This window comes from Papaver somniferum, chromosome 9, assembly GCF_003573695.1.
Source record: "Papaver somniferum cultivar HN1 chromosome 9, ASM357369v1, whole genome shotgun sequence".
Classification (NCBI taxonomy): domain Eukaryota; kingdom Viridiplantae; phylum Streptophyta; class Magnoliopsida; order Ranunculales; family Papaveraceae; genus Papaver; species Papaver somniferum.
This window is the reverse complement of record NC_039366.1, coordinates 180,283,152-180,355,240: the sequence shown is the minus strand read 5'-3', so window position 1 is coordinate 180,355,240 and position 72,089 is coordinate 180,283,152. Positions and strand designations below refer to the sequence as shown.

General features: G+C 38.0%; 2 protein-coding genes and 1 long non-coding RNA gene across 3 annotated transcripts; 1 reads left to right on the top strand and 2 right to left on the bottom strand.

Annotated features, from left to right (window-relative positions):
• Positions 1-37,318: 37,318 nt before the first annotated feature.
• LOC113312934 lies at positions 37,319-38,076 on the top strand. Its single transcript, XM_026561666.1, has 2 exons — positions 37,319-37,503; positions 37,614-38,076. The coding sequence occupies exons 1-2, from the start codon at positions 37,319-37,321 to the stop codon at positions 38,074-38,076; spliced, it is 648 nt and encodes a 215-aa protein (XP_026417451.1).
• A 969-nt stretch (positions 38,077-39,045) lies between these two features.
• Positions 39,046-42,059, bottom strand: LOC113314131. The gene is made up of 3 exons (XR_003342285.1): positions 41,673-42,059; positions 39,200-39,321; positions 39,046-39,076 (listed from the first exon to the last, which is right to left on the bottom strand). It is a non-coding gene; the product is annotated as an uncharacterized LOC113314131 (long non-coding RNA).
• A 366-nt stretch (positions 42,060-42,425) lies between these two features.
• On the bottom strand, positions 42,426-50,694 carry LOC113313164 (uncharacterized membrane protein YjcL-like). The gene is made up of 6 exons (XM_026561899.1): positions 49,158-50,694; positions 48,642-48,868; positions 45,624-45,734; positions 44,509-44,664; positions 43,679-43,920; positions 42,426-42,905 (listed from the first exon to the last, which is right to left on the bottom strand). Exons 1-6 carry the CDS (start codon positions 49,664-49,666, stop codon positions 42,582-42,584), a joined length of 1,569 nt encoding a protein of 522 aa, XP_026417684.1. The 5' UTR covers positions 49,667-50,694; the 3' UTR covers positions 42,426-42,581.
• Between the last annotated feature and the right edge of the window lie 21,395 nt (positions 50,695-72,089).

The following is a 72,089-nucleotide window of genomic DNA, read 5'->3' as shown; positions in this document are numbered from 1 at the left end:
ATCCATTTTGAGTTTAGTGGTTAATTAGTATTTGCTTTAATTATTGTTAATATTACTTTGGAAATGTAATATGGCCAAAATTTTCCTTTTTTGGACACGCTATTATATGAAGGACTGTTCTAGCAGGAAGAGCATTTTTAGCAGGTTGCAATGAAGCTTCCCAACTGGTGCTGCCATCTCCTAGTATGCATAAAACATAAAGAGTTAATTAGACCCCAAAGATAAACATCAAAGTTTGGTGACCCACCAGATACTCCCTTAATGATAGTTCCAAAGAGGGTAAAGGTCTTCATGGGAATTAGGTGTTGAAAATAGGTCTTGATAGGGTAATGATGGTTATTAGAGTGAAGGGGACACAGATGGCTTTGAATGGGCGTAGTTAACAAAGTGACATGACGGATAACTAAGCGCCATAAATGGAATTGAATTGGCACAGTGGGGTATTTGAGGGGTTAATTAGCAGAGAGATTACCATTTTCAGAGAGATCTTTAACAGAAGAGGAAAGGTTTAGGTTTAGCAAACTAAATTGAGAGTATGGCTGATCCTGCCCAGAATTCAACCAGTTCCATCGGAAATCTTCCAAATGCACCACCAGTAACACCTGAATTTGCACAAGCCAAGTCAATTCTCCCTTCTTTGAGCATAGAGGAATTGCAGCAGTTAAGAGAAGATGCACAGTCTGAAATTGATCATCGGATTCAAGAGCAAACTCGTCAGAGAGAGGCAGAAGAGGCTGTTCAGGAATGGAAGAAAAGGAGATTTGAGGATCTCTACAATGCATGGCTACCCAAGTTCTTAGAATGGAAAGAACGGAAGGATGATGAAAAGGCTGAGAAGCAGGCCAAGACCCCAAAGTTTGGCAGTTCAAGAGAAAGTGATTCCGAGGCCTCGGAAGGGTATGAGTATGAAGTGGAGGAAGTGGATGCCAGTGACCTAGATTCGGATGCTGCGGAGGACAAGCAAAGGATGAATTCTTATCATGATGAGAAGGCGAGAAGGCGATTTGAATATGAACTTGCCAATCCCAAGATTTTTGCTCGCACCATAAGTGAGGGTGAACCTGTTGCAGTGAAGGTGAGCCGTCGAATTGCTTATCTCGATAATGAGTCAAGTGAGGAAGAAAGGGAAGAAGGGGATGAGGATAGTGATGATGAATCATCATCCAGTGGGATTTCTCCTGCACCATCTGATAGCGAGGACTATGGTGAAGAGGGTCTGGATACTGATGAGGATGAACGGTGGTAAGCTCATCAGAGTTGCCAGGAAAGGCTATATTTTCAGGCATTACATAAATCCTGAAAACGATCAACAAGTTTTTTGCAAAACAGCTTTTCTGGTAATTTTCCTTCCTTCTACTTTTCCTGATGTTGGTGCGAAAGATGGTAAGTTTCTTTGTATTTTGAAAGTTGACGCGGACGGTTTTGGATTTCCTTTTATTTTGATTTTGTGGGCAAGTAGTAAGATACAGGAAATTTTCTTGTGTTTGGATTGTAAAGTTGAAAGGGGTAGTCGTTGTTTCAAGTTTGTAGTAATGGTTTGTAATGAAAGGGGTTTGGGTTGTGGCCTTTTGGTGAAGGTATTTTGAGAATATGTAATGGTAGTTTAAAGCTTTGATCTTTTGAGGGTTTGATAGTTGTGTGAACTTGTGGTGCTGATGCGGAAATTGAAAAAACTTGATATAATGCTCAATAAGCTGATAAATGTTAAAGGAATGTTTGTAGTATTGGACTTGTTTTTGTTATTGTCTTCTTGTTTTTGTAAATGTACAAACAAGCAATGTTCTTGGTGAATGATTCTAAAATTCCAATGATTGTTAAGTAGAGATGGGTAGGAATGACTGAATTAATGAATCAATAGGGTATATAAAATGTTGTTTAAGATGGTGGGTATTACTCCAGTTTATAAAATGATGTTGGAGTAAGATTAATTCAAAGACTATTTTAGGCCCAATTCCAAAAAAAAATCTATGTGCAAGCCTAGTACTATTACTACTAATCCTAGCATGACATAATATTAATTCAATAATCAGTATAGCCAAATCCAAACTCATCCAACATTGCTAACACCCATCTGCATACAAAACCCCACCATGATTTAAGAATCAATTTTTTTTCAACAATCCATACATTCATTCTCTAGTTAACAGAAAAATCCAAACAACTACATTCTATCACCTGGCTTGTCGCTTAGTCCTTGGAAATGGTTGCTCAGATGCAGTCGTTTGAGAAGCAGGGACTGCTGTTGGTGCTGGTGCTGGTGGTTTCCTTGCAGTTCTACCCTTAATGTCGTCCCGATAGTAATCATCCCTGGATGTCCTTTGCAGGTCAAGTTTATCTACCTTTGGCAATTTATACTCATTCCGACAAATAACTGCCGTACTGAATTCCTCGTCGACTTCATCACCAGCATATTTCCAGTTTGGGTAGGTGCACCTAACACAATATACTTTCTTTTATTTTCGTGGTCTGGCACATAAAATACCTACTTAGCTTGGGAGGCTACAATGAAAGGATCATCCTGGAGTCCCAACTTATCAAGCTCAACCAAAATGTAGCCAAGTTTGTCTTTTGAGACCCCTGCTTTGGTAACCCATTTACACCTGAAAAGTGGCACTTTCAGCGAATGATATGTCAGCACCCATATCTCTTGTAAAACACCATAATAATCCGCCAAATTAAGGGTAATCCCCGCTTGTCTAATGTGCGTGTCAGTTGCCTCTACGTAAACCCCACTATTCTGGTTAACGGAACCATCATGAGATTTTGTGCGAAGCAGGTATCCATTGATGTGATATGCTTCGTATGTCTCTACTTGGGCATTCGGTGGGATTGATAGCCACCTTAAGTCCTGATTGAAGTTTTCCCTAGATTCTGCCCACTCACTGTTAACCTGAAATACATTATAAGGATTAGCCTCCGTCTCAACGCAAAAGTTACATAGCAAGAGTGATATTTTCTGCAAACTCTAACCACTTTTTGTAACCATTTGGCGAACTCTTCACAATGTTTTTGATCTAGCTGTCTATCACTCATACCAAGATATTTATCCTTCAAAAAATTCTGGTGTCGGCTGGACAGTGCAATGATTAATGTTATTATCTTTGCAGAAATTCGGACACAGAATCAAAAACTAAATAAAAAATGAGGTTATCTGGTTAGATCTAGTTATACTTACTCAACGTAAGGAGCAACTTCAGGCGAATTCCGCAATGAATAGAAATGCGCTTTATCAAATAGATCCTTATCAACACGAGGAAACTTAGGATTTGACATTGGTTTTCCCCTAAAAGAATAAGAATCTTCGCCAGTGTCAGATGTGTTGAGTTTGTCTGGTGGAATTCCGACTGTATCTTTCATGCTTTGTTGGTGCTCACTGATAACCTCAATTGTCTCTTCCGCAAGGTTCCCTTAAACAATGCTTCCTCTAGGTATGTTTCTGTTTCGCACATGCCCTTTTATGACCTTCATGCACCTTTCAAACGGATACATCCATCGAAAGAATACAGGACCACAAATTTGCACTTCCCTGGTAAGATGCACAGTTAAATGAACCATGATGTCGAAAAAGGATGGAGGAAAGTATTTCTCGAGCAAGCACAACGTCACAACGAGACCCGACTGCAATTTTTCTAGCTCTGCCACCTTGATTTCTTTGCTAAATATTGCCCTGAAAAAGAAACAAAACCTGATAATAGCATATCTTGTTGGCTGCGGCATAATTGATTTAATCGCAATGGTCAAAAAATGTTGCATTAGTATGTGATAATCATGCGATTTTAGTCCGATAAGCTTTCGATCTTTTCGATTCACCAGTGTTGAAAAGTTTGAACAATACCCTTGTAGAACCTTTATCTCGGATAATGTTGCACAGAACTTATCCTTTTCCTCCGGGCTTAATGAGTGACATGCTGCCTTTAGTATATATCCCCCTTTGCCATTTTCTCGAGGTTGAAACTCTTCTCTAAAACCCATCTCCTTCAGGTCCATTCGAGCAGCAAGGTGGTCTTTCGACTTAAATTCATTGTTCAACAATGTTCCAACGATACTCTCGCATACATTCTTTTCGACGTGCATGAAATCTATGCAATGGTGGACAACATGATACTGCCAGTAGGGGAGGAGCCGGAACCATATATTGAACTTTTTCCAGTAGCGCCTTTCGGTCTCCTTCCCCTTCCCCCTTTTTTGGTTCGATGGTCTTTTCGATTCTCTTCATCTTTCCACCTCTTCCAGGGTTATCCTGCACGAATTCCACCACAATGTTCTTCCGTCCCTTTCCCCATTTATTCTTTATAATCTTTACCTCGTTGTATATTTGTGACAGGGTCATAAGTTCCGGAGCCTTTTCAGTTTCTTCTTTTCCGTTGAACCCCTTCTGACGTCTGAATGGATGATCGTATGGTAGGTATCTTCTATGCCCGGTATAAACCTCTTTTTTACAATGTTTTAGCCTGCCATAGTAAGTATTTCTCCCACACACCTTACAGGCGTCTCGTCCCTGGTAGGGGAAACCACACAGTGTACCGAGAGCAGGGTAATCATTTATTGTCCATAAAACAACCGCACGTAGAGTAAACATCTCCTGTTTCAGCGCATCAAAACATTGGACTCCCTCAAACAATTCCTTGAGATCCTCGACAAACGGTTGTAACATAACATCAATGTCCTTACAAGGCCCCCCATAGATAATTAATGACAGCATGGTGAACTTTCTCTTCATACACAACTCTGGCGGAAGGTTGTAAATCACTGTCAGAATTGGCCACACTATGCTGTTTTTGCATGCCTTTGTTTTCGTCAACCCCGTCAGCCGAAATGCCTAGCCGCATATTTCGAGGATCATCACGAATTATGGGATATCTTTCATCTATATTTTTCCATGCTGGTGAGTCCGCCGGATGCCGTAAAACACCCTCTTCTTTCTTTCTGGTATCGTGCCGCAATAAATATTCGACAATTCTCTTTGATTGAAACAACCGTTTCAGTCTTGGGATAATTGGGGAATACCACAAGACTTTTGCCGGAATTTTTTCATGCACCTCTTTGGTGGTGTCGTCAACTTTCCATCTTGATTCCCCACAGGTGGGACGCTTGATGTCATCCTTGTATTTCTTCCTATAGAGAATGCAGTCATTGATGCATGCATGTATCTTTTCGTAACCTAAACCCAAATCTCTCATCACCTTCTTAGCTTCATATGTACTTTTCATCATCTCATTTCCTGGAGGGAGCATGGACTGTAACAGTGGTAGAAGTTCATTAAAGAACTTGTCGAAAGCTTCGTGCTTTCTCTTCAAGTTAAACAGTTCACACATTACATATATCTTTGTAAAATCCTTACATCCTACGTATAGGGGTTTCCCAGCATCATTGAGTATCCGTTGCATCTTCTCAGATTCCTTTGAAAATTTTTCTCCTAATAAAGTATTAACCATTTGTATAGTCTCTGCAGCATGTGCTGGTTCATCAGAGTGCGGACCGTCTCTGCCATTACCATCCAGAAGTGTCCACCATGATGACTCATCTCCTTCTCCGTGCTTAGTCCATACGACATAATTTTGAATGAACCCAGAAGTATGTAAGTGATACTTAACTTCACTTTCCTTGTGCACGTAGTCGTTGAGACATTTCACACATAGACATAGAAACTTAACTTTGCCCTTGTTGTATGGTTTCCGTTTCCCAGTCGCAATATCCTGTTGGTATGTATGCGTAGCAAACTTTATAAATGCATCGACTCCGTCTTGATAATGCGGTTTGGTTCTATCGGTATACATCCAAGATTTATCCATTACTATAGGATCCACTCTAGGATCCATTATGAATTCTCAGATACCTGGACGGAGAAAAAACTTGTCAACATCTTGTGAAAATGTTATTGTGGTCCGAATAAAACTACGAAATAATAAAACTTGTCACAAAGAGTAATCACAAATCACAATGTGAGTTCAGTTATCATATATGAATCATACAAATAATCAGAGGTTATCTACCTACATACAGTTGCATGTGAAGATGATATTTACCCTACTATGACCATTAGAGTTATAATCTCAGTTAACAAAGCAGTACTGAAAAGAATTACTTACACGGTCGATCCAATTAATCCGCAAAGCAAAACTGACAGGGGAATATATGGTTTATCCAGGAGATGAATCAGACGATCAAAGTAAACAACTTGTTTTGTTTTCTAGGGGAGGTTAGAAGATTTAAGAGCAGAAACATGAAATGATTTAAGACGAGAGAGATGAACACGTAGGGTAAATGGAGATTTGGCAATATCTTTACTAATAAATAATTTGGCAAAATATTTAAGTGTATATCGTAAATAATTTGGTAAAATAGGTAGGTAAAAATCCTTCAATTTGCATGCTGCACGTTCTATGTTTAGAATTTTCTCAGTCAAATCTTGTTATCCTGCTGCATAATTTTCTGCTTTGACGGCTCTAAATGACCGGAGTTAGATGCGATGCAATTAATATTCATTCCATACTGAAGATTTTTTTGTTCGTACCCGAATTCAGAAAATAAATCAAAATGAATCAAAAATAAAAAAATAAATCAAAATGATAGGTAAAAAGCGGAGTACGTGTTGCTGCAGTTGTTATAACGGTACTAAAGTAAAACTATCTTTGTATAAAGTGGAGTACGTGTTGGTGCAGTTGAAAATAAAAATCGTAAGAACTGCTATGGCCCCAATTAGAATTAAGTGAACTAAAACACACTACTATATTTGTGTGTTCTGTCCAATTAGAATTAATATCTAAAACCAAAGCTTGATTCATCCAATTAACATAATAGGTTTGATCATTGATGGATTTTATTAAAGTTTGTCAATCTGATTCAAAGATAACATGATTAAAGTCTGTGCCAGAGTAACAGCTTCCAGCATAGCCTTACATTCCAGCTCCTCAGCTACAACTCCTATCTTCATTCCTCCATTGAAGCATTGTCCTTGCACCAGAATGCAGATACCTGCACATCCACTAGTAACAAAAATTATATCAACCTAAACCAAATTCCATAATTTCCGTCACAAGAATCACACAAAACATCAATTGTTTCAACCAATTAATACTAAGATATGAAAGACCTAAATTGGTTTATGATCATAAAAACATGAAAGACCTGAACAAAACAAAAGAAACCCTGACAATAAAAAACTCTTAAAATTCTTACTAAGATATAGAATCACAGCCAAGATCATAAAAAACTCTTAAAATTGACAGAACCCTAGGTTTACATAATACAGTAGAAAACGATTTTAGATTTGGGAAAGGTATATACCTGAAACCCTAGCAATAGTAATTTCAAATTAATAAAATAAAAACATCCCCCATTCATGAAATTAAACAAGTAAGTTTGAATTTAATCTGATAAGAGAAGGAAAGAATCCCTTAACTAGGGTTTCTCTATTTCGCCTCTTCCAGTCTTTCTCCCGCGCAAGTAAGAGAAGGAAATAAAAAAAAAAAATCTACTTTGATTAACCAAAATGCCATTTTACCTAGGTTTATCACGTCATTATGACATTGTGGGTTAGAATAGGTGCCAATTAGACTAGGGTACGTGTTCGATTAAAGCTTTCTCTTGGGAATAGCCGTGACCTTACAAGAATATAGTTTATTCCAGAGAGAGAATAAACAGGGAAACCAAAGGGATTAACAAGGAAACCAAAGGGTCAGAGAGCAAAAAAATTCAGAGAGAGAATTTGTAGAGGGAGATTACTGTTTTCTGAATTTTTCTCAATCAAATCAAATCAATCAAAATGGCTGGTGATGATGATCAACACGGAGCAAAGGGTAAAGCCCCCATGACTGAAGAGCAACTATTGAAAGAGTTAGAAGAGAAAGAAAGATGTGAAAGGCTATCAGCCACTAAGCAGATGATTGAGCAGATGAACAAGGATGATCTGGAGAAGGTAAACAAGAGAGTAAATGACTTTTTATATGATATTGAAGTCCCTACACTCTGGGAAGAGATGCATGCTGCAGTGGATGTAATCAAAGCAGAAGAGAAACCAGTTGAAAAAGAGAAACCAGTTGAAAAACCGGTACAAATTTTGCAAAACAAGCGTCGTTTTGATCTTTTCAAAGATGAAGAAGAGGAGGAGAAGTTCCGGGAAGTGCATGATAAAAAGATGAGGTTGTCCGAAAGGGAAGTAATGAAGAAAGAAAATGACAGTGATGCTTCCGAAGATGAAGAGCCTGCTACTTTTTTTGGGTATCGAAGTGATACAGAATCTGCTCTAAGAGTGATGATTGAGGATTTTCGCCAAGATGAGAGATTTGGGATTAATGATGTAGTGTTGGCCCAACAGACCGATTCCGAAGCGGACGATGCAGATGAAGACGAGGAGGAAGAGTGGTTTGATGAGGAGCAAGAGGGGCCTGGCGAGGAAGAAGAGGGGTCTGATGATGAGGAAGAGGCGTATGATGAGGATAAAGATGAATCTGATGATTCTGATTCCGAGTGATGGGTATGACAATGAGTAAGCCTTATCGACATTTGAATTCTTCTGTAGAGAGATGGTGGATTTTTGGGTAAGTGCTCAAATGGAAATGATGACATAATGTTAAAAAATAGCTATTATCAAAGTACAGAGAAGAATTCGAATGGAGAGGGGTCTAATGCAAATGGTAAGTCACTGAATCATGTTTTCTTTTTTGGTTCTGGCAATGGAGACTGAAAATGCAGGGGAATGTTATGTTTATTTTGCTTTTTTCTTTTTCTTTTTTGATATTTAGATTTTTTGTGGGTAAGATGGTGAAATACTTGTAAATGGATATGTTTAAGTTTATGAACATGTAAATGTTGCTCAACACTGAATGAACAGAACGTTTGTAACTTTTTTAAATGCAATATGATGAAGTCGGCTTATTTATATTGTCCAATGATTGTGCGTCGATAATGTTGGAGATGCAGGGTGTATTCTAGAAACTAAAACTACAATCAAAGAACTGGATCATGTACAAGACTAAGATAGTAAGATGTACCGTAAACAAATGCATATTGACAACAAGTCACTCTAGTGTTTTTCTATCCAGTCTAATTCACTTGATAGAGAGGCATATACACACCTAGTCTTAATCTACAATCTGGCAAAGGGACAAATTACGAACATCCATATATGTTTGATCTTTAGATATAAAGATCAAATCACAGTGACTAACAATAATTGGCTTGCGTTGGTTGCGTCGTATTCAACTTGCACATAATTGACATGAGCACTACTTGGTGGAGCCTTATGCATACCTAATTTAATTCTACAATCTGACAGTGAAAAAAAATCACAGTGACTCCTAAGATGCTGCTTCTCAAAACAGAATAGAAGCTTTATTCACCAATGATGGCATCATACAACCAAATACTATCTCTTAATTTAAGATCATCTGTCAACTGACATATAAAACTACTTGGTGGAGGCATAAATCATGCAATTGAGATGTTCATAATCACAATACATTCTCAAACAAGATACAATTCACAGCAACATAATAAACATAAAATCTGAAAGATAGAGATGTTCATAATCACCAAAACATTCTCAAAACAGGATACAATTCACAGCAAACATAATACGCCTAAAATCTGAAAGATAGAGATGTTCATAATCACCATCAGAAATTGTACTATTCAAAATCAGTAGTGTGTAACCTCCAATTTGAAAAATCATTAAACCCCCAAATGAATGAATGAGAAATACCTTAGATGAAGATGACCAAGATTTGCATTTCCAAAATTATGAATCACTAGCAATACTTCTATTAGAGATCGATTAAACTTAAATCTAGGCCTGAATCGATCTTTCACAGAAGAATCAATTGATTCTTTGTTATTGATGAAGTTTTCTACAGATGAATCTCCAAGAAACCCCAAATGAATATTACATGAAGATAATCATCGTGGAATTAATTCAATGAATTCACCTAGTCTTCGATTAGAAATCAGAGGACGAACTTGGTGATGGTGGTGGTGGTCCGTTCAATTCACCCAACTTTGAATTTAGGGTTACAGGTTAGAGAAGATTGAATATTCAATCAACCAAATCCAAACTCTGTAATCTAAGTCGAAATTGAGTAAAGATTGATGGAGATTTTAGGGTTTGAAATTGATGAAGATGAAACTGGATTTCGATTTCGACGAAAAAGAAAGGATTCGAGAGAGATTTATGTTGCTGATCGTTTGGGAGAAAGAATAGACTATGTCTCAGGCGCTGTTGACATAGTGTTGGTAGTTGCCCATGCTAGCTATAGTTCAAGATATGGCCACTGTTAACTAATTAAAATTAAATAAATAAATATACACAATTTGTGCAGGGACCTTATGTTTGACCATTTTTTGATTTTAATTGTTGGTAAAGCAGTTAAAGACATGGATAGGGTTTACGGGTTGTCTGCAAGCCGGGCATGTTCAGGATTTCTTACTTGCTATTCCAATTATGGGGAACATGCAGTTCATTGTAAGGTAGACCCTGGTTTAAACATAGACATGATCATGTGAGGGACATTTTATATGATATACTATGGAGAGCCGGTATTTCTGCAAAGAAAGAAGCGGGCTGTCAATTTTTTGACTGATCCACTCGAAGGGAAATCGACGCTCAGACAAGTTAGATGTTTTAATTTTTGGGTGGTCTAACGGAAAACATGCATGTGTTAATCTTACTTGGGTTTCTCCATTAGTAGGAATTGGACATGGTACGTTTATAGTCGGGCAAGCGGCGTTGAGGGCTGCCTCAGGTAAGATAGCGAAACATGAGAAAGCGTGTCTTGATAATGGGCATACCTTTATTCCTTTTGCTTTTGATACTTTTGATTTTTTAGCTCCGGAGGCGGTTGGACTCCTCAGAAGAGTCCAGAAAGTCATGCACGGTAATGTCATGACTCCTGGTTCGAGGGAGTTTGTTTTCCATAGGTTAGGTTGCAATTCAAAAAGGGCTCGCGGCGCAGCTTGTTGCGCGTTTGCCTATTTCGTCTAGGGATGGCCATTTGCCCCACCCAAACCCATCCCCGTGGGTACCCGCCCCGTTCGGGTAGGGTTTTACCCGCACAAATGGAGATGGGATCGGTTATGGGTAATACCCGAAAACTAAGCTACGGGGATGGGGTGGGGATGGGATTCAAGGTCCCCGCCCCATACCCTCCATGTATCTTTCACAAGTTAGGGGTTTAGACTTTTATGCAACAATGTGTATAATTTTTATACTTCCACCACTTAGTCGAGCTTTCTTTCATTTATCATATTCTCGATCGTTCTTGTACATTCATCACCTTTTTTTTTTTGTGATCAAACACATTCTCTAAAAGTTAAATTAGAGAAAATGAAGCAGATAATGAAATGGTTAACGTGGACGAAGATAGAACGGGACAGGAAAAAACAGAAAAACTAATAAGTCATTAACAAATTCTTTTGTTCACTTTAAGATAAATTACTGAATTTAAGATTCCAGAATGCGTCGTTCTTACGTTATTATTTTTGTTTGAATCATATTTAAGTTTTGATTATAATCAAATTTATGTATTAACTCAGTGTTACGGGTAACCCATGGGAAACCCGCCCCATATGGGTATTCCTCATACCTGCCCCGCCCCAATTCATATGGGTAACGGGGCGGGGATGGGTATTTTTTTACGAACGGGGCAGTGACTGGGATTGAAAATACCCGCCCCATGACCATCTCTAATTTCGTCGATGTAAAATATTATTATTTTATTTTATTATTAATTAGATCTTATTGTTGGTCACTTGGTCAGGTACTTATATGGCTTGATGCATGAGCCAAACATGCGAATCCTGGTGAACCATAATGCTCCAGTTATGGCCTTCAAATTAGGCTACCGCCTCGTTTTACTCTTAAAGATAACGATGTTTGCAATTAAGAGATGGGACGGGTCAGGAGAGGATAATAATGATGTATTTTGACAAATCAAGATATGGCAATACACCAGCGTCACATAATACATGTAAACCCTGGTAAACCGTGCATGATCAATAAGTGCTGGTCTATGAATTTTACAAAAAATCAATTATGATAGTAGTAATAATGTAGTAGGAAAAATTGCGTCTGAAATTCAATAAGGAAGGGCTATTTTGTTAAATAAGGAAGGTAAACTTTTAGTTTTAACAAGTGTACTATCTCATTGACATGAATGCTCAACGTGTCAGGATATTTAGAGATTTCTGTAGGGTTTCAACAAGAATATATGAGTCTAATTAGAACTGACGATCAGTAGTCTAATCCTAGAATCCTAATGCAATATTTTTCTGTTGGGTCTCGCAAAATCCGCAAAATCGCACTTTCCATATATCACCTTGATTTTCGTTTGTTATATTCATGGTAAACATAACCCACCCACTATATTTAGATTTGCATACTAGATATTTATAGGAAAAAATAATATATTTAGCTAGATTTGGATCCTAGATACCTCGTTCATAAGTAAAAGAACGAAGGAATTGAGAGGATGAGTTCTAATGAGAAATGTGTTGTTCCTGCCAATGGTATTGTTAATAATGATCCTCCTCCTCCGAAGGGATTTTCTTCATGGGATGACTTTGTGGAAAGCATTGGTGATATACTAGAAGAGTATGTCGATGAAGAATGGGAATTAGTTCATATTAAGAAAATGATCCATGTTGAAGATGATCCTCCTCCTAAGGGTTTTGCTTCTTGGGATGCATTTGAGAAAAGCTATGGTGAACATTTGGATAATGATTATAATGAATAAGAACATGGGAAGCCACCAAGACCAGCAAATTTATGGCTGAGCACTCGGCATAGGCTAAATTCAAATTTTTTACATTATTTTTAGTATGCTAATTTTGTTAATTGTGTAAGCAAAATTATGTAACAGTCAAAGGCCTACTGTTCAATTGTCTCAATTCTGTTTTTTTTTTTTGGTTAAGTTTGTCAAATTTGGCATTGCAATTTATGAAAAATTTGGTTATGTTTTTCAACTCTAATACAAGACTCAGTATATAGTCCCTATCATATTCATGATCCTATCACTTTAACAGCAAAGCCACAACAAAATCATGGTTAACCCTAACTCTTCAGACCCAAATCTCTAAGCCAAGCCCCCTTAAACACATTACTAGTTCATTCTGTTTCATCAAGAGATTGATACTCCAATAGATGAACAATGGAAAGAAATTAAACAACATATGCACTTGGAATCTAAACAAAATATTGCATCCTTAAATATTAAACATTCACAAAAGGTAAACTTACAAGCAGCTTTACAAACAGACTAATTAAACATCTAAAAAAAACATAAGATACACTAATAACACACACACACAAAAAAAAAGACATAACTAAACAAAAGATGATGGATCGAGATATGATTCAATACCATTCTTGCATAGCAGAACCATGAAAACAGAGGACTAGATCATTTAGAATCCCCTTCTTCTTCACTGCTGCTGTCGACAATCGTAACCACATCTTTGTATGGCCAATCATCATCAACATCATCGTCTTCATCTTCATCCTCAATCGCTGGCCCAAACCAAAAGAAGTGTTCCGGATCATCTAAATCATCATCATCATCATCCTCAGAATCATACTCATCATCATCATCATCCTCAGAATCATACTCATCATCCTCTTCATCGTCCTCCTCTTCTTCATCGTCAAAAACATCATAATCATCATCCTCTTCATTTCCAAAACAAGGAACAACCTTGCAACCACAATAACCAACAATCTCGTTGTCTTCATCATCAAGAAGAAGAAATCGGAAGGAATTTACTACTATAGAAGTCATTTTCTCTGGTTTGATACTAATACTTTCAGTTTTTTATACTGAAACCCTAGGTTCAGTTTAGAGAGAGACTTGGAAAAGAAAAATCCGAGTAGTAGTACTCTCCTAGTCTCCCTTGCTCGTGTTTTATACCGTGACACACGTTTTCACTTTACGATTCAACCTCTAGCTTAGCCACGTACAAGCATGATAACTTGGATAGTGAACAAGTATAGCTTTGGAAAATAAATAAATACAGTATAATATAAAATAAAAAAATTGGGTGGAAAATTAACATCAAGTAATTTAACTTGGAAGAAATATAAATTGGTTTACAAGCTCGTCCAAGAGTGACATCGGTAAAAATGGAAAATTAACATTAAGCAATTTGTCTCGGTGGAAATACTCCCCGGAAACTTAGATTTGGACGAAAAATTCTTGCTAAGGTCGTGACAAATAAATAAAAATTGGTTTAGAAGCTCGTCCAAGAGTGACATCGGTAAAAATTGAAAATTACCATAGATCGTGACATCGAAATATAAATTGGTTTACAAGCTCGTCCATGAGTGAAATCGGTAAAAATAGAAAATTAAATCAATTTATCTCGGCGATCTCCGGAAACTTAGATTTGGATGAAATATAATTGCTAAGATATCTTGACATCGAAATAAAAATCCGGGATTTAGAAGCTTGTCCAAGAGTAACATCGGTAAAAATTGAAAATTACCATCAATCAATTTATCTTGGTGGAGATATTCCCCGGTAAACTTAGATTTGGGCGATAAATTGTACTTGCTAAGATTTTGACATAGAAATATAAATTGGTTTATAAGCTCGTCCATGACATCAGTAAAAATAAAAAATTAATTCAATTTATCTCGGTGATCTCCGGAAACTTAGATTTTGGATGAAACTTAGATTTTACAAGCTCGTTCAAGAGTGACATCGGAAAAAATGGAAAATTACCATCAATCAATTTATCTTGGTGGAAATACTCTCGGAAACTTAATTTTGGATGAACTATACTCTTTATGATCTTGACATCGAAATAAAAAATGGTTTAGCTGAATAAGCCATGTCCAAGAGTGACATTGGTAAAAAAAACTTGGATATCGAGTCTTGTCGACGAAGCCAATCATAGTCGTTCGTGAATTCATAATGCCGACCAATCAAATAAACTAGTTACACCTGACAACCTAAGATCCCCAAACATCCTTGCCAATATTATCGGCTGATCGGTCCGATATGATCAATAATGCGATATTATCGGATATTCATATTTATGTATCACTGATATTTCATGTTTCGTCCAGAATAAAGGCATAAACATGATAAAATCCTATATTATCGGCCAGTATTTTAAAAAATAAATACCGATCGATTCTTTTAATACAAATTTAATTGTAAGAGCTATCTAGAATTGCTTCTAAGAATATGAATTGGGATTTTAATCAAAAAAAATTGCACAAAAAAGTATTTATGATCTTCCAAGGCACTATCTAGTACTATATTACTCCGTAATAATTTATTAGTTTGCTTTTAAGAATATGTGAATTGGGAGTAAAATAGTGCAATGTAGTTGACTAAAGTAGTAAAGAAAAGATACTACTATATATCCAAGGCACTAGTAACAAAGGAATTAGCTAGTACAATAATAAGTACTCCAGTTTAGATGTTAAGCGGTAACAACAACAACAACAACAAAAATAGAAAATATCTTGAAGGGAAATAAAATTTCAAAAACGTTAGTGAGGCACAGTGGTTCACTTTAGTTATTTTAAGTTTGAGGTTGGAGGTTCGAAACTCTTTAGACCTTTTTTATTTTTCTTTAAAATTTAGGCATTATGTGGCACAGTGTTGATTTGATTTTGCTTGACCTATTTTGTTTTTGGTCAGGACTCAGGGACCAGGGTATTGAGATATGGCATGATGCCTGAACCAAACCATGGTGCAGTTCAAGATATGGCCCATCTGTTAACTAATTATCAAATCAAATAATTATGCCAAATATACACAAGTGTGCTGATTTTATTTGGTATTTGACCTTATGTTTGAACATTGTGCTGATTTTATTTGGTATTTGACCTTATGTTTGACCATTTTTTGTACACCTAACTATGTTTGACCATTTTTTGTACACCTAACAAATCTCATCAATGTTAAGCCATTTCAGGTGTGAACATTGCCATTATAGATGCAGTACACCAGCGACACATCATGTCTCTCAACAGGTGCTGGCGCTGCAGTATCTACCAAAAAAATCAAATATGATAATTAGTGCTTGGTTGAACTGTCTATCAACCCCTTAATGGCAGATTTATTAAATATTGACCATCGGAAGAGTCTGCAATTAGGCTAATGGGGGTGTACCAAATTAGTGGGTGGCGTACCAGCCCCAAAGCAAAACCAGTTTTCTCTTATGATTTTTGAACCCACCACCCGCTAATTTGGTACACTCCCATTAGCAATGTTGGTGTGCTGGAGTTATTATGATGGGTTTAAGACTTGTTGCGCATGCCTTTGAATAGGCGTGAATTGCTAAGGGACTAGACGTTCCACCGAATGCCTTAAATGACTATCAATGTCATCTTCTCTACAAAAGGAAATTAAACAGAGAATTTCCAAAACACACAAAATCATCCTAAATTAGGCAAGGAAATTAAGAAAAGAAAACATACATTAGAGATAATGGGTGATCTAGTAGAAAACAATTCTAAAGGAGATAATAAGCCTTCTGCACCTTTTAAGTTCGCCAAGAAAGTTTCCAAGACTCTCTCTACTAGAGAGTTGGAGAATTTGATGGATTTTGTGCAGCAAGAGATTGACGAGAGAAATCGTCTGATTGAGTTCGAAAGAGTTCGTCAGGAAAATGCTCCACTGTATGAACAATGGAAGAGGAAGAGAATTGCAAGAGATGTGAGGAAAGCCAGAGAAAGAGATGAGAGAGATGAGGGGAGAAGGAGCAGATTTGTTTGGAGAAAGACCCACAGTGCAACCTCAAGTGATTCTGAAGAGAAAGATAATGAATTTGAGAGAAATGATGATCATGAGAGAAATAATGAGACAGAGAAACAAAGGAGGAAGAGAGAAAAGAAGATTGAGGATGCATGGTATGAAAAGTTCTTAGCAGAAAAAGCAATCCCTAGGCTTTTTGCAAGAACCATGAATGAGAGATTGAATGTTGATTCTGATGGAGAAACAATTTATGGTGTTGATGAGAACGGTGAACCAGTTGAGGTTGGAGATTTGGAGGAAGAGAATGAAAATGATGAAGGAAGTGAAGATGCAGGTGATGAAGGTTATGGAAGTGCAACTGAATAGGCAGTCAGTATAGCAATGATTACAGCGATCATGAGATGGGCATCGACAACGACGACGATAGCAGTCAGCAGAGCAATGAGAACAACGATGATGATTCTGAATAATCATCCCTGGAACATCAACAAGATTTCGATGGGAAAGCTTCGATTTTGTGAAATCGGACTAAGAGCTTCTTCGTGAAAATTCAAAGAAATCTTGTAGGTGTTTGCTGATCATTTTGCTCATTGCTGATTTTCCTCATATTGTTGAATCTGCTGACAGATGTTTTCTTGTGGTTATGTTGCTATTCGGATATTTTTCTTTTTTTGGAACATGTGGGCTTTTTTTGATACTGTTATGCAGATGGTAACTGCTAACGGTTTTAAGGTGTTAAGGTGTTAAAATTTTTAAGGTTTAATGGTTTTAAGGTATTTTGCAGGGGGTAACAGTTTTAGTTTGTTTGTAATTAAGGTGTGTGTTTGCAGGGGGGGGGGGTAACAGTCTAGTTTTTCCTGGTATGAATAGTTAATCCATCAGAAGTTTGAGGGAATTACAGACTAGGTTTTTGGGTCATGTTTTGATGTAAGATTGTCAACGTGAGCTTGAACTTCAGCTAACAGGGGCATGCCAGGAACCTTACACACGCCATCAATAGTTATGGTGATCCTTAGCTTTCTAGGTACAACCATTACTACCCTTGGAGTTGTTTTAATGCTCTCGGTATTGTTCTTATTGGAACTCATTTTCTTCGTCTAATATATCAATCTATCTTTTATGCTAGTGTGGTTTGTACGACCTCTTTAATTAATAGAATATATATATATATATATATATATGTATTAGAAAAACCCTAATATTTTTAGGTTAGGAGCATTATCTCCAATTACCTAATTTAGTTGTATTCCGCATATCACTCTCAAATAAACAAAATATAACAGTTTCCATATTGATAAATATATTCTCATATATGCGTACAACACCACATTGAATTTAGTATATAGTATGATTTATCTAAATACGGAAAAATAGCACGAAAAAATTGCGTAAACACAACCATGTTGATTGAGTACATATATGCTTTATCTTACAGTAGATCATAATCATGTACTCTTCGCTAATGTGCATGCCTTGGCTAAACTCTTGCCAAATCTGTAGGTATCTGAAGTATCTCTCTCCATGATTCGCCATGCCTAATCTTCTCTGAACAAATTTCTATTTTTGGTGTAATTCCCTCGGTAATTCAAACCTACTCAAAGCCATGCGCAACAATTCCGTCCAGCCAAGCGCTATAACCATGCCCAAATTCTCTTTTGGCTTTCGTATATTGGTCAACACCATAAATTACAGCTATATATGATTGGCAATAGCAATATATATTGGGATCATTTTTTTTCTTCAAAAGATTAATATACTATGATCATAACCCTAATTTTTAAATTTGCAATGGATACATAAATAGAATGTTGATAAACTGGAATAAATCTCACACAAACACGTGAAAATATTCGTTTCTTGTTTGGATCATGGATTTTTAAATAAGGCATGCTGATTAAGGATGCGACCATTGGCCAAACGGTGTAACGGTTCGCACCCCTTCGTATTACGCTTCACATTAACTGAATAGATTTTGAAACACCAAAAGACGTGAAAATTCCAACAGGTGTGTTGTGTGGGGACACATATTGCATCCATTGGATGTCTATATAAGCATTCAACAAAAACGAAATCCTAAATACTTCTACATGAATCCAACAACGGGTGAGCACCTCCATCTGCCACAAATATGTGATCCAACACCAACGCCACAAATTAGTTGGGATCCACGATTCGTCGTAGGGGGGTTCGGCTATTGTCAACATACCGGTGAATACAAAGTAGTTCGAATTCAAGTGGACGGTAAAGTGGACGTACACACTCTAGGCGACAACAGGGGATGGAGGAACATCGGATATTTTCCTTTTACTTTTTGGGATTCATGTGTGTACGCACATGGTTGTATTTTTTGGATAAATCATTATTTTTATGACAATATTCAGATAGTATCTTTCAATTTGGACAATGAGACATTCCAGTCACATTCGCCACCCCCGCATCATATTTATGAGAATGGTGGTTTCAGTACTCCAAAACTTGGAATGGTCTTGTTTGGAGTTCGCCTTTTATTTTACAACATTCACGATATTTATGATCTCCGGATTGATTTTTGGGCACCCATTTCGGATAATGATATTCATGCACGGGCACCCGGTGTAGAATGGAATTGGGAAATTAAGAGGAGCATTGTCTTGGAAGAGCCTTCGAATCTATGGTGGCCGCCTTATAAGCTTATAGCCTTGGGAAAGAACAACGACGTCCTATTGCAAAACAACCGCTGTTTAGCAAGTTATAATGAACTCACCAGAACTTTGATAGAAATTGCGGAGATAAGGTGGGCAAAGGTTAGAGTTATTCCTCACATGAGGAGCGCCGTCTCGTTGAGGAATTTTGGAGGACAATCGGAAACATGTACTGACGATGACCATGCCACAAACATATTCCGAGTGTAGTGTTTTTGTTTTTGTTTTGATTAGAGTAATGTAGTTTGGTGTTCAATATATATATACTATATATTTTTAAAAGTACTATTTCTCATCTTTGATTTTTTTTTTTCGTATCTTGTTTGACTAAAAGTTATTTTTCAAATCTGAAGAATCAGAGTTGGTCTTATTTTGGGTAATAATGGTTGGTATTTTATTTAATGGAGTTAATGCTTTTAAACATATTCTCGACTAATTTAGAGGGGGATTTTCTTTTATGGTGGTCAATTTGGTATATAGGGAGGCATTTCTGTATTCCAGTTGTATTTATGGTTATAAATTTTGCGAATCTATAGGGAGACTTTTATGTGTTCATTATTGTAGAAAATCTGATATCAAAGACTTGATGAAAGGAACATAGAACTAAAACTCAAACAAACTTCTCTTGATTGATGTATTTCGACTCATGGATTGATGTATTTCGACTCATGGCTCAACATCCTATTTATATGAGTAACAAACTTGACTCTCAAGAAAAATAACTTTCCAAACATAATCAAACTCTAACAAAGAAACTTCTAGACAATTCTCACGTAAATAAACTCTTAAAACCAGTAATACTTGCAACCCAAATAAACTTCTATAAACCGTACCATGTCAACAAGAGTTGTTGATCCATTCACTTCATGTCAACTGTACCAGTTGACTCAACCATATTGGTTTATTCTTCATGTCAACTTTATCAGTTGACTCAACCATATTGGTTTATTCTTCATAGTATCTTGGTTTATTCTTCAACAATTATAATAAAATCCGAGAGGGGAAAAGAAAAATGTAAAAAGAAGTGAGAATTTGAGATGCAAATGGTATAAGTGATTGATATACAAATCAATGATGATATTCTTGAAAATGCACACGAACGAAAAAGATTTTGTGACTAATCGGGATTCTTTTTGTAGACGAATTATTGATTTGAAACTGGTGTTTGACACCAAAACACAAAACCAAAACATAAATGGGCAAAAAGAGAGATACATAAATTATGGTACCATTAGCCCATATTTGTAGTGATAAATTCACGTTTTGTATTTTATGGATAGTTCTTGTTTTATATTATCAACCAATGTCGTTGTAAATATTAAGATGTTGTCGTGACGAGTATTCTAATTCCAGGAGGTCAGCATTAGTGAATTGGTGTCTTTTCATACCTACTTCATGACGTAATGGTTATCCTTTAGATTTTGTTTCCTTTTAAACAAAAATTCAGTTATAGGTTTAAGCTATAACCGCTTATAAGATAAAACGGGCAAATATGCTTTACTTGCCTGCTCATTAAGGACGCGACCTTTCAAAGATAAAACATGAAAATATGCGTTACTTGTCTGCTCATTAAAGACGCGACCTTTCAAATAATGCCTGCTCATCAAGGACGCAACCATTCGCCAACAGGTGTATTGGATGTCTATATAAGCATTACTCGTATCTGCTTGTAGCATTCTACAATATTAAGAAAATCTTAAATGCTTTAATTTTTTTTTTTGATAATCTTTCATCAGTATAATAGTGATGGATATGTTGCCGGAATTAACTATCGAGATACTACAACACCTCCAAACTGCAGAAAGCATTTTAGCAAGCAAATGTGTTTCCAGAGAGTGGAATACTATCCTCGGGGACAAAAGAATTGGACTCCTTTTTGGTGTCACACCAAGAATAGGGAAAGAAGTTACTCAACTCTTTTATAGAGAGGAAAATTTCAGCCCGATCGTAACATCCAACAATCACGACTCCCCGAATGATGGAACCCATGAATCTTTGACTAAGTTGCACCCAATAGTTGGATCTTGCAATGGCCTGGTCTGTTTTTATGTTTCACACCACGGCATACAAGATCCTGTATATGTTATGAATCCAGAAACTGGTGAGCACCTACATCTGCCACAACTATGCATCCCAATTATTGCACGAGATCAAGTACTTTCTTGGTATCCTGTAATTGGAGGTTTCAGATACTGTCAACGTACCGATGAGTACAAGGTAGTTCGAATTCACATGGATGGTAAAGTTCAAATACACACTCTAGGAGACAAGAAAGGATGGAGGAACATAGCATGGGAGATTCCTTATATTTTTCGGAGTTCAGGTGTGTACGCACATGGTTGTATTTTTTGGAAGGATTGTTGTCAGTGGGATAGTGGCATAGTTTCTTTCAATTTGGACACTGATACATTTCATCAACATTCGCGACCCCCGCATCATATTCCTATGAGTGAATTCCCATCAGTTGGGATGGTTATGTTCGGAGTTCGCCTTTTATTTTACTACATCCATGAGGCCTGCTGTGATGACGGGATTAATCATCCCCGGATAGATTTCTGGGCACCCATTTCCAAAAAAAATATTCATACATGGGCACCTGGCGGGGAATGGAATTGGAATCATAAGATAAGCATTTTCTTGGAAAAGGATGAGGATAAAGGGTGGTCGGCCTATTAACCGATAGCTTTTGGAAAAAACAAGGACCTCCTAGTGTGGCAGAATGGGCGTTTATTGCATTACAATGTACTCACCAGAACTTGGACGGAAATTTGGGGGACACAACTGTGGGAAACAAGCAAGGTTGCAATTATTCCTCATATGAAGAGCGCTGTCTCGTTGAAGAATTTTGGTGGACAATCGGAAACATGTACTCATGATGTCCATGCCACTGACACATTCCTTGGGTTATCTATGTAGCTTTTTTTTCTCTTGTAGTTGTGTTGTTTTTTGTTTTTTTTTTGTATTTGTATTTGGATTTTTTTCCTATGTACAATTTATTCCTTGGGTATGTAGTTTTTTTCTCTTGTTTGTGTTTTTTTTTTTTTTTTTTTTGGTGTTTGGATTATTTTCTATGTTGAAATGTACAATTTAGTTTGGGTCATTGTTTAACTAGACAACCTTTGTTTTTTTTTTCCTTTTTTTGCATTACACCCATGGTCCAGCCGTCCGGGCCACCCCAACCCACCTAGGTAATTAGTCGAAAAGAACAAAAGTTATTTGGGTATTTCCTAAGAGATCATGATTTATTTTAGTTTGTTATGTTCGGAATGTATATATTAGATTAAAAAGGAAATTAGATAAACATGCAAATATTCATTCCATATCTCATTATACTGCTACAATGTCTCATTTTTTTTAGTAATATGGAAATTGAAATATTTGGTGTAAATACCAAAGAATCGTGATTTAAGATAATGATGGAAAACCTAAAAAACTAAGAGGGATTGTTGATATGAAATTGACGAGAGGATCCAAAAACGTCCTAGACTGACGCGACCATTCGCCAACAGGTATATTGGATGTCTATATATATATAAGCTTTATACTCGTATTTGCTTGTAGCATTCACAATAAGAAAATCCTAAAAGCTTGTATTTTTTGTTTTTTTGATAATATTTCATCAGTATAATAGTGATGGATATGTTGCCGGAATTAACTACCGAGATACTTCATCGCCTCCAAACTACATAAATCGTTTTAGCAAGCAAATGTGTATGCAAATAATGGAATACTATCCTTGGGGACAAAAGAATTGGATTCCTTTTTGGTGTCACACCAAGAATGGGGAAACATAAAGTTATCCAACTCTTTTATAGAGAGGAAGATTTCAACCCGATCGTAACAACCAACAATCATGATGCCCCGAATGATGGAACCCATGATGATTGGACTATGTTGCACCCAATAGTTGGATCTTGTAATGGTCTGGTTTGTTTTTATGTTTCACACCACGGCATACAAGATCCTATATATTATGAATCCAGAAACTGGTGACCACCTCCATCTGCCACAACTATGCATCCCAATTGCAACGGATCAAGTACTTTCGTGGTATCCACGATACAACGTAATTGGGGGTTTCGGATACTGTCAACGTACCAATGAGTACAAGGTAGTTCGAATTCACATGGATGGTAAAGTCCAAATACACACTTTAGGAGACAAGAGGGGATGGAGGAACATAGCATGGGAGATTCCTTATACTTTTCGGAGTTCAGGTGTGTACGCACACGGTTGTATTTTTTGGATAGATTGTTGTCAGCAAGATATTGGCATAATATCTTTCAATTTGGACACCGAGACGTTCCATCAACATTTTCCACCCCCGCATCATATTCCTGGGAGTGAATTTTGGATAAATACTTACCCATCACTTGGGATGGTCATGTTCGGAGTTCGCATTTTATTTTACTACATCCATGAGGGAATTGATCGGCCCCGGATAGATTTTTGGGCTCCCATTTCCAAAGAAAATATTCATACATGGGCACCTGGCGGGGAATGGAATTGGAATTATGAGATAAGCATTTTCTTTAAAGAGGATGAATGGCCGACTCATAACCCGATAGCCTTTATAAATAACAAGGAACTCTTATTTTGGCAGAATAGGTGTTATTTTGCGTTACAATACACTCACCAGAACTTGGACGGAAATTTGGGGGGCACTACCGTGGGAAACAAGGGTTGCAATTATTCCTCACATGAGGAGCGCTGTCTCGTTGAAGAATTTTGGTGGACAATCGGAAACGTGTACTCATGATGTCCATGCCACTAACACATTCCTAGGCTTATCTATGTAGCTTTTTTTCTTGCAGTTGTGTTTTTTTTTTTGGTATTTGGATTTTTTCTATGCTGAAATGTACAATTTATTCCTTGGGTTATTTATGTTGTTTTTTTTTCCTTGTATTTTTTGTTTTTGTTTTGGTGTTTGGATTTTTTTCTATGTTGAAATGTTCAATTTCGTGCATCAACATGAAAGTGTTGCCGCTAAATGTTGGGTCATTGTTTAACTAGCCAACATTTGGTTTTTTCCTTTTTTTGCGTTACACCTATGGTCCAGCCGGCCGGGCCACCCCAACCGACCTAGGTAATTAAAAAAAAGGAAATTAGATAAATATGAAAATATTCATTCCATATATCTCATGAGATCATAATTTATTTTAGTTTGTTATGTTCGTTATGTATTAGATTAAAAAGGAAATTAGATAAACATGAAAATATTCATTCCATATCTCCTTATATTGATAGAATATTCGATGTAAATACCAAAGAATAGGTGATTTAAGATAATGATGGAAAACCTAAGAAATTAGGGTTTTCCTTAGAAATATATATAAATTACACCAAGCATAGAAAAAATTAACATAGAGTATTAAGAGGAAAAAATGAGTTCTGCTAAGAGGGACTGTAGAGATGAAACTGAAGAGAGGATCCAAAAATGTCCTCGACTGATGGCTGGTCCTCGTAAATTGAGGATTATCATTACTGTGGACGGAATAACTACTGTTCCTGGTGTTCCTCTCGACTGTTGTATGTTTGTTTGTTCAGTAGTGTTGACAATGATGATGTTCCTATTTATGCTGATGTTATTCCTGGTGTTCCTCTGGACGTTGTAATCAGTAGCGTTGAGGATGCTGATGTTCCTACTGTAAATGATGATGCTCCTGCTTCTATTATTGAAATTATTGATGAAGATCGTCCCGATGTTCCGGATATGGCAGATAATCCAAAAGTTAACAAGCATGATCTTAACAAGCATGTGGAGCCTGATGAAGCAGAAAATGACAAATCTGAGGATGACAAGGCGCCCAAGCCTGCTGGTTGGAGCGATCAGGTTCACCTCAGCATTGCAAGAAGAATTGTTTGAAGATGGGGGATGGTTCATTTGATATGTTTTTTTTTTGATGATATGGTTTGATTTATCGATTTCATTTTGTGGACGCTTTGAAAGTTGTTTTCGTTTCTTGTTTCATTTGCTAATTTTGTCATTTAGAAGAAGGTGATGTTTATGAATTCTTTTATTATTTAGGTATTGGAATCATGAAATAAATCAGATAATTATTTACAAGTTCATAGAGTTTACAGAATGAAATATACTCTTGCAAATTTATTTATTTATGAGGTGTGCATTCTTTTGGAAAAATAAATATAATTAGCTGAAAGAACGGAGGAAATGTAGAAAAATACAGTCCCCCCCCCCCTGTAAACAATAAGAATTAATTTATCACTTTAGGGCTGATTTTATTATCTCCTTGCCAATACTTTTAACAAAAATACGAGTTTGAACAAGTAAAGTGCTATTGAAAGTAAAGTACTGCTATACGACGATGTTAATGATAATGATCTTTGCGTGGAATTGGATGAGAATGAGAAACCAGACTAATCTGACAAAGAACCATACTCATCTAACAAGTTCTTTGCTTTTTAAACAAGGTTTTTGATGACCATTTTTTTTCCAGTGGTGGTTTTATTTATTTTTTAAGTACTGCACTAGGTGGAGGCTTTTTACGCTGATAGATAGGTTGACATTTATGTGATGAATGATTCACATTGAACTTTATGTTTTCTGGAAATGATGAACATGCAAATGGATGGGTTTAGTTTATTTATCTTTATTAGCTTACTGTATGATTAGAATAATACGTTTCCTACATAGGTGCCACTAATAATTCATACGTTTCCTCCCTAAACCAAGAATAATACAGGAGACAACCCAACTTAAAATTAAAGGTAAATATTATTCGAAATAGGAAAGTATTTTTTTTCTATAGCCTCTTCTCGAGTTGGTTGGAGATAGGAAATAAAATTTCGAAAATTTTGGGAAACAATTTTATCATAACTGTCTACGATATATTTTCTCATAAAATAAGGAAACTAACCATATTGGTTACACATCAAAATTTGGAAATAAAAAAAGAAAAACACCAAAAATCTTTTGTTTGGCGGGTGATGAAAATGGATTTTACTGGGCGGGATGATTTCAAAAGGAAAATCAATTCCCGCCTGATGGTTTGGTTAAATTCCAAAAAGAAAAAGAAAGATGAGTTCGATCTACTTTTTCAGTTTTTATTACTCGATTCATTATCTCTATGAAATCATAATTCTACTACTATCGTCTCTAATCTTTACAAGAAACCTACCTCTTCAGACTCGATCTTTGTTGTTGGTATTATTTCTACAACCCATTATCGAATGAATATTAAATTGATGTTAGATTTTTTGTTCGATCTCATGGAATCAGATGTTAGATCTTATAGGTTTACTAGTTAAAGCATAATTAGGGTTTTTATTTTATCACTTCTTATAGGTTTACTAGTTAAAGCATGAGTAGGGTTTTTATTCTATTACTATCTCTAATCTTTACAAGGAATCTACCTCTTTAAACTCGATCTTTGTTGCTGGTAATATTTCTACAACCCATTATCGAATGAATATTAAATTTATGTTAGATTTTTTGTTTGATCTCATGGAATCAGATGTTAGATCTTATAGGTTTACTTGTTAAATCATGATTAGGGTTTTCATTCGGCTGTATCAAAGAACAAGTTAATGACAATCACGGGTTGTACGATGAGATGTGATTTCATTTTGTTACAACAATAATATTTTAGGCTTAAGTTACATGCATGAACTATTATAAAATTTAGGTAAGGATCTTTCTTTCATGTTACTTAGTTAGGCTTTACTAGTTAGTTAGGTTTTACAAAAAAAAAAAAAAACTTAACGATGTTAATTTTTTTCTAGGGTTTTTGTTATTGTTTGGGTTGGATTTTGATTGAGAGTTAATAACTCTACTTTGATCGACGATGTTGTGTCAATCATATTTATATACAAGGCGTCTCAAGATTTAATCATTTGAGTCTCTGTTACTTGGCGAGCCTGTAACGTCTGTGTTTTAAGTTGCCACTTTTAATAATACCATGTTGCTGGTTGGCCAATTTGACTATATCTCCAAGCTAAAAATGGATAATCATTATCTGGTGCTTTAGTGCTCTTGGATTTTGTAACAAAAAGTTATATAAGACCGTTTAACCGGTACCTTTCGCTTTGTGGATAACACAATAATCATGAGGAGATTTTGTGTGTTGCAGTGATGTTTTAGCCTCAAGTTACATGCATCACTGAGTTCATGTTGTTTTCTTTTCATATAATAGAAAATAGGTGTAACACATGTTGCCTATCCTGTTAGGTTTTAGCTAATACTTTCCAAAATAAGCTCAAATTCCTAACTGAGATGCACGTACCTACACAACTTTTGTCATGGCAGAAGATGATGATTACGACCAATGGAGGGAATCAGATGTTGAGGGGGATTCTGATGAAGAAACGGTGGATTTAGGTGAGAGTCATGATGACATTGTACAATCAGATGACGATGATGGTGGAGATATGCTCCACACTGCTAGATTTGAAGACTTAACAGGTAATGTGTGAAACCTTGTACTTACTTGTTTCTACTTAAACATCACATGGTTTCATATGTTGCCTCGGTTATTTCCAGAGTCAGAAGATTCTGAAAATGATGATTTGGAGGTGTTAGAAGAAAAAGAATTGGAAAATGCTCCAGAAGCAGAAAAGCAACCACAACAAGAAGACTCTACAGAAGTGATCATAAAAGAGAGGGGAATGACAAGAATGCTGAAGCTGCATAGAGACTTCTCGATAAAAGATGCCAAAAGAAGGGATATTGAATTTGACAAAATGTTACGGCCTATTGGTAACCATAAAATTGAATTCAGTAGTTACCTAGGCTATTTGGTCAAAGATATGGTTGGCATAAAACATTTATGTTGGAAGGATGTCCCTTCAACAACAAAAGAAAATATGTGGGAGAAAATTCTGGTATGCATATGTGGTTACCAATTCGTCGTTTTTGTTGTCTAACTGTGAGTCTGTGATTAACATACATTAGATGTTATTGCAGCTTCATTATGAGGTGCCCCATGAGCTGAAGCGAGTGGTCATGAAGCGTCTACCTGTTCAGCTGCGGGACTTCAGAAGGAAATTGTACAACAATCATGTAAAACCCTTCCTGAAAATGCCGCACAAACTAAGAACTTTCCCCAAAAAGTACGAAACAGTAATGGACCAAGAGAACTGTGACAATTACCTTAATCATGTACTAAAATCGTTTATATTTAAGGTATGGAATACACATTGCTTTTTCTGATTTTGTGTTTCGTTCTTATTGTCTATCCCAGCATACTAATGAAATTATTTTTATTTCCTCTGCAAGAAAAATTCAGAGAGAAGAAAAAAGGAAATATCGCAATCCAAGTTCCCACATCGGACGGGACGAGGAGGATACTCGGGATTAAAACTAAAATTAGCAAGTCTGTTGCCTTATTTATTATACATTGCACAGTGAAACCGTCCATATCAGATACTTCTGTTTTGTATGTCGTGTTGCGTGTCTCATATATGCAGAAACTTAAAACGGTATAGGGATGTGTCCTCTTACACCAATCTGTAATTTTGTCACATTAGACGCTTTGGAATAGGTTTTCTGTTTTACACGGTTAATATCTGTGCGGATGTAAATCCTTATTTGTTTCTGGTAACTATTAGGTCCAAAGCGGAAATTTTGCCGAAGAAGATCTTGAAGACCGGTGCTTCATGTGGGCAAGAGCACGCGAAAACAAAGACGGAATTGTTCCAGACGAGTTTGTCAGGAAGAAGACATCTGAAGTTGTGAGAAAACAGAAACTTTACAGTCTTCATGTTTTTAACCAAAGTAAGTGCACAGTAAGTGAACAGGAAGAGAAGCGGAAGATGATTCGAGAGGGAACTCTAACGGTTGGTCATAACGAGGATGCCCTAACAGTTGCGATCGGCCCGGATAAGGGTGGACGTGTCAAGGGGGTTGGCTTTGGAGTGACGGCAACCCTTTACTTTCCAAATGGAAGAAAACCAAGACACTCGAAAGAGAACGATGAACTGCGTGAAAATTTGAAAGTTAAGGAGAAAGAATTAGAGTCTACTAAAAATGCGTATCAGAGATTGACAGATAACTTGTTATCTCAAGGAGTCGACATTGCGAAAATTGTGGGCAACAGTATCAGCAAGTCTGGAGGAGAGGTAAGTCAACCGAGTTTTGATTAGATTGTGTAATTTTTTGAAAAAATTGGCAGACAGTATCTGATTTTTCAAAAAATGTGTTCAACTATAGTCACAGGATGCAGGACCTATCAACGCCTCCAATCGATCTAAGAATAACATAGGTCCAGAATCAGTTAAGCAACTTCAAAAAAAACATGGGAAATCCGGTCCGCAGAAGTCATCTGAAAGCACCAAAGGGTCCGCGAAGCGGGTCTCTCCTTGTACTAAAACGCCGACCGTTTCTACTGAATCCCAGCCGTCTTTAGTATCAAAAAAGAAGTCTTCGTCTCCTTCATCCACTGGGGAATCTCAGAATGTGCCATCTGAAAAAGTTACTATTGATGTATGGTTTTCCAACGCGTTTAAATTTTGAATCTTCCATTTACTATCTCGCATGCGCCTTGTGTTTCTGCAGGGCACAGGATGCAAACTTTGGTTTGGAGAAAAGGACAACATTGTTGCCATTGGTAGAGCTTACTCTTCAAAGAAGGTATCTTATAAAATGAAGTCAGGAATGACGGGTGAGGTTACATGCTATAGCGTCATGGTTAGTGCAGTACTAAATGAAACCATCAAATTACCCTTTGGCACATCTTCTGGGATAAAAACTTTAAAAGATGTTGGTGATGCTGAAATTTGTTGGCCATCAAATCAAACCATCTTGGATCAAAAGGTTGGTTGCTATGCTTGTTTGCTTTATTAACTCATTAGATATGTTTTTACACAAACCAGTTTTATATATATATCTTGTTTGATATAAGAGACGAATATGTTATTAGATATATGAATCACGGACGTTAGTGTACATTTTGGAGAACCTTATAGAATGAGATATGTGGTTAGCTATTTGATTGTGAGTCAGTTGTGCATTTTTCTTAAATGGTTTCACTGCAAAAACAAGGTACAATTTTCATTTCAATTTTCTGATGCAGGTAAGTCAACCAAAACATTCTGAGGTTGTGAAATCACCGGATCTACTCAACAGAATCCAATCTCGTATCGCAATATCTGAAAAAGTTCCGAAGGTATGTGTTTTAAACCAGTTACATGATCTTAAGACCATATGAGTCTGAAATATGCTATCAACTACTATATGAATCACGGATGCTAGGGTGTATTTTGGAGAACCTTGTATATTTGTTACCTATTCATCCGTGTCTTCGCATTCACGGTGGAATTTGGCATATTTGTCACCCGAATATGGAATATTACTCTACTGCTGCAGGTAAGTCAACAAAATTCGGGGAAACATACTCTGGATGTGACATCAAAAGATCCACCTAGTCGGAGCCAATATGAGATCACGACAACTAAAGCAGTTTCTCGGGTATCTGTTTTATTTTTACATGCATTTTAAATCTCAATTTGTTTTGAAGTTTTCGCTTGAAGATGTTCATATGCCATATATTTCCGCAGGGTAGAAGGTGCAACCTTTTTGACAAGTTGTCTAAGGCAAACGTCCTTTCTAGAGGTAGATCTTTTCTGTTAACAGGAAAACAAAAAATACATGGAAAAGATGGGTTGGAGGCTGATTGCTAAAAAATCCTGATTGATGAAATAATAAAACCAAATTTCTGTTTACTCGTACGATTTGCTGGTATGGAAACATTAGGGCAAACTTTTGGAAAAGCGATTCCTTGGTCAAAGTATGGTATTCAGTTCACCGAGCCTGCTAAGAAGGTTAGTTGCTTGGCTTGTTTGATTTGTAATTCGAATATACATAAACTAGTCTATCAATTATATGAATCACCGATCCAAGTGTAAATTAGAGAACCCAGAAAAATAGAAACATGTGTAACTTTCAAAAGTAACTAATAACTCTTTTAATCTTATGCAGAACCCTACCAGTAATTCACAACCAACTACTTCTCTGCGGAAGTCTCCTTCACGTAGAAACCCTTCTGATGGATCTAAGAAGCAGTTTCCTAATCTTATGCAGAACTCTACCAGTAATTCCCAACCAAATCCTTCAATATCTCTAGAGAAGTCGTGCACATCTACGGCAGAACATCTGGATAAGACATCTAATGGAGTATGTTTTTTTTGATTTTTTTTTCTTCGTAAATCTATATTGCTAATTCTAGCATCTTCTTTTTATATGATGTTCATATGCCGTATCTCCGCAGAAAGCAAAATATGACTTTTGGAATGGATCTAGGGGAAACGTCGTTGCTAGAGGCAGTATTTTACCTATGGTGCCTAACCAGAAAATACATGGACAAGATCTTCCTAGTAACTGTTATGCTGTCAATATTCAGGAGGTTATAGTTCCATCGTTCGTGTTAACCGAACCAAGTGGTGAGTTTAAGTTATTAGGGGAAGCTAAAGATGGTTTTGTGGCATGGCCTAAAGATAAATGTTCCATCTCTGATGACAAGGTTAGTTTCTTAGCTCTTTTGCTTTGTTAATCAAGTATATAAATAGTTTTCTATGGCCTTTTCTCAAGTTGGTTAGAGATAGGAAACTAAATTTCGAAAATTTTGGGAAACAATTTTATCATAACTGTCTACGATATATTCTCTCATAAAATAAAGGAAACTAACCATATTGGTCACACATCAAAAATTTGGAAATAAAAAAAGAAAAACACCAAAAATCTTTTGTTTGGCGTGCGATGAAAATGAATTTTACTGGGCGGGATGATTTCAAAAGGAAAATCAATTCCCGCCTGATGGTTTTGTTAAACTCCAAAAAGAAAAAGAAAGATGAGTTCGATCTACTTTTTCAGTTTTTGTTACTCGATTCATTCTCTCTTTGAAATCATAATTCTGCTACTATCTCTAATCTTTACAAGGAACCTACCTATTCAGACTCGATCTTTGTTGTTGGTATCATTTCTACAACCGAATATTAAATTGATGTTAGATTTTTTATTCGATCTCATGGAATCAGATGTTAGATCTTATAGGTTTACTAGTTAAAGCATGATTAGGGTTTTTATTCTATTACTTCTTATATGTTTACTAGTTAAAGCATGATTAGGTTTTTTATTCTATTTTTATGATCTTTAATCTTTACAAGGAACCTACCTTTTCAGACTCGATCTTTGTTGTTGGTATTATTTGTACAACCCATTATCGAATGAATATTAAACTGATGTTAGATTTTTTGTTCGATCTCATGGAATCAGATGTTAGATCTTATAGGTTTACTAGTTAAAGCATGACTAGGGTTTTTATTTGGCTGTATCAAAGAACAAGTTAATGACAATGAGAGGTGATTTTATTTTGTTACAACAATACTGTTTTAGGCTTAAGTTACATGCATGAACTATTATAAGATTTAGGTAAGGATATTTCTTTCATGTTACTTAGTTAGGCTTTACTAGTTAGTTAGGTTTTACAAAACTTAACGATGCTAATTGTTTTCTCGGGTTTTTGTTATTGTTTGGGTTTGATTTAGATATAACTCTACTTTGATGGACGATGTTGTGTCAATCATATATATATATAAGGCTTCTCAAGATTTAATCATTTGAGTCTCTGTTACTTGGCGAGCCTGTAACATTTGTATTTTAAGTTTCCACTTTTAATGATACCATGTTGCTAGTTGGCCAATTTGACTATCATTTTCAAGCTAAAAATGGATAATCATTATTTGGTTCTTTAGTACTCTTGGCTTTTGTAACAAAAAGTTATATAAGACCGTTTAACCGGTACCTTTCGCTTTGTGGATAACACAATATTCATGAGGATATTTTGTGTGTTGCAGTGATGTTTTAGCCTCAAGTTACATGCATCAATGAGTTCATGTTTGTTTTCTTTTCATATAATAGAAAAGAGGTGTAACACATGTAGCCTATCCTGTTAGGTTTAGCTAATATTTTCCAAAATAAGCTCAAATTCCTAACTGAGATGCACGTACCTACACAGCTTTTGTCATGGCAGAAGATGATTACAACGTGCCCCCAGAGGAGGACCAATGGGATGATGAGGTGGATTCTCATGGTGGACATAAAATTGAATTCAGTAGTTACCTAGGCTATTTGTCCCGTGATATGGTTGGCATAAAACATTTATGTTGGAAGGAAGTCCCTGCAACAACAAAACAAAATATGTGGGAGGAAATTCTGGTATGCATATGCGGTTATCAATTCGTCGTTTTTGTTGTCGAACTGTGAGTCTGTGATGTACATAAATTAGTTGTTATTGCAGTTTCATTATGAGGTTCCCCATGAATATAAGCAAGCGGTCATGAAGCGTCTAGTTGTTCAGCTGCGGGACTTCAGAAGGAAATTATACAATAATCATGTAAAACCCTTCCTGGAAAGACCGGACAAACTAAAAACTTTCCCCATAAAGTACGAAACGGTAATGGACCAAGAAGACTGGGACAAATACCTTAAGTATGTACTAGAATCGCCTATATTTAAGGTATGGAACACACATTGCTTTTTCTAATTTGTGTTTCGTTCTTATTGTCTATCCCAGCATACTAATGAAATTATTTTTATTTCCTCTACAAGAAAACTTCGGAGAAGGGAACAGAGGCAATATCACAATCCAAGTTCCCACATCGGACAGGACGAGGAGGATACTCGGGATTAAAACTAAAATTAGTAAGTATGTTGTCTTAAACCAGTTACATGATCTTAAACCATATGTCTGAAATATGATATCAACTATATGAATCACGGATGCTAGGGTATATTTTGGAGAACCTTGTATATTTGTTACCTATTCAATTCATCAGTGTCTTCGCATTCATGGTCTAAGAAGCAGTCTCCTAATCTTATGCAGAACTCTACCAGTAATTCCCAACCAAATCCTTCAATATCTCTAGAGAAGTCGTGCACATCTATGGAAGAACCTATGGCTAAGACATCTAATGGAGTATTTTTTTTTATTATTATTTTTCTTCGTAAATCTATATTGCTAATCCTAGCATCTTCTTTTCATATGATGTTCATATGTCGTATCTCCGCAGAAAGAAAAATACGACTTTTGGAATAGATCTAGGGGAAACGTCGTTGCTAGAGGCAGTATTTTTCCTAAGGTGCCTAACCAGAAAATACATCGACAAGAGCTTCCTGAACACTGTTATGATGCCAATATTCTGGAGGTCATAGATCCATCATTCGTGTTAACGGAACCAAGTTGTGAGTTTAAGTTATTAGGGGAAGCTAAAGATGGTTTTTTGGCATGGCCGAAAGATAATTGTTCCATCTCTGATGACAAGGGTAATTTCTTAGCTCTTTTGCTTTGTTAATCAAGTATATAAATTGTTTTACGTAAATCAATCGTGTATTCAGTTTAATTAAAGAATAAGTACGAGATAGAAATATATTAACACCTAATGGAACATGAATGCCAGTGTAAATTAGAAAATTGATATTTGGTTACGGATTTTATTATGGGCGTCAGCTGTGAAAAATGGCGCGGCCTTCAGTGAAGTTGGCTTTATCACATTGTTGGAAAAATGACTTTTGTCTGTCTCTTGTTGAGAATTCATATGACAGACGAATAATTCATATGACAGACGAATTCGCCTTGGATTTAGAATATATATATAATACATTTAATCTCTTGCTGCAGGAAACTCCACAACATGGAAAACCTCATAAGCAACCAGAACCAGTTTTAGATTTTGAGAAGAAATTGGACAGTGATAAACTGAATGAGGAGCACCTAGCAGTCAATCCACATTCGGGGAGTCATGCATGCAGCCTCTGAAAAGCTTTCTCAGAAGACTAAAAAGGCGCAAAGAAGGTTATATGCACCAACTGTGCAGAAGGCATACCAACTTTCAGATGGGCAACAGAGGAAGACAAGGTTTGGCGCGTCGAGAATGTCACAACCTGATCCATTGCATGCAGAGACACCACCATCAAAAAAGTTGAAGAAAAACTGATGATTTTTGGATAAATGCTCTTTAATATTTATTTTTTTGCAAACTGTTAGACCAAAGCTCAACATCTTTTACTGTGTCATTAATAATAATATGAATTTTTGGCATATATGAATTTCAGATTTAACCACAATTTATAAAGTATATAAGAGAATTTGGATAGTGCCAGGTGGATAGTTTAGATGCGCCATATCTGAACGGCTTAGAGGCGTCACACGCGTAATATACACGCTTCGAGATTAATTGGCGTGGCTAAACATAACATAAAGACACATTAAGCAGATATAAATTGGCGTGGATAAATATCATATAAAGCCACGCTATATGGCGTGTCTATAGGTTCTCCGATGAACGACTCCCAACGTTACATGTGGACGGTCAACGTTACATCTGAACGGTCAATATTGCATCATCTTAAACGAGATCCAATAGTACCTAATACAACCACGTGGATGAAGGTAATTGTAAATTGGCGTGGCAAAATATCACATATAACCACGCTATATGGCGTGTCTATAGGTTCTTCAATGAACGGCTCACAACGTTACATGTGGACGACATATGATGCATATAATTTAACGGTCAATATTGCATCATCTAAAATGAGATCCAACGATTCATAATACGTCCACTTGGATCAAGGTAATTGTAAATTGGCGTGGCTAAATATCACATATAGCCACGCTCTTTGGTGCGTGTCTATAGGAAATCGGTGAACGGCTCACAACATTACATGTGGACGGTGAAGGATGCATATAATTGAACGCTCAATATTGCATCATCTTAAATGAGATCCAACGATTCCTAATACGACCACGTGGATCAAGGTAATTGTGAATTGGCGTGGCTAAATAGCATATATAGCCACGCTATATGAGGCGTGTCTATAGGATATCCAATCAACGGCTCACAACATTACATGTGGACGGTGAAGGATGCATATAATTTAACCGGTCAATATTGCATCATCTTAAATGAGATCCAACGATTCGTAATACGGCTACGTTGACCAAGGTAATTGGAAATGGCGTGGCTAAATATCACATATAGCCACGTTCTATGGGGCGTGTCTATAGGATATCCAATGAACGGTTCACAACGTTACATGTGGATGGTATTCAACGGTTCCTAATGCAGCCACGTGAATGAAAGTAAGTGAAATTGGCGTGGATAAAACATAACATATAACCACGTTAAACCTATATGGCATGTCTATCGGATAACCAATGGCTACGCCAGAAAGCAATTTGTGTGTCTAAAGTGAACCAAATAGGCACGCCAAAACGCAATTTGCGTGTCTATAGTGAATCAAATAGCCATGCTACAAGCAATTTGCGTGTCTAAAGTGAACCAAATAGCCACGCCAACAAGCAATTTGTGTGTCTAAAGTGAACCAAATAGCCACGCCAAAAAGCAATTTGCGTGTCTATAGTGAATCAAATAGCCACGCCAAAAGAAATTTGTGTGTCTATAGTAAACCAAATAGCCACGCCAAAACAATAAATCGTGTGTCTATAGAGTACCAGTACTTAAGTTTTTGGGACCCTATATAGCAACGCCTATATGGCTCTGGCGTGTCTATTTCATGCAAAAATAGACACGCATGGCAGGCGTGGCTATAAGCTACCTAAAAACACGCCATGTTACCTAAAACCACGCAAGCAGAAGTCACGCCTAGTCCAAACCGAAGTGGCATGACAAAACCCCTATAGACACGCCAATTTGGCGTGGCAAAAGGGTCTTTGTATACTAGTGCAAGAGATGTCAGCTGAAGAAGCAAGCCACAAGGTCTATTCATCTGGTTAACACTTAGGTGATAAAATATCCTACGCCCCGAAATATCTGGACTAATCCTCCAATAAGAGGAATTACATAGCCGAGTCAACAACAAAATGGAAATAGGAAAGCAAAAACTTTACAAAGTTGAATGCAACTCCTGAGGTCATACTAAAGTACATGAAAAACAAACTATATTTCTCAGCTCCAAGAAAAATGAGGAATGAAGGCACGAGTAAATCGTTCTGTACCTACCATGAAACAACTGGTTACCACACAAATAATTGTAGAAATTTGATGAGATTCATTGATGATATGGTAAAGAAAAGGAACCTGAATGAGTTTATCATGCAAGAACCAGTAGCTCAGAACAGCAGATCTCCACCGAAACAGGTCAAAGGGTTAGTAAACATGATCCACTCTGCACCACGAGATGAAATGATGGTAACATCGATCTGACTGACAAGAAGAGAAAATTATGTGAAGTAAATGCCACCTGCTTACACTCCAGCTTCGAAGGACTATTGCTACCACATGGTGACATAAGATTTACTGTTAAGGATCTGACCAGTGTAACTATCCACACTCAGATGCCTTGGTACGTAGTTGAACTAGTCATTGACGGATGGGATTGCAGAAAGATCCTCATAGATCAAGGGTCGACTTATGACACTATATACCTTCAGGCAGCCGAAAAGATGCAGCTCACTAAAGAAGGAACACTAAGAGCCAACAACTCAGCTATTATGGGTTTCAATGGTTCAAGGACTTACCCAATGGGTGAGAGCACCATGATAGTGGAAGACGACCCTATCAAGACAAATGTCGCCTTTCTGATATTGAACACCAAGTCACCCTACGATGTAATCTTTGGGAGGGACTGGATCCACGCAATGCAAGCCATACCATTAAAAATTGAAGTTCGTGACCAGTTCAGGGGAATACGTAATCAAGGGCAATCAAGTTGTTTCTAAAGAACTAGTTCTTCTTTCTCTAGCTCAACAAGAGGACCCGAATGAAGGTTGAACGAGATAACAATTAAAGCGGATAGAAAATAGAGAGAAATTAGAAAGAAAACTTGCTGAACTACACTCCTTAACATCCAACTCAGAAAGGCTCCTGACAACAGAACCTGTAGAGAAAGTACGTAATACCTGAAAATCCAGGTCAAGAGTTCAAAGAAGAGGTAGTAGAACTCCTAGAAGAAGTCCACGTGGGTACAGATGATGAACCTGTTGGAGAAAATGAGTTTTTAAATATGTTATAGTTTTTGGTCTTGGTTAGAATTGATCTAATGACCTAAAGGTCTAAGGATGCTTACTCATTTTCTATAAGTGAATGAAATGCAATTGATCTAACGACCTAAAGTTGTGAGGATGCTTACTCATTTTCTATGAGTGAACGAAATGCAAATATAGGTGGGCACGAAACACTTGCCATGCATAAGTTAACCAAGATTAAAATTAAAACAAGTATTAATTCCTAAACGGATAAAACAAGTTTTTAATTTCTTAAGGGATTATTTAAAGAAGTTTTAAATTCCTTAACGGAATAACTAAAACAAGATTTTAATTCCTATTATTCTTATCTTATTAAAATTAAATGTTTTAATTCCTTAAATGCTTTTATGTTTACGAAGGAAGTTACCAAAAGTAATTTATGTCAAATTCTTTTTCACTTCCTATAAAAGAAAGGGATTTCTTCATTTGAAGATGTACCAGAGTAGGATAATATCCCTAGCTATTTTCACCTCTTGTCGGTTTGTTGTGCGCGTCGGTGTTTATTTCTCCTCCTAATCCTTGCTGTTGAGTTCGTAAGTGAGCAAGTGTTGTAGTGCTTATAGTACTTGCAACAGGCAGTTTTATCCTGAATACGACTTCACCACCGGGTATAAGCATCACTCATTTTGAGACGTACCGGTGAACTATCGTGTTAAGGACAGTTTGATGATCAAGTGACTCTGTCCTCAGTGTGCTGTTAAATATTTGAGTGATTTATTTCATTTTCAGAAACTTAATTTTAACATCAATTTTCAGTATTTAATTGTTGCAGTTCCAACAGAACCAAAGATAACCTTTCTAGGGATGGATCTCCCACCTGCAGAAAAGCTGAGCATGATCGAGCTACTAAAGCAGAACATCGACATCTTTGCATGGAAATGCCGGGTATCCATCTATCCATTGCTTGTTATTCATTGTGTATTGATCCGGCTGTTAGACCTGTGAAGCAGACAAAACGAAAGATTGCAGACAAGTTGTATAATGCTGTCAACGCAGACGTCGAAAAAATGCTACAGGTCAACATAATCAAAGAGTGTCAATATCCTACCTGGATATCAAATATAGTCGTTGTCATGAAAAGTAATGGAAAAGTCAGAGTATGAATTGACTTTACCAATCTTAACAAGGCGTACCTTAAGGACAACTATTCTCTCTCGAACATGGATATGATGGTAGAAGTTATGACGGGCTATAAGCTATGATAGTACTTATCAAAAAATGGTAAACAAGATGTTCAAATACCTGATTGGAGACATAATGGAATGCTACATAGACGATATGGTCGTGAAAAGTAAGAAAGAAACAGATCATCACCCCGACCAGTTGAATACGTTATCTATCCTGAGGCATTACAGAATAAAGGTAAATCCGTCCACATGTACTTTTGGTATCCATAGTGGAAAGTTTCTCGGCTACATGGTCACCATAAACGGAATTGATATCGATCCTACAAAAATCCGAGCCATACTTGATATGCCACCTCCGACATGTAAGAAAGATATTCAAATGCTAACTGAAAAGCTAGCCGCATTAAACAGGTTCATCTCAAGACTGTCTAACAGGTGCAAACATTTCTTTAACCTGCTACGGAAAAAGCAAGGATTCGAATGGGATGCCGAGTATCAGGCAATCTTTGAGCATATTGAAACCTACCTATCATCTGTATCTATTCTTTCTTCCCCGGTGCCAGGTGAAGAGTTATACCTCTACATAGCTAACACTCCAACTGTTATAAGTGCAGTGCTGGTCAGAGTCGAAGAGAACAAAGAAAGACCAATTTACTCATCAGCGAAACTCGCACGGGCCCAAAACCAGGTACATACAGCTCGAGAAAGTGATATTCTCTATTTACTATGTGTCTATCAAGTTAAATCAATACTTCTGGAGTTGAAGATAAACGTTGTCATGGAGTACCCAGTCGAGAATGTGGTGACTAAAGAGAAAAAAACATGAAGATTCCCCAAATGGAGAATTCACCTGAATCAATTCGGGTTGACCTACATGTCCATGAAGGCAATAAAGGGGAAAGTAGTAGCAGATTTTCTGGCGGACTTCCCAGTTGAAGATCCTAACTCCGACCTCAGATTGTGTGAGGAACATCTAGAAACTCCACCTACACCTGAACCAGAAGTGTTACCTGTGAATGGCGAATCATCGCCTAAAACACTCGGGGTTTGGAAAATCTACGTGGACGGAGCTTCAAATGAAAGAGGTGGAGAAGATGGAGCGGTCATCATCACCTCAGAAACCATCTTCATTGAATTCTCCTACATATTAGCCTTTAACACAACTAACAATGAAGCTGAATATGAAACACTAATACATGGGCTTTTAGATGCTAAAAGCCTTCAGCTCATAGAGTTCATTCTGTATACTGACTCTCAGCTGACAGCAAAGAAAGTAGGAGGATAGTTCAGAGCAAAGAACACCAAGATAGTCCAGTACAGAGACTTAGTGAGCAAGCTCCTCTCAAGCTTCGAGAAAGTAATCATAAGGCTTGTAAAAAGGAACAAGGTCGCACATGTAGACGCACCGTCTCTCCTAGGAACTCCATAAATGTGGGAGTGCTAGAAGTTCCTTCCATCGACCTTGCCGAAACTGAGCTAGTTGAACTGCAAATCCAGGCTTCAAATTTTAACACAAGAAGAAGCAGATGAGTCCTGGATGAAAGACATTTACAACTAGCTGAAGACTAGTAAACTTCCTGCTGACTCACAAGAGGCAACGAAAGTTGTGGTCAGAGCTGCAAGGTATCAACTGATAGGCAACGATCTATACATAAGAACATACATGGGCTCACTCCTGAGATGCGTAACTGTAAAACAGAGAAGCTCATAATGGAGGACATACACTTAGGCGATTGTGGAAATCACGCAGGGATAGTATCCCTAGCAGATAAAACCCGATCTCAAGGATATTTCTGACTAAGCATGGGGATACAACCGATCTGATAAAAAGAACATGTGACAAATGGCAAAGGTAAGCCTACACTCTAAACTATTATGCAAAGCATACATCTCGTGCTCCCAACTCGTTTATAAGATTAAAATCAGAGCATTTATCTCTAGCTTTTAACCGGAATAAAAGCATACATCTAAGCTCTTCATTTTCTTTAAACTCAAGAAAATGCGTATTCCTAGTTCTTTTTTTCAATATCCATATCCTACAACTGATGCATAAAATAGACATGCTTAAAAGCTTATCCCGAGTATATGAGAAATTCTTAAGCTTATGACTCGATCTCAAGATCAAATCTAGATCCATATTTTAGATATGATAATTTATATCACCTGAATTGGGATTTCAATTAGAGTTCACAACGGATCCCTGCTCAGCATATGCATTGGTCCCCTCCTGTTGGTTGGATTTTCATCAATGTTGATGCATCTATGTGTTTTAATAATAATTCTGCTTCTGGGTGTTGTGATTCGTAATGATGCAGGAGAGTTCTTAACTGCCGAAGCTATCTCTACTACATTGACCAAGCTAAGGCTTTAGCAGTATCGGAGAGTTTGCAATGGGTGCAACAACTGCAGTTTAATAAAATCCTTGTACAAGCTGATAATAAAGGTGTGGTTGAACCTATTTCCCACTTCTTTTCCAGTTTCCAGTTATAAGAGAGAGGATCTCAATCTCATTTCCCGTACTAGAGATTTTTCCTTTACATCTTGTGTAAGGTTCCTATATAAATAGAGTGTCCCACTTCTTTTCCAGATTCCAGTTATAAGAGAGAAGATCTCAATCTCATTTCCCATACTAGAGATTTTTCTTTTACATCTTGTGTAGGTTCCTATACAAATAGATTGTAATAAACCAGCCGACAAGTTGGCTAAGTTCGCTAGAACTAACATGTATACTAGAGTGTGGTGTGTAACACCTCCTAATATGATTAGGAGGCAGCTTCTGCTAGACAGAAGCTAGCTTTGTAGCCGTTATCTTATATATAAAAGTTGAGTTTTCTGTAGGAAAAGTAAAAAAAAAAAAAAAAAGCATAATCTTCACGTAACTATCCACTTAAAATTTTCTAAGGATTTAGATGTGGATGGGGGGCTTGATGAATCTTTCTTTTTCAAGTTAATAACAAATATCCCGCTGCTGATTGATCAAAAGAATAATTATAAAAAAAAATATCAAACAAAGATGATAACAAACACACACACACTCCTGGCGTAACCCCAGAACTAAATTTTGAAAAAGGACTACAAGTGTTTGAGAACCATCAAGCCAAACCCAATGCCAAGAAAAGTTGCAATAGCTACCCCAAATATGCCTACAAGTATACTGGGAACAATCAAAGAACCCCATCCTTTGGCCGTGGCCATCGCACAAGCTGTCGTCGGGCCTCCAACATTGGCATTTGATGCCAGCAATAACAACTTCCGATCAAGATGCAACAACTTTCCTAGTCCAATGATCAACCCCAGATGAACTCCTACCTGGATTAAAGCAAATGCGCATACACTGGGGGCCGTCTTTATGACATTCCATAAGCTTCCATTTGCACCAACCACAGCGAAAAATACCTTCATGCAAAGATCAATATTACATTAGACTCTATAGATCATATACCAGAATTTTACTTTATCCTACTGAATTAAATGTAACATGGGAGTTATATAGTACCAGCATACAACCTTCAATTTTTGTGCAAAATGCCGTTTGCAAGGCTCATGTGGAGAAATATACTGTACGAGGTCAGTGATGAACTATGCACCACGTAGAACACCCATGGTAACATCCACATTTGGTAACTGTGGGTAATCCTTAAATTCATGATGATAAGGTGATTTTACATAAGGTAATCCTTAACTGTACGAGGTCACTAAATAAGGTGATTTTACATGATGATATAATCTCTATGGTCATTGGTCAAGAAATGTCTTAGACTATAGGAGTCCGATTTATGGAGTGCTGGACATTGAGCATTCTAAAATTTTACTTTCATTGGGCCATTGGAATCTTGTGGCGAAACTCACAATAAGTAATAACAAAAACATCTGTATTTGCATAACTATAGTGAATTGTTGAAAGAAATTAGAAAATGCACCTAAAATTACCTATAACTGGTGTTTAAACTGCTATTAATCGGGAAGGAAAAGTGAAACAGCACCAGTTAAGGAATCTGATGTGTGCTGAAGATGTTAGATACCGGTAAATGGAAAAGGCACATCTACATAGAAGTGAAAGGCAAAGTTGTCTCTTTTTGCAAATTGACATAGAAAAATGCAAAAAGCAAAGAGAGAAGTTTGATAGCAACATATGTTGAGTAGTCAGTCCTACTATAAATTTGACCTACCTGTATCAGAATGAGAGCCATAACCTCACCACAAGGTGCAAGATAACCAAGCTGCATCGGAAATAGAGTCGCAAGAGCAACTGTGATTGCTGTAATAACTGGAAGACTACCTCCTTGTATACCGAGAACTTTCGTCAGACAGGAGGCAACTTTGCAAATACCAAAGGATATTGCAAGAGAAGTAGCAAAGTGTAGAACTGTTGGCTTGCTTTCCAGTCTAGAGTCTGTATCTACCAGATCACCTGCAAACATTCTCATTTAATCAGAAGATGGCCTTATTTTAATAATACCGTACATGATATGTCTGCTTTCATCAAGTTAATTGGCTGGAATCACCCTCATACTTTTCTAGTCTAGTGCACCGAGGTAATTTAGCCGAATGTATCTCGAATGGGCTTGTGAGTATATCAAGTTCTACTTTTAAATGGCAATATTTAAAGAAACAGAAAGATCAAAATGAGAGTTAAACCCCATAGAAAGTATATATATTGAAACATCTGAACCCTCATTTTGCTGATTAAACATAAAACATAAAAGTTATACACTTTACCACACAGCAAGCAATGCGGCAGATTGTGGGGAATTATGTGTTAAAAATAATGTTAACCAAGGTAACACAAACTAAGAAACAGGTTCTCTGGTCCAGACATAATAAGTTCTAGAAATAAAGTTAATATATATATATATATATATATATATATATATATATATATATATTGCCAAAGCTAATGGCACAAAATTGACTGTTTAAGACGTTCTAAAACTTATAAAAAAGATTTCAGAACACGGTTCTTGTATTTGATCAAGATTCAAAGGTAGGACACACCCACCATTGGATGATGTAGAAGCCTCGGGAGGAATTTTGGATGCTAATGCAAAAAGAATTGCGAAATATATCGCACAAATAACATTGTCCACAGCTATTCCAGCAGCAAATACTGATGAAGACAGACCAAGAGCCTCTGAAACAGCAACAAAATTGACCGCTGGAACAGATCACAGACAACCTTCATCAGTAATACATATAAAGAGAGAAGAGAAATGCAGCTCACGCCGATTGGAGGCATCACATAAAACAGGAGTACAAGAATAAGAGAATGGGAGCACGGAAGAAGTGTCAATTTGTTTCAGATAAATAACATTATGAGGTTCTCCAATTTGCCTGGTAACAGGCAGCATAGTACGAAGTACAAACCACAATATATAGATAAAGCTTTATTTGTCTGTAACTACAAGCAATTGTAGGCATGTGTAAGTTTACTATGGCACTCAAACCCAGGTAATAAATTCCATAAAGGACAATGATTGACCATAAGATAGAGATATGAAGGCTAATGATTTGATTTCCTAGAGGCTAGGATGGACTTAGGATAGTGCAGAAAGATACATAATAATCTATGAAAGAAAAATTTCCCTACATCAAGGATAAAGCAAGTTAAGCTCTATATAGATCACACAATTAGGAATTACAGGTAAAAGATGTTCAGTTGATGATGGTGAATAGTATATAATTAATTGGTTCGTCCAGAAATTAGAAAAGCTTTAAGGACATCCTGCAGAATATAAACAACACAAAAGTGGTTTTTAAATCCAGGTATCATGTTTATTGAAAACTTATGATGACAGAACTATGAAAAATATGCTTCTGTGTGCAATTGAACAATCTAAGATTGCTAAAAGACTTGGGATAAGTGGATTAATGTGATAAGAGAAAATTGGTCACTTGTATATCAATAAGGAATTGCAACAGATCACGTATCAGGATTAGTACACCCAGCGCCAGTCACATCATGTTACCTGTTCGGTTGTGTAGGCTCGAAAATAGAAACTACACTATCATGCATTAGCAGCATTCAATGTGAATGAATGGCATCTTCATTTAATTATGCTTATCAAAAGAGAACACGAACAGATGCGAGATGTAACAGTGTGTTTTTGGAATTACTTCCGCCAATATAACTACTCATGAGAGCAGCTGCTATCTTCCAACTATCTTGACCAAGTGATCGCATAGGCACCATCACATAAGCCACAATTGTTCCAACCATAGTCGCAACTGCAAATACAGCATAACCTTTTAAAATATATGAAGTCTAAACAGTAAGCTCTAATTATAAATAAGAAAGAATAAAAAATTAACTGAAATCACGCCTAAAGCACAAGTTTTTCAAAATCTTGAAGATTTCTACTGAAACCAACAGCTTTATTTACACATGCATAATCCTATCTATCATGCCAAGTAACAATTTACGTTTTGAAAATCATATCCTAGCATAAGTATAACAGATAAAATCATATCACCAAAAAGGTTGCGGTTTCAACAAGTACTCGGTCGCAAAATCCGGTAAGTCTATAACAGATCTTTGTACAAGTGCGCTTGACAGAGCGGGACTGGAGGGTAGGATTAGATTGAGGGGGAAAAAGTGTATGTGGAACTCCAATTCTTTATATTTCCACTCATTTTACCTTTATTTGCTTCAAATAACAAACCCTATTAGGATGTCATTTTCTTCTCTTCTCTCTTATTAAGGTTCGTGTTTTAGGTCTACTATATCTCATAAAACCAATACAGTTTTTTCTTCCTCTCACTTTGCCTACAAAATTGAACTTGTTGTTGACTAGGGTTCTAGGCATTTAACTCTAAACCTATATGTAATGGGTAGAGTAGCCTTTAATCATTATAATTTGTACGCTTATACTCCCTCCGTCTCTGGAGAAGAGTTATAGTTCACCACACAAATGTTGGTCAACTGACTAAAACACAAAAGAATAAAAAAAGGTGAAGAGGTTTTAGGTTGTGATGCAGGGACATTTCAAGTTAACTAGTTTCCATTCTACAGAAGGCATTTCAGTCCTTAACCAGTATTGTGTTTCTTTTCCTACGGTTTTCTTTCCAGAACAGTAGTCATCGGCATCTGCTTAGATAGACTATTACTATTATTCAAGAATTATAATCAGACAATTATAGAAGAGTGCTTGGCGCTGCCAAAATTGTGCTACGTTCTATGGTTTAAATTCTGTTTTCTACTTGTTTATTTTGTTTTACTTTATTACTTAATCATTTTCCTATCAAGACACCAATTAGGTTGGGTATTATATTCCGTCATTTGTGTTCCTCTCCACTATTTCTCCATCTCACCCATCTCCTCTGTTTCTCTTAAAATGTAATCCCTGCAACCCCTACTTTGTTTCAGAGTTAGACTTTTTTTTGTGTGTTTGTTCGTGGTGTATCTAATCATCACATTTGGAAAGGGAGAAGTTTGTAACTACACGATGAGCTCAGTTGTGGTTCATACAACTAACGTCTGACATCAACATAGCCTAGACTTTGGTTATTAAGAGTGGCAGTTCAGATGCCTAAAGTAAGCAACTACTGCTGAGAAATAAATACAAGTAAAAAAGAGTGGACTCATGGCTATCATACTTTCAGAAATTATAACAAATAACCTCATAAGAAACTTTAGTTAGTGGACAAGAATACATGTGCACCAGAACGAGTATTCAAAGGAATCAAAAAATGACAGGCATTTCACTCCTTTATATGAGAGATGAAAGACAAAGAGGCCGTAGAGAAAACAAAGATTAAAAACAAGCGAGATGAACTCAGAGGAACTTACTTACAAGTTACAAGATCAGAAACAATTCATCTTTGAGTCATGGTTCTGCAATCACAATCCTGGAGCTAAAAATACCTTGGGATCAACTACCCTAGAATAAAAATTAAAGAAGCAAAAGTCAAATGCTTACATGATTTAGATTTGAAACAAAGAATTTTTAAGCAAAATGAACAAATTTGTTTATCTTAATTTTTATGATAGTCTTCCTTGTACTAGCATCCATTACATATAGGAGTTATTAAGTAATAACTGATTCCAGGATGTTAATGAAAATCAAATCGATGAAAAACACCTGAAGAAATTCAATCTGAGAAGTTGGTCAAATGACAATTATCTTTTGGAAAACAATCATAAACTAGTGATTCAGCCAACTTCTTCCTGCAGTTTGGTTCGTTTGGAAAGATTTATTTTCATTTCCAAACTTTTGAAAACAATAAACACTCTTGAGAAATGAAACCAAGATGCAGCAAAAGATCTATAGAAAAATATCACAATACAGGACTCGTTAGCATTTAGTTCAATTTTGGAATTTGATTTTGAGGACTGAGAGTTTAGACAATGGTAAAGCAGGCTGCCTAAATATTAGGATATTAATCAAAACCAAATTTTGAAGGTCAACAAGTACATCAAACAGGGCCACTAAAAGATGGAAGTACCTCAAAAAATTGTACTGCAACAAATTAAGTATACATGAAGACAAACAAGAATATTACATATCAGGATGGAAGTAAACAGCACCACAAGTCCACGACGGAGACATATAAGGAGATAAAAAAAATAAATAAAAGGGTCCAGATATGATGGTGTTGTTCGCCTATACATCATTTACATTCATCTATACTCTTGAATCACTTATTTGCAATTTGTACAATAAACAATGAAAAGTCTACTAGTTAAAGATCAACGGTGAAAGAAAAAGAGTAGCTATATGTGTACTTTGTGAGTAAGAGATGATGTGTAGCTACAGAGAGAAGGAATTTGATAGACAATGTAACTTCTAAACAAAGTTTAAAAGGTATTTTACGCAAACTTTTAACTGCATTCAGCAGGCTCCTGCATCATAGGCTCAGGCCACAGGGTAACACTTGTACATATATATGCTAGATACACGTCGCATTAAATATGGTCTGCCAATCTCAAGGTAGATAGTTTGTGTTTATATCACCTATACATCTACGTCACAGATATGGAACCTTAAAATGGAACACTGAACACAGTATGTAATATAAGAAAATCAACGAACTAGTTAACAATCCTAATTAGTCGAAAAGAACTCTCCAAAATGAAGTTTAATAAGCATAAAGTAAACGAAAAAAAACAAACAAAAAGATATCTACAAGTATGACCTGATCCAAGCAAGAAGGCAAATAGAAGCGCTCCTGTTGAATGCACAACTTGACGCAAATCTGCTTTGAACAACAGCAACGGAACAGCGAGTGGAAGCAAATATTCCATAACCACCGAATAAGTCGGAGCTTCAAAAGAAATGATTCCAACATTACTTGCTGTCAGCCCAACCAGAGTACTCACAACTGCGCCACTCAACGTGCTTCCCCATTTGGTCTTCTCCGACCTTCAAGACCACCCAAATCAACCAATATACAATACAAAACCAACAATTTGAAGAAAGTAACAAAATTACCAAGGCTGAAGTTCATAGTGAGTTTTATAAACGATCAAGGAAAATAAGTTTTTGCTGCCGTTAATCAACATTCCCCAAAAAACTAAACAAAGAAAACAAAAACCATAACCACTGAGTAACAAATCTGCAAGCGTACATGCTGACAATGTGGTCTTCTGTGACCTTCAAATCATCGAAACATATAAAAGTTCAAACCAAAATTTGGATAGAATTTGTTTACCAGATACCAAAAGCACCGGTTGCAAAGAGAAATGCTAATGTACCCCAATGATCTTGAGATGAAATAAGAGGGAATGTCAATTGAGCTTTGGCTTTTACAAATCGATTCGATTTACTAGGGTGTTTAATATTAGGGTTTAGAGGTGAATACAGGGGAGAAGATTTACTTGCTGATAATAGTGATGAGACAGTCGGGTAGGTTTGAGGAGAAACCAGAGTTAAATTATTTGGGGTGGAAAACTGTAATGGAGAGAGAAAGTGAAGACATGGACATGCTAACGACGACTTCATTGATGGGTGGATTCCTGGGTTGAAATGGAGAGCTCTATTTTGGTACTCTAAAATGACTCGAGTAGTGGGTTCAGATAGACTTGTCTCGCACCGTCTTTGTGTGGTGGTTGGACGGTGAAGGGCAGCACCCAACAAATGAACAAAAGTTTTACAACTATGAGCTTCTCCAATGGTGATTGTAGATCTTTCATATGTGGCATCATTATTTGCATCATTCATTCATCTCATTCATCATATGCGTTTAGCGCTGGCGCGTTGCTGCATTCTTAGGATCTAGTCGGCTCTCTTTTGCTTCAACTCTTTATTTTAGCTATGTAGTCTTTGCTTAATTTCCTTTATTATTGTTTTGAGAATCTCTCTGCGCTAGCATTCTTCTCAGATAAGGGTATTAGAACTTAATAAAGCTTGATTCGCCATGAGTGGATTCTAGATAGAGTTCTTTAGAAAGCCATTGATAACGATACGTTCAACACAAGAGTAATTAAGAAACTTAGCAAACAACGCGGAAACACTACTATTACAATTTCTAGGATGACTTCAACTTGTCGTAAATAACTAAAAACAAAGTAAAATAAAAACTTAAACGGATTTCTATCTTCTGTGGAGATTCAGCGTTTTCTTCTTCGGGAATTTCTCTTGATTCTCTATTCCTCTTCTTCGGAATCGTCCACTTCAATTATTCCTCCATCTCTTTCTTGTTGGTAGATAGCAGATTTCTCATTCACATAAGCATAATCCATGTCAGACGGGTATTCTGATAGGAAATAAGCGGAGGTTACCGGAACGCCGGTAGCTAACCTAATTTGTAGGTCTTTGACTGCTTGTTTTCCCAATCTCTCTTTCTCTTCTGTGCTCAAATTGCATAGAGCCAATCGTTGAGCTTGAGCGGGATATAAGAAGGCTTCTCTTTGACAGATATTGCAGCGAAAAATAGTGCATACGATGCAACTGACCCTCCTGGCAGCGTATAACTTTTGTAGATGAAATTGGAGCTCCTAATGGAATCCTAAAATGATTGCATGTCATCTCTTCTTTCCTTTTAAGTTTGGTTTCTTCCTTCTGTAGTTATCTCTCCGGTACCTGAATGTGTATTTATATTCTCAGTTATCTCTTGGTTTTCTCTTCTCATTTAATCCTTTCCTTTTACCTTACGTTTATTTGTTTCATATTTTGCTCACTTATCCTCTCGTGTTCTTCGTTTTCTCTGATTTACCTCGATTATTTGAACGGTGCATTGATTAGATACATGCCATATTAGAAACCTCTTAGAAACCCCGCTGGTTAATCCACTTTAATCCCTTAAGTCTAGAGTCACTGCTTTTGGTGTTTTAAATAGTTCCAGTCGTAGCTTTATCAATACTAGGCTTTTAAACTACTAGCTATCTAAGTTTAGACCTTCCTTCTCTGAGATTTTCTTAACGTTTGGATTTAGTAAAACTGGCAACATAACAATTAATTATCGCTGCATTTGAATCTTTCTGAGAGATTCTTATCAATGACTTCGACACATTTATGTCGCCTAATAGTAGGAAATAAATGTTCGCTGAAACCTAGCTTCTTTATTCTAGCTTTTCCTGTTGGTTTTCGATTGGCCGAGGTTATTTGGTATCTTTATTTTATTTTGAATTGTTTTTCACGAGATTTCTACCCTGTTGGCTTATTTAAGACAGTCCTTAAACCTTAAAGCATCTCTATCTTCTTTCTTCTTTAGTGCCCCTCGCCAATTCTTTCTCATCTTCTGTATTGCTTTCAATCCTTCCAATCCGTTTCTCGTCTCCCTCTTGCTCATTCAATATGAGTAGCTATAATTTATACAAGCATCTGAGTGGGCTCTCTGTCGCTCAGCGATAAGCAAACTACACCAATATTGGCATCTTACCAACTCCTCCAGCGTTAATGAGGGATTTCGGCATTAAAGGAAACAATATTCTAGCTAGAAATTTTCTCAACAGAAATATATAAATCTGAAGATATAAGAGGTGTACTTCGTCACTTTTGGGGGCTTAATATAGGATTCCAAATCAGAGAGGTAGATCCAAACATTTTCACCATTACTTTGCATTCTGCTGGGGATCTAAAATGATAGCATTATATGGTCCTTGGTACCCTTATGGTAATGTAATGTCAGCCAGATCATCCTTTCCTGGAATGCAAATTTCAACTGATGTTGTTAAGGAGATCCCACTATGGGCTTGCATTTCCAACACTAAGCATGAGCATATAACTGGAGAACGTATTGGCTTAATTGCAAGTAGGGTTGGCATAGTAAGTAGAGTCGAAAAAGGGAGTTTTGACTGTGAACCAAGAGCACTAGTATGGGTAAACATAGAAAAACCCTTAGTCAAAAATCTTCTTGTTAGAGTAGCTCAATATCCAGTCAGAGAACTAACCTTCACCTATCTCAATCTTCCTTCAAAATTTTGTTCTCACTGCAACCGTTTCGGCCACAAGATCAACCATTGTGCTATCCTTCAGCATAGGCCCTTAGAGCAACCACAGTGGACGATCAAACCCATAAATATGGTCCAGAAACGAGACACAATGAGACGGACTAAAGAGTAAAAGCTGGACCAAAACCAAATCCCAGGTTATATTTGGTCTGGGACCAAGACCAAAACCAAATATAGTCGAGCGAACATATAAAGTGATCCTGTGATGGGGCGGATGTATAAAGTGATCCTGGTTGATGGGGCGGATGTATAAAGTGATCTTGTGATGGGGCGGATGTATAAAGTGATCCTGATGTACTTCTTTCCCAGGCGAACATTATATGTGTGCTCGACCAAATTTACTCTTCCACCCTAGTGTAACACCACGGATTAAACTCAAATTTGATCGTTTTTTTTTGGTCTTTGGTTTTGATCGCACCATTGCAGTTGCTCTTAGAGGATATTTATGACATCTTTATGCCTTCACCAAGGCTTGCAGATGATATTTTTGTCCTTGATGATACGCCCATCCAAATCTGGAACCTTCAAGACAACACTGATGCTCATGGGAATATGGGATCAATAGAGGAGTTCTTAACTATCCCTGGAATGAGAGCAACTTTATATGATCTTTATAGAGAAGAACACCCAATAGCAGAACAAACCCATTTGAGCAACACAGCTCCTCATCGAGATTATGAGGTCCTCGAGCCCGTTACATATGACGAAGATATGACATTAGCATCTCAATCAATCTTGGGGAAAAGAACCTTCCCCTTTAACTTGTCTGAGGATTACATACCTTTGCATGTATCAAATCCTGAACCGGTTGAATCGGTTAAATCAGAAACTCATAGAGTCATCCAGTCCATGAATCCGCTCAACTCAGCCCGGAACAATCTTTTGGGGTTCTCTGGGATTTAGCTATCCCAGAGAACCTTAGACCAGAACCATAACCGATTCAAGTTAATATAAGGTTGTCTTTCTCATCTCCTCTTTTTGAAGATGCAAGGGAAATTCTCTCACCAGTGCTCTCAGCTGAATCGATTGCATCATCTGTCATTGCATCTCATGATAAGTCACCTAAGTCAGACATTATAGCATTGCATCCATCATCAGCATCTCCTAACACTTTGCATAAATCGGCTTTCCAATTATCGGTCCCAGATTTCTGTTCTTCTTGTTCTTCTGAAGAGCTCCGCATTTTGGTCTATAATTCAGACAATTTGCCTTCTTTTAATCAATATGGGTCGATTCTCAAGGAACAGAATCAAGCAACATATGACTATTTACCAATCTCATTCACTCTAGATTTCTCTTCTGTGCCAAAGGTCGAAAACCAGGTAACCCTAAACTTCTGAAATTTATTTCTAGTATTATTCTTAACCCTGCTTTGATTTTATTCCAGTCACTTTATCATTTACGATTATATGCACGATTAGATTAGCTCTTAAGGATTAGTTTTAACCTTTGTTATTTCGTCTAGAACTAAAAACTAAATTTTAGTATTGGCTGATTTCTGTATTAGCTCTTATAAACACTTCTTTTATTTTATTTGATTCACATAATTTGCTGAAAGAGTTAGCTGAAATCCAATTTAGATTTATCTAGTTTACTTAGTCCAGTGCCCCTCTCTTGAGTTCTTTTAGTTCCCTTTTAGAATTTAGAATATTATCTACTAGAATCTTTTAACATCATGAAAATAATTGCTTGAAATGTCCAGGGTTGTGGTAACCCTTTTACGCAAAATCATCTTAATCAGTTTATTTCTAGAGAAAAGCCCGAAATTTTGTTTTTATCTGAAACTAAGAAACAAAAACATCTAGTTAAAAACCTTCTTAAAGATTTCCCTAATACTCATATTATAAACCCAATAGGACAAGCTGGAGGACTAGCCTTAGCTTGGATTGATGGGTTCTACTTTGAAATAGTGCAGTGGAATACAAATATGGTAAATATTCTAGTGCAGACCAACTCTGCATCTAGGAAGTGGCTCCTTACTTGCTTCTATGGAAGCCCATATCCAAATAATAGAAAGATAGCTTGGGATTTCCTCACTGATATAGCAGAACAAGTTGATAAAAACCCAATGCCATGGGTCTTATTAGGATATCTTAATATGATTTTCAGCCAAGAAGACAAATGTGGAGGATTACCATTTAAAAAGTCAGATAGTGCCTATTATCAAAACATTTTGAACAATGCCAGTCTACTAGATATAGGATTCTCAGGCTGTGATTATACTTTGAATAACCATAGAGAGGGTATAGAAAACATCCAGGAAAGACTAGATAGAGCAGTGGCCAATACAGAGTGGAGTACCCAATTTCCAAACAGTAAGCTGGTACACTTAGTGGCAGCAGGATCAGACCATTGTCCAATAGCTCTAACTCTAGATACCACATCTGTCAAAGTAGCACATACTTTCAAGTACTATGACACATGGCAAAAGGAATCCTCCTGTATTCAAACAATTCAAGAATCCTGGAATCATATCATTAGAGATTCTCCACCTGAAACTTTAACACAAAACCTTAAAGCCCTTCAGAATAACTTGGACTATTGGAAGAAAAACATTTTTGGATTACTACTAAACAAATCAAAAGGGTGTTAAACCAAATAGACAATCTAAACTCCTCATTGCATGTTCATAAAAAAGAGGAAAAAATTAAGGAAAAGCTCTCTCAACTAGAACTGTTATATACCACCCAGGAAGCAATAGTTAAACAACAGTCCAGAGATAATATAGTTCACTTAGGATAAAGAAACACTAAATATTTTCATACTAAAACTATGAAAAGAAGGAAGTGGAATAACATAGAATGCATTATAAAGAGCAACAATGAAGTAACTTTCAAAAGATCTGAAATCCAAGTTACTCTGTTTGACTACTTCTCTAATCTATTTACTGCTCCCTCTCCCATTGCATTGTCTAATACTGATCTCTTTAAGAGTATTGCTCCCTGTATTTCTTCTGATGACAACATTGTCCTTAACTCTATTCCCTCAGGTGATGAAATTTGGTCAGTTGTTAAAAAAACTCAAACCAAATAAATCACCAGGACCAGATGGTTTCCCAGCTAGTTTTTTTAAACTAAACTGGGAAACAGTAGGAGAACAAGTCATTTCCTCTGTTCAATATTTCTTTTCAACTGGATGCCTTCATCCTGATTTCAACAAAACTTTTTTGTTTCTTATCCCTAAAAGTAGGCACCCTAAAGACCCTAGTGGTTTTAGACCCATAGGGCTTTCTAATACTATTTACAAAATTATAACAAAGATCCTAGCTAACAGAATTAAACCCCTTCTTAATAGCTTCATTTCTCCATTTCAAGCTGCATTTCTCTCTAAAAGATTTCAGATAATATAATCATTGCTCAAAAGATAATTAACTCGTTCAAGAAAAAGAAAGTGAAGCATGCCTGAATGGGGATCAAAATTGATATGTCTAAGGCTTTTGATAGGGTGGACTGGAATTTCCTTATCAAAGCCATGGAAGCCTTTGGCTTTGACCCTAATTTTTGTAACTTGATCTATCAATGTATTTCCACCTCTTCTATATCAGTCTTGTTGAATGGTAGTCCTGGGGATTTTTTTCAAACCCACTAGAGGTCTTAGACAAGGAGACCCTCTTTCTCCATACCTTTTTTTATCATTTGTATGGAAATTTTTTCTAGACTTCTTCTTTCTGGTGAAGAAGAGAAAATAATCCATGGAGTGAAAATTACTCCAAAAAATAGCCCTATTTCTCATCTATTTTTTGCAGATGATCGTCTTTTTTTTTATTAAAGCTGATCTTAGGGAGAGCCATAATATACTTAATCTTATAGAATCCTTTAGTAAAGCTTCAGGACAATTTATAAATTTTGATAAATCTGGGGTCTTCTTTAGTAGGAAAGTGCAACCAAATCATCAACTAATGATATGCAAATTACTTAAGATAAAGAAAATAGACCCAAAGGATACTTACCTAGGAACCCCTCTGTTCATAAGTAGAGATAAAATCCAACTCTTTGATTCAATAGTGGAAAAGATAGAGCTAAGAATTCAAAGATGGATGGGCAAAACACTGAATCAAGCCAGTAAAATGGTGCTTAATAAATCTACTCTAGCCAGTATGGAAAGCTATCAAACGAGTTGTTTTATCCTACCTAAGAAAATCACAAAAAATATTGATGCTCTCCAAAGATACTTTTGGTGGGGAAAGGAAACAAATTATAAAGGATATTATCCAATATCTTACTCTTGTCTCTGTAAACCTAGGAGTAAAGGAGGATTAGGATTTAGAAATGCTAGAAAATTCAACTTAGCTATGATTGCTAAGCTAGCCTGGAGACTCTTAACTGAACCCAATGCCCTTTGGTATCTCAATTGAAACCTAGATACTTTAAAAAGTCCTCAGTTTTCAAGGCTAAAACCCCAACTACTAGCTCCTGGATTTGGAAATGTATTAGTAAAGGAATTCTCCTAGTGGAACAAAATAGTATTTGGGAAATAGGGGATGGTAACACCATTAATATTTGGGATGATAACTGGATCCCAAACCTAGATATTAACCTTAGTAGCCTTAAAACAGCCACTAATTCCCATCTAACACTTGTGAAGGATCTGATAGGTCCCTCTACCAAGAAGTGGAATTACTCTCTACCGATGGACTTGTTCCCATTGTCCATTGCCAACAAAATTAACAATGTCAGATTAGCTAGAGGCAAACCTGATAGACTTAGATGGCTGCTTACAAAATCAGGGATTTTTACAGTTAAGTCAATGTATAACAAGCTTACTGAAATACTAGAAGTCATTGCAATCTAGGTCAGACAAACACATTTTGGAACTCTTTATGGAACTTAAATGTTTCTCAACGAATAAAGATCTTTGCTTGGAAATGCTTACAGAATGCCCTGTCAACCAACCTTAAACTAGCAAAATTCATGGAAGATATTCATCCAAATTGTCCATTAAACTGTAATGTTGTTGAATCAATAGAACATCTGTTATTATTCTGTCCTTTTTCTAAAGAGGTGTGGGCTTCTGAACCATATCCAATGCATTTTCAATTTAATAGTTCAATAACCTTTCTGGACATCTGTAAAGACTGGTTAGGTAAACATAATACCTTTATATGTGTAGAAATTGCATTGACAAAAGCTTGGTTTATATGGAAAGAGAGATGTAATTTAGTTTTCGAGAATAAACATCAGACAAGTGCTCAATTAAGTACATAAATTCAAAGGCACGTAGAATTTTGGTATAAAGATCATCCCTTACTGACTCAAGTAATGATAAAAAGATATAAGAATATTAATTGGAATCCTCCTAAGAGATCCCAGCTGAAAATAAACATTGATGCAGCGTGGATCTCAGCTACTTTGCCAGCAGGTTTCTCTTTAATACTTAGAAATGATGCAGTAAATATTGAACAAGGAAGAGCGGGAGCCTTCACAGCCTCTACCCCTGAAGAAGCGGAAGCACTAGGACTGTTGCAGGGAGAAAAATGGGCAGTAGAAATTGGACTGTCTAACTTTACGCTAGAAGGATATTGCAAGAACCTTTTTGATTACCTTAATGGAAATGAATCTTTGTTAGAATGGCAGAACATTCCTATTTTAGATGAAGCAGTCAATGAACTTAAGTCTTGTAATAATTTTTTGGGATTTCATTTTGTACCAAGATCAGCTAACACTGCAGCTGACTTAATGGCCAAGGAAGCCAAAAACTTTAGTTCCCCTCTTAATTGGAGGAAGAAAATTCTTGTATGTATTAGAGTAGCTTTAGAAGTAGATAAATCAAATGTTAGGGTCGATCCTTTAGGCCCAGCATTAGATGGCTCTACTCACCTTGATGTAATGGTTACTAACTCCCCAAGTTAGTCTTTGAATGCATTTTAACTTACAAAAAAAAAAAGGTATAAAATCCTAAATATTAAGAGAAAATAAATTTTGTCTCCAACTCATAAAATGTTGTATCATCCTTTTACTTATTTTTAGGTATATAATTGGTTAAAATTATTTCCTTTCTTGTTTTTAATGATTTTTATTAACAAAAATGTGACTAGGATGGGAAGACATCCTCTAAGTGAATGTCTAAAACTAGAGGTTGACCTAAAGGATGTCTAACTTTTTTTCTGCCACATCATCCTCACATCAATGTATTGGAGATGAATTTTTGTAAAAATTGTTGGGTATCCTATGTGGATGAAGACTTTTTTCTTCACACCCGTTCCATTGGAGAAGCTCTAATTAAGGCGATATCTTTTCGCAATCGCTTTAGCCACTTTTGTTGAAATCGGTCTGACTTTGGCCGCGGTGTTTTGACCACTGGTGAAAACATCTTGAACTCACCATTTTGGTGATTCTTCTTCTCTTCTGTTTATGTTGATTCTCTCTTTTTCGTCCTGCTAATGCTTAACCTCATCCCTATGATGATTATCTTTCCATCCAGTAAACCCAAACCTCATTATCTTTGATTGCGTGTAGTATTGTCACTGTCTGGTCCTTTTTCTTCCTTCTTCCTGCACCTGCATTTATTCTCTCTTTTAGTACTCTTTCATGGCGTCAACATCATCAAATACACATGAGTTTGATGATATCATCAATAGAATGTCTAGTTTACTCGAGAACACTAATGATTTAGAATATGAAGATGACAAGTCTCAAGAGGAGTATATCTCAGATTGGAAAAGAAGTTTAGTCTTCAAACTTGTTACAGGGAGAGGCTATGCTTTTCATATCCTAAAAGAGATGTTAACAAAAGCTTGGAGAACAACGGGAGAGTTATCGATCTCAGATCTAGGAAACAACATCTATAAAGTCAGTTTTGAAAATCTGTGTGCTTTGGAGGTGGTGCTAAAATCTTCTCCTTGGGCTCTAAATAATGAACTGATGATAATAAAAAGATGTGATGGTGATCTTCTCCCAGAAGAGTACGAGTTCAAGTTTGTATGGTTTTGGATTCAGATACATGGATTACCATTAAGCATGTTGAACAGTAAAAAGATTTTTGGAATGGCTAAGAAATTCGGAACACCTCAGCCTATCTCAGAAGAGGATGCAGCCAAATGGGGGAAGTACGCAAGAATTAGGGTTAAGATTGATATAACAAAACCTCTACCAAAAGAGATGAAAGTCACTCTTACGTCCAAAAAGATTCGTATGGCTCAATTCAGATACGAGAAATTGCCTAGATTATGTTACTTCTGTGGATTATTTGGTCATGTCATGAAGCAGTGTCCTGTGCTCTCAAAAAATCTAGAAACCCTGAAATTACCTCCGGAAGAATTCAGTGCAAAGATGGAAGATACCAGATTAGCAAATTATTCTGAAGAAATTAGAGTTGAGTTCAAAAATAGGGATAAACCTTCAATAACTCCGTTAATAATTCCGGCACAGATGTGCAGTCCGGTGGCTCAGAAACTTCAATCCATCAAGGTTATCAGATCTACAGGTAACAATGAGGACAAGGAAGATAGTGGCACACCAGGCTAACAAACAACAGAAGTTCAGATGGTCAGGACTGTTGCTCAACAACCTACTGCAATATCAGAAGTCACGAGTGTATGCAAGGGAGCCGATCCGAGGGTGCATACTGAGACACGAAGAGAGCTACTGAACGTTCAAGACATAGTCGAATCGGCGTAGCACATGTGGAATCCACGTCATAATCCAGCTGGACAAGAAAAAGTGGAGGGTAAAGGTAACCCAAAGAGTACGTCTATAAAGGAAGTATTGATTCACAACCATGTGGGCCCTCAAGACCAAGGGAATGAGTGTTTGGGTAAAGCAATTACAACCATATACACAGAGAACAAAATTATGGAGACTCGAGGAAATATCCCAAAATCAATAGGAAACTCTCTGCAAATTGAAAACCCTAATTTGGGGTCTACTACTCAAAATGCTACAAGAAGTGTCACAGATTCTGAAAGCGATGATAATCAATCTCTTCTCTCATCAGAGGAAATCAAAAAGGCAAAGAAGAAGAAGCAGGGTCAATGGAAAATGGAGGCCAGAAAAAGGAAGGTAGATTTTCCACAGGATAAATTGGTGGAGGAAGAAACTGCAGTTGGAAAAAAAACGAACTGCATCTCCAATGGAGATAGACCAGGTGAACCTTAACTCTAAAGTTAAATTATTAATGGAGACTCATGAAATTATGGGTGTGGTGGATGCCCTAAATCAGCCACAATCTCAATGTTAGTTTATTCATGAAATTGTCAAGGGTTAGGGAATCCCTCGACAATTCATCACTTATATTCCTTCTTGAAGGACTGCAACCCAAGCATTGTCTTCTTGTCTGAAACTAAATTAGAGAGTAGCAAAGTCATTAGAGTTATTATTCAATTCAATTTCAATAAACATTTCATTGTTTCTTCTGTGGGGAGAAAGGGGGGATTAATTCTATTGTGGCATGATAATGTAAGGATAAATATTGTCAGAAGGAACATCAACCTTATTCACTGTGAGATTAATCAACTTATGATCCCTCAATGGGATTTACTGTGTTTGTATGGACCTCCATCTAGAAATGATAGAAACACCTTCTGGTCGGCTTTGTCTAATTATATTGGTTCTATAAGTAAATACTGTAGTATCACTGGTGATCTGAATCCAATTGAATCTATGAAATAGAAGAGTGGAGGAAGTTATGATACCTGTTAGAGCACTGCTCAGTCGGACTCGCATGCGTTGCTATCTCAAGCATGTTTTTCAAGTTTAGGTGTCAAAACTATATGTCTTGATTTCTAGACTACTTATAGCTAAGTCTCGGTTTAGGACAGTTTAGTGTGGTTGGGCTCCAGACTCCATGGAGATTATCTTACGAAGACGAAGAACTACTCGAGGAACTAGTGGAACTTCATCCGACTAAAAGGTATGTGGAGACTTGAACTTATCTATCACTCAAAAGTCTATCTCTCTATCTCCTACTCTTGAGACAAAGTCGTATAAGTATGATAGTTTTCATACATTCACATTTTCTATTTCGAGCCGAGTTTACTCGCCTATCTTTCTCTCGAAATACGTGCTGGTAAGCTTTTCACTTTAACCATTTTTCATCTTTATCAGTGACGAAAGTCATGATGACGTTTCAATCTTGAAAATAGCTTTGATGGCGATAGTTGTGAATAACGATTGTTATAACATTATAGAAGAATGTTTCAGTAATTGAAATGTAGAGTTGAGATTATGTAACCAACTATGGATATAAGCATATATAGTGTGTTCTCACATTAGTGTATATAAATCCATGTGCCGGAAACCAATTGTGTGCACTTGTGCATGCGACATTGGTAAAGGAGACAGGTTGGGTACGCGTACTGGCGGAAGTTTTCTGACCGAAAACTTCTGCTGGAGTTTGTAGTTTACAAACTGGAAAACCAGTCACCTTAGGTACGCGTACTCACGGAAGTTTTCGAACCGAAAATTTCTGCTGAGTTCCCAAACTCAAATCCGGTAGCTAAGGTACACGTACCCGTACGCGTGCCCAAGCTGGTTATTTCTCAAATAGGAAGTTCATGAACTTAAAAAAATAAATCAATAAGGAATGCAATCTTTGCAAACCATGGCGATATTTTTCATGAATTCATTCAAGTGAATCAAACCGATTTTGTTTCAATTGTGTCTATGAATAAAGACCTAAGCAATTGAACAACTCTATCAACTAGTTCTTATGAGTCATTTGAACTAGTTATTAGAAAGACGAATATGGTTGATATGAAAGTACTCATATGGCTAACCTCGGTTAATTATTTGTGAACCAACCTAGTGTACACGTTTAGGTACGGTTACTCAAACCTAAATGAAACACATTTCATTCGTGTATGACAAGTTAAGTTTCGATCTAACGGTTGAAAGATATTAGCTTGGAGAAATCAGGTTTTTCATCTAACGGTGAATATTGAATGCTCTGTTACCAAGGTAACTTGGATTCCAAACCCTGATTTGAAAACTATATAAAGAAGACTTCTAGCAATTGGAAAAACTAATCCCCACACCTCCTGTGTGATACTAGTTAGTTTGGTAGAGTCGATTCTCCTTTAACCTTAGGTTTCTTCCCGAGACCCTGTAGGTTAACGACTAAAAGACTTCATTGGGATTGTGAAGACAGAAGAAACTACTTCTCTTGTAGTTGAGCGATCTGATCTTGCCATTTTCTATCGTACGAGTTTAATTGAATTGACTTGAGATTATATCTCCGATAGGGCAAGATAAAAATAAATCACAAACATCTTCGTCTCATCGTTTGTGATTCCGCAACATCTTGTTTCGCTACTATACGATTAAGATTGTTGTGGGGTGATTGATAATACTAGGTTGTTCTTCGGGAATATAAGTCCGGATTATCAATTAGTTCATTTTCACCTTGATTTATCAAAAGACGGAACAAAAACTCTTAGGTCTATCCGTGGAGTCATATTTACCTATTGTTGATGGTGGATTTTAGTTCAGGGCTAAAATTGTAAAACCAAATTTATGCGCTGACATCTTGCAAAGGATAAAGCCACTGATAAGTGATGCATACTTCTTCACTTTACTAATTCACCTAGAATGGAGCATGTGGCAACAATCCCAATATTCTGTGAATTAAATACACAAAATTCATCCAGGTTGGAGCATTATCAACAATCCCATATACCCTGTGAATTTACAGCATTATTAATTAATGCATGACTAGCCTTGTGTTTCCTGTGTTGTTCCTGCAGAACTCTCATTATTAGTGCGGCATGACGACTGAGTGTTGCTCTCAGCAGAGTAACACGAATCTCCAAGTGTTAATAGTGAGGCATGCACGAAATACACGTACATGCTATACCTCTTGGTGTGTTATACTATCCCGATTGAGCATACATCTCTCGTGTGTTATACTAGCCCGATTGAGCATATTTGAACTTGGGTTGTCCATATCAGTGTCAGAAACAATCACGTCCCCGCAAGTTGGCCGCATGATTTAACCAGCCTAGACGATCCTCAGCAGGAGAAATCTACCATCGCAATGACCACCAGCGGGCCCGTTTATGCCCTGGCTGGTCAGGTGCACATCACGCCCTTCAGATAGCCACCAAACACCAGCCCAAAGTTGGATGAACAAGCTGGTGTGGAGCAGCTAAAAAAGAAGTCGTGCGACAAAAACCGGCCAAGGCAAACTTAAACATGTCACGGCCGTCCAACATCGCCGGCGCGGTTGGACGACGAGGATTGTTCCAAAGCCGGTCAGACATCTGCCGTGGTACACACCGGCGGGTCCCCTTCACTCCTGTGTAGCCGACTTTTCCATGACCTAGACACATTGCAACGTATGCTTGTCCGAAGTTGGGTCAGCGTGAAGAATCAAGGGTCGTAGGAAAAATCCACTAGAGACTTAAATCGATCACGACCATCCAACTTCACCGGCATGGTTGGATGGATTAGATCAAGCCTGGGTTGGTCGGACATATACCACCAAACTCACCGCCGGCCCAACAAGGGTCCCACACGGTCGACCTCCCCGGATGAGGAGTGTATCTCATAGTTTCGGCCGGCCGAACATGCATGCACGCGACCGGACAAAAACCTTGATTAGGGTTTGCGACATGCATGTGTCGCAAATCGATCACGAGCGTCCGTTTTCGCCAGCTTGGATGAAAGGTCCAGGAATAGACTAAGCAGGTCCGTAGAGTATCAACGTGATCATTGTGGGCCCATCTATCTCCATGTCCGACCGACCAAGACAAACCATGGTCGGATGGCTCGATTCGCGCTCCCTGAAGGTGGCATGCCGCGCCCCTTTAGGAATCCTTTGCGGCACAGGATTTCTGTCGAAAATCGATCTCAACCACTCCTCTTTAACGGTCAAATTGAGTGGCCTAGATCGCATCTTCATGGAACAGTGAGGTATGGACATGTACACCGGCATGTCGTCTACACGCATGCCCATCCGGTCCTGCAAAAAACACCTCCCATGCTTGGTTTCGACCAAGCTGAAGAGTGATACTTGCGCACCTCTTCAAAACCCTAAATTCCATCAACGGTCGCAGATAAGCGTCATATATCATCTCGTCCGTCCAACTCTACCAGCTTGGTTATACAGCCCTGGTCAGGAGTTAAATGGGCAGTAAGGTGTCGTGGTGATCACCATCCGTCACTCTATCACATCATGTGATCGGCCAAGGGAGGGCTTGCCTGCGCAGCCTTTAAACGATCACTCGAAGGTAGCTATGCATGCAACTATTTTAAGACGTTTAATTCGTGACTTACTCCGCTAAGCCTTAAAACAATGATGTTTCATACATGCTGAATATATTCGATGCATTACATGCATAGAATACACACGATATTTCATAAATGTCGACTTCCTAAATAACTTAGTTATTTAATCTAGCATCACATGCTACTTTCTGTGGGTCCCACGATCCACACATTCGAGACATCAAGCATGTCACAAACTGGGGGATACATACTGGGGTATTGGTCTGGCGGTTTACAACATGCAGCGTGCAACGCGCCATCACAAGAACGTGTCAGGAAGACATGGACGATTAGTGATGATGGGAGAAGTGGGCAAGACTGGTCGTGTGACACTAACACACAACTCCACTACTTTATCACTCCACTTCCTCCACTTCCCATGAGAGACGTGGGTTAGGCTCAGTGACTTGTATAAATAGGTTCTCCTCCATATTGCCACAGAACAAGACAAGACATAAATCAAGTGTTGATACAACGTATCCAAACACCAGAACTGATAGCTTACATTCTGCAAGCCAGTTCAGCTTTCTGATACAAATCATAAACAACCAACACCTTCACAATCTCAACACCTTCTTCGCTTCCCTCCCTAAGATCAACCCCATCTCCTTCACTTTGTGACCGAAGCAAGTCTGGAACGACCATTTCTTGGTTTAGGCCAGAATTGTACAGATTGATTTCTCGAATCAAAAGCACTCCCGTGCAGTGCATTTGTTTAGGGTTTAGATTCATTTCTCATCCACACACCCCAAATTACCAAAACGGGCAGAAATTGTTTTCACCCATAAACAATTGGCGACCACAGTGGGAGATTAATCTCTCGGTTGCGATCTCAAGATTTTCAAAAGATGATTGGCCTCAGGGATGATTCTACCATGACGGATCTCAGCCAGAATCCTTCAAATGGTAATGTATCTCACCCTACTTTGAACAATTCTGTTTATAACTAATTTTCATATTTCAATACCCCCATTATCTCTGTCGCTTCAAGCGATGGAGAAATCCCAACTCTGGATGAGCTAGCACGGAGGCAAGAAGTTCTGGCAAGAAATGTGGACCTGATCAAAGAAGCGATAAACGACATACTCGATCTCCTTATCGAGATGACATCAGATACGAGCAGTTATCCTGTCACAGAGATTTCTACACTGGGGACTGATCCTTGAAGCGATCCTCCTCAAGTCAATAGTTTCACTATGAACCAGAGGCCGGTGGATCAGGAAGCGGCTTCTCTAGTGGAAAGTTTATGCAAACTTTTACACCTCTCGAAGAATCAGCGGGCGGAGACGTTTGCTGCAATTAACCAGATAGCCCTGGACGTGCATCTGTCTCCTTCACGCCCAGAAGTCTCGAATGCATCAGAAACATCTGTGAATAATGTTACATTCAAAGAGGAAGACATGATGGCGGAGGAAGGTCACAACCAGGCCCTACATGTTACTGCACGCATCAAGGATTCAGAGGTCAAGAGGGCCCTCATCGACACGGGAGCGTCTTCGAATGTGATTACTCTCAAGACTCTCAGGACAACCAAGGTTCGCCCATGCAAGATCGTACGGCAGCCTACCACAATGACAGACTTTGAAGGAAACCAAACCAGCACATATGGGTATATCAATCCGAATTTATCAGTAGGGCCCGTTCAGTCGAAAGTGAAATTCTAAGTCATCGAGAAGGAGTCGGACTATCACATGATACTAGGGAGACCATGGCTTCATGACAATAGGATCGTCCCTTCAACGTATCACCAATGTCTGAAGACTATGCTGAATAAAGAAGTCGTTCGTATTCCTGCATCATTGGCTCCTTACGCACCAATATGTGAAGTGGAATTATTTGAACCAAGAGAAGCTCCGCGGGAAGGATCAGACAAAGTTCATTACATCTCACTTCCCACGTGGGCGTCAATCCAGGAGGAGGACCGACTTGCATCATCGAAGGCTAGGCCCCATGATGCATCCTTGCTGACAAGGCGTCTCAATTTTCTCTCCGCCTAACGGAATGCTACAACAACGACGAGCCACAAGTAGAAGTGTTAGATTCTCCACGACACCTGCAAGATGGCACCAACTCCATAACTGATGAGCTCGAAATCGTTAACGTCGGGAATGAGGAATCTCCCAGGCCTATCTCCATCAGCTTGACCTTATGTACGGATGAACGCATGAAGCTCGGGGAACTTCTGAAAGAGTACCAGGACATATTCGCTTGTACGTATGAAAAAAATGCCTGATTTAGATGAAAAATTGGTCACCCATCATCTACACGTCATACCTGGATACAAGCCGGTCAAACAATCTCCGAGGTAATGCAGGCAGGAGATCAGGTGTTGCGTGGATTCCAGAGACTTGAAAAACTGCTGCCCCAAAGACGATTGTCCTCTACCTAACATCGACATGTTGGTAGATGCTACCAGCGGACATGGCATGTTCTCCTCCATGGATGGATGTAGCGGCTACAACCAGATAAGGATGTATGAGCATGATACAATCAAATCCAAGACTCAAGCTACCCTCACAATGCCGCTACCGCGAACCGTGAAGGAGATCCAAAGCTTCATGGGCAAGGTGAACTACATTCAACGTTTTATACCTGGTCTAGCCTAGCTCTTTGCTTCATTCACTCCCTTGCTGAAGAGAGGAGCAAGTTTCGTCTGGACCGCACTACAACAATGTTTCTAAAGATTCAACGAATATTGTCATCTTCAAAACATCACAAAGGGTTCGCCTATTATGTCATCCCGGACGAGAGCGGTCCCGGGACATCTTCAGACCTACTGGAGCCGACACCTCAAGGTATAATTGCGCATCAATAGGATGGTACCTGTCAATCGTTCTTTTTCGAAGAAGCCGCGCTTTCAGACATCCTCTGAACTCCGTGAAGATGCTAAACGCTTAGTTGCGACAGCACCTGCTCTGCTAGAAACAGCAAGCCTGCCAGTAATGAAGAGACTCACGATGTTCGTGGAAGCATACATTTCACCAACGGACAATACAACCTTCAGCCTTTTGTAAGAAGTTTTGCTGGAGCAGCAAGAGGAAAACCACCGAGATACAACATCCTGCGCGTCCAAGATCGCCAACTCCAACTCCAATACCTCATGCACGACCTCCACAATGATGAAACAACGTCCAAGATATTCCATGTCTGGATCGACGAAAACAACATCAATGAGAGATGTTTTCAGAATTTCGTCTCCCGTAGAAGAAGTAGCTGCGTTACCAAAGGAGATTGCACCTGGGTCTTAAGAGGTACGTACAGATTCTCCAAGTCAAGAGTTTCATCATTAGTTAAGTCATTCGCATGAAGGAACTTCCCTACTCCTCAAAGACACTATCCAAAGATGATAATGGCAAAGGAGTATGACACTTAACACTGCCCATCTCAAAGGTGGTGAATTCAGAGAGATGCAAGCACGCTATCATTTCAAGATGTCCAAAGACGAGGATATACTCAAGAGTGCAGACGTATTGTCAAAGGCCGGTGATATTCCTGGACGTCTATGAAGCGCAACGCATGCGTAAAGATGGCCTCATGAACCCAACATGACAACATCTATCAAGTCGAAGGCTCAGAGGATACTCGTGGGCAGGGAACTGTCTCTCTCTTTTCCATTCCTTGAGGCAGCATGAAGGAAGTTATCGGTTCCATCATTAGCTTCTCCCTCTAATGACGAGAGGAGCTCTACCACTATATGAAGACCGCCGAGTTCGTTCTCGGAGCTGTCACGCTTCTTCCTTACAGTCTTTTCTGATCACAACTGCAGCTGAGAACCATTGTTCATTTGTTGATACCAGTGCCCGAGCTTCACCATAGCAACAACCACTACGGACAGAGATAGAAGCATATAAGTCATGCTTGGGGACTGAGGCTCAGCACGAGATTCCTTCGCCATCAGTCAAGGAGTTATTCAACACAAGAGATGGTCAATCTATAAACATGTAAAATAAAAACCAAACTGAAGGAGTCGCCTCCACGTTCGCTTCAGAAGCCTGCTTCAATGCTCTCTCCAGGAGCCGCCTACCTGCTCGCTCCAGAAGCTGCTTCAATGCTCTCCTGGACCTGCTCGCTCCAAAAGCTGCTTCAACGCTCTCTACAGGACTCACATTCGCATTTGAGCACACAAGGTTCATTTTTGAGCAAAGCAAGCACGCGGTGGGTGCCACGTTCGAGCGAAGCAGGCAGCAAGTCCGGTGTTTGGTCAAGGCAGCAAGACCAGTGTTTGGCCAAGATAGCAGGGTCGGTGTTTGGTCGAAGTATCAAGGATGACACTTGAGGAAGCACATCAACCGTACGGGCAAATAAGGCACAGAACAGAGCCGACGCTTGAAACATGTACACAGTGGACCCGTGTTTGATCGAAGCATGCACAACTGCCCATGTTCGAAGCAAGCATGCTCACATCGGGTCCCACGTTCGACCGAAGCAGGCACGCAGTGGACCCACGTTTAACTGAAGCAGGCACAACAAGCCCACGTTCGATCAAGCAGGCGCATGATGAGTCCCACGGTTGAGTGAAGTAGGCGGGCCTACATGCCTATCAATAAGGCATAACAAGGTCGATCGAAGCAGGCAAGACCGACATCATGATAGGGGAACGCTCGCCTGGACACCTCTTGAACATGACATGCTCCAAGAACAGGACGACTCGTCTATCCTGGTAGCATCTAGATTTGTCTCAAAGTTTTATCTTTATTTGTCACCATCTAATGCCTACCCCACAATAGTGTAACCATTGCATGCTAGGCAGGGGACCTAATGTTAATGGTGGATTTTAGTTCAGGGCTAAAATTATAAAACCAAATTTATGCGTTGACATCTTGCAAAGGATAAAACCACTGATAAGTGATGAATACTTCTTCACTTTACTAATTCACCTAGAATGGAGCATGTGGCAACAATCCCAATATTCTGTGAATTAAATACACAAAATTCATCCAGGTTGGAGCATTAGCAACAATCCCATATACCCTGTGAATTTACAGCATTATTAATTAATGCATGACTAGCCTTGTGTTTCCTGTGTTGTTCCTGCAGAACTCTCATTATTAGTGCGGCATGACGACTGAGTGTTGCTCTCAGCAGAGTAACACGAATTTCCAAGTGTTAATAGTGAGGCATGCACGAAATACCCGTACAGGCTATACCTCTCGATGTGTTATACTAGCCCGATTGAGCATACATCTCTCGGTGTGTTATACTAGCCCGATTGAGCATATTTGAACTTGGGTTGTCCATATCAGTCTCAAAAACAATCACGACCACGCAAGTTGTCCGCATGATTTAACCAGCCTAGACGATCCTCAGCAGGAGCAGGATACCACCGCAATGACCACCAGCGGGCCCGTTTATGCCCTGGCCGGTCAGGTGCACATCACGCCCTTCAGATAGCCACCAAACACCAGCCCAGAGTTGGATGAACAAGCTGGTGTGGAGCAGCTAAAAAAGAAGTCGTGCGACAAAAACCGGCTAAGGCAGACTTAAACATGTCACGGTCGTCCAACATCGCCGGCGCGGTTGGACGGCGAGGATTATTCCAAAGCCGGTTGGACATCTGCCGTGGTACACACCGGCGGGTCCCCTTCACTCCTGTCTAGCCGACTTTTCCCTGACCTAGCCACATTGCAACGTATGCTTGTCTGAAGTTGGGTCAGCGTGAAGAATCAAGGGTCGTAGGAAAAATCCACTAGAGACTTAAATCGATCACGACCATCCAACTTCACCGGCATGGTTGGATGGCTTAGATCAAGCCTGGGTTGGTCGGACATATACCACCACACTCACCGCCGGCCCAACAAGGGTCCCAAACGGTCGACCTCCCCGGATCAGGAGTGTAACACATAGTTTCGGACGTCCGAACATGCATGCACGCGACCGACCAAAAACCTTGATTAGGGTTTGCGACATGCATGTGTCGCAAATCGATCACGAGCGTCAGTTTTCGCCAGCTTGGATGAAGGGTCCAGGAATAGACTAAGCAGGTCCGGAGAGTATCAACGTGATCACTATGGGCCCATCTATCTTCATGCCCGACCGACCAAGACAAACCATGGTTGGATGCCTCGGTTCGCGCGCCCTGAAGGTGGCATGCCGCGCCCCTTTAGGAATCCTTTGCGGCACAGGATTTCTGTCGAAAATCGATCTCAACCACTCCTCTTTACTGGTCAAATTGAGTGGCCTAGATCGCATCTTCATGGGACAGTGAGGTATGGACATGTACACCGGCATGCCGTCTACACGCATGCCCAGCCGGTCCTGCCAAAAATACCTCCCATGCTTGGGTTCGACCAAGCTGAAGAGTGATGCTTGCGCACCTCTTCAAAACCCTAAATTCCATCAACGGTCGCAGATAAGCGTCATATATCATCTCGTCCGTCCAACTCTACCAACTTGGTTATACAGCCCTGGTCAGGAGTTAAATGGCCAGTAAGGTGTCATGGTGATCACCATCCGTCACTCTACCACATCATGTGATCGGCCAAGGGAGGGCTTGCCTGCGCAGCCTCCAAACGATCACTCGAAGGTAGCTATGCATGCAGCTATTTTAAGACGCTTAATTCGTGACTTACTTCGCTAAACCTTAAAACAACGATGCTTCATACATGCTGAATATATTCGATGCATTACATGCATAGAATACACACGATATTTCATAAATGTCGACTTCCTAAATAACTTAGTTATTTAATCTAGCATCACATGCTACTTTCTGTGGGTCCCATGATCCACACATTCGAGACATCAAGCATGTCACAAACTGGGGGATACATACTGGGGTATTGGTCTGGCGGTTTACAACATGCAGCGTGCAACGCGCCATCACAAGAACGTGTCAGGAAGACATGGACGATTAGTGATGATGGGAGAAGTGGGCAAGACTGGTCGTGTGACACTAACACACAACTCCACTACTTTATCACTCCACTTCCTCCACTTCCCATGAGAGACGTGGGTTAGGCTCAGTGACTTGTATAAATAGGTTCTCCTCCATATTGCCACAGAACAAGACAAGACATAAATCAAGTGTTGATACAACGTATCCAAACACCAGAACTGATAGCTTACATTCTGCAAGCCAGTTCAGCTTTCTGATACAAATCATAAACAACCAACACCTTCACAATCTCAACACCTTCTTCGCTTCCCTCCCTAAGATCAACCCCATCTCCTTCACTTTGTGACCGAAGCAAGTCTGGAACGGCCATTTCTTGGTTTAGGCCAGAATTGTACAGATTGATTTCTCGAATCAAAATCACTCCCGTGCAGTGTATTTGTTTAGGGTTTGGATTCATTTATCATCCACACACCCCAAATTACCAAAACCGGCAGAAATAGTTTTCACCCATAAACACCTATCATAGACTTTTCTGTGTGATACAGATTTGTTATTAAAGTCTTCGACTTTGGGTCGTAGCAACTCTTGGTTGTGGGTGAGATCAGCTAAGGGAATCTAGTGCGTAGTATCCTACTGGGATCAGAGACGTAAGGAGCGCAACTGTATCTTGAATCAGTGTGAGATTGATTAAGGTTTAACTACAATCCAGACCGAAGTTGATACAGTGTGGTGTTCAATCTAGACTAGGTCCCGGGGTTTTTCTGCATTTGCGGTTTCCTCGTTAACAAAATTTCTGGTGTCTGTGTTATTTCTATTCCGCATTATATTTCGTTATATAACTGAAATATCACAGGTTGTGCGTTAAGATCAATCAATTAGAATATCCAACCTTTGGTTGTTGATTTAAATTGATTGACACTTGGATATTGGTCTTTGGTACCATCCAAGTTATTATCCTTGTATTTCATAAAGACTCGCAAATTTCTATTTGCTTGAGTAAAGATCAAATCAAGTGAGAGAGATATTAACTCCTCAATATACTTTTCTCTAGATTGAGTCTGACTGTCTAGTTGATTCTCTAGAAAGTATATTGGAGTTAGTCCATACAAATTGCTAATCGAAATATTGGGTGTGGTTGTTATACCCCCGCTTTTTCA

Bases quoted from the DNA above. Each gene is read 5' to 3' on its own strand.
- LOC113312934 (XM_026561666.1), top strand. From the start codon at position 37,319: ATGAGGAATGAAGGCACGAGTAAATCGTTCTGTACCTACCATGAAACA. The intron at 37,504-37,613 runs GTTAGTAAACAT...CTTACACTCCAG, and splicing joins CCACCGAAACAGGTCAAAGG to CTTCGAAGGACTATTGCTAC.
- LOC113313164 (XM_026561899.1), bottom strand. From the start codon at position 49,666: ATGAATGATGCAAATAATGATGCCACATATGAAAGATCTACAATCACC. The intron at 48,869-49,157 runs GTAAACAAATTC...GTGGTCTTGAAG, and splicing joins ACCGGTGCTTTTGGTATCTG to GTCGGAGAAGACCAAATGGG. The intron at 45,735-48,641 runs GTCATACTTGTA...CTGTATTTGCAG, and splicing joins TGCCTTCTTGCTTGGATCAG to TTGCGACTATGGTTGGAACA.